The 72,089-nt window shown below is 45.1% G+C and overlaps 2 protein-coding genes and 2 pseudogenes across 3 annotated transcripts; 2 read left to right on the top strand and 2 right to left on the bottom strand.

The window, feature by feature from the left end:
- The first annotated feature begins 13,279 nt into the window (after positions 1–13,279).
- LOC123161971 (uncharacterized) lies at positions 13,280–14,238 on the top strand (annotated as a pseudogene).
- A 2,758-nt stretch (positions 14,239–16,996) lies between these two features.
- Positions 16,997–21,962, top strand: LOC123161970 (putative disease resistance protein RGA3; annotated as a pseudogene).
- A 2,878-nt stretch (positions 21,963–24,840) lies between these two features.
- Positions 24,841–28,262, bottom strand: LOC123158536 (uncharacterized). Its single transcript, XM_044576481.1, has 2 exons — positions 27,941–28,262; positions 24,841–26,258 (listed from the first exon to the last, which is right to left on the bottom strand). Exons 1-2 carry the CDS (start codon positions 28,260–28,262, stop codon positions 24,841–24,843), a joined length of 1,740 nt encoding a protein of 579 aa, XP_044432416.1.
- Positions 28,263–29,881: 1,619 nt separating this feature from the next.
- LOC123161276 (uncharacterized) lies at positions 29,882–39,105 on the bottom strand. Of its 2 annotated transcripts, XR_006480635.1 has the most exons (3): positions 38,527–39,105; positions 30,319–30,421; positions 29,882–30,082 (listed from the first exon to the last, which is right to left on the bottom strand). XR_006480635.1 is itself a non-coding variant. In XM_044579126.1 (2 exons), the coding sequence occupies exons 1-2, from the start codon at positions 38,929–38,931 to the stop codon at positions 30,416–30,418; spliced, it is 411 nt and encodes a 136-aa protein (XP_044435061.1). In that variant the 5' UTR covers positions 38,932–39,105; the 3' UTR covers positions 29,882–30,415. The 2 variants fall into 2 exon arrangements, 1 of the variants encoding a protein (XP_044435061.1); XM_044579126.1 differs by having other exon boundaries at positions 29,882–30,421.
- Positions 39,106–72,089: the final 32,984 nt, after the last annotated feature.

Genomic DNA, 72,089 nt, shown 5'->3' with positions numbered 1-72,089 from the left:
ACGGGGGACGGCGGCTGGCCCTGGCCCGGCATTGTGCTGGGTGCGGGGGATATCGGTGCCGACAGCGAGGCTGTGGCACTCGGTGATGAGGCGGCGGCGGTGGAGGAGTTGGTTGTGGCAGCGGTGGGGGAGTTGGCAGGCAGTGGCGATGGTGGTGGTGGTGGAAACGGGTTTGGTGGCGGCGAGGACATGGTCAAAACCCGGGTACCTGATATCAAATTGGTAGGAACTTGTACCCTACCAGGCCTGGGACGTAAGAAGTAAGGGAAGGAGGGGGCTGGGCGAGGCGATGAGCGGCCGCGCCGGCGGTTGGGCGCCGGCGTGGGAGAGGAAGGTGGTGTTGGGGAACGTAGTAATTTCAAAAAAATTCCTACGCACATGCAAGATCATGGTGATGCACAGCAACGAGAAGGGAGAGTGTTGTCCACCTACCCTCGTAGACCGAAAGCGAAAGCGTTAGAACAACGTGGTTGATGTAGTCGTACGTATTCACGATCTGACCGATCCAAGTACCGAACGTACGACACCTCCGAGTTCAGCACACGTTCAGCTCGATGACGTTCCCCGGACTCCGATCCAGCAGGGTATCGGGGAAGAGTTCCGTCAGCATGACGGCGTGGTGATGGTGATGATGTTCTACCGACGCAGGGCTTCGCCTAAGCACCGCTACGATATGACCGAGGTGGAATATGGTGGAGGGGGGCACCGCACACGGCTAAGGAACGATCACGAAGATCAACTTGTGTGTCATGGGGTGCCCCCTGCCCCCATATATAAAGGAGGGAGGGGAGGTGCGGCCGGACCCTAGGGGTGCGCCTGGAGGAGTCCTACTCCCACTGGGAGTAGGACTCCCCCTCTTGCCTTGTTGGAGACGGAAGGGGGGAGGGGGAAAGAGGAAAGGGGGGTGCCGCCCCCCCTTCCTTGTCCTATTCGGACTAGGGGGGAGGGGGCGTGCGGCCTGCCATGGCCGGCCCTCCTCTTCTCCCTTAGGGCCCATGTAGGCCCATTAACCCTCGGGGGGGTTCCGGTAACCTCCCGATACTCTGGTAAAATCCCGATTTCACCCGGAACGATTCCGATATTCAAATATAGGCTTCCGATGTATCAATCTTTATGTCTCGACCATTTCGAGACTCCTCGTCATGTCCGTGATCACATCCGGGACTCCGAACAACCTTTGGTACATCAAAAACTATAAACTCATAATATAACTTTCATCATAACGTTAAGCGTGCGGACCCTACGGGTTCGAGAACTATGTAGACATGACCTAGAACAGTTTCCGCTCAATAACCAATAGCGGAACCTGGATGCTCATATTGGCTCCTGCATATTCTACGAAGATCTTTATCGGTCAAACCGCATAACAATATACGTTGTTCCCTTTTTCATCGGTATGTTACTTGCTCGAGATTCGATCGTCGGTATCCAATACCTAGTTCAATCTCGTTACCGGCAAGTCTCTTTACTCGTTACGTAATGCATCATTCCGTAACTAACTCATTAGCTACATTGCTCGCAAGGCTTATAGTGATGTGCATTACCGAGAGGGCCCAGAGATACCTCTCCGACAACCGGAGTGACAAAACCTAATCTCGAAATACGCCAACTCAACATGTACCTTTGGAGACACCTGTAGAGCTCCTTTATAATCACCCAGTTACGTTGTGACGTTTGGTAGCACACAAAGTGTTCCTCCGGTAAACGGGAGTTGCATAATCTCATAGTTATAGGAACTTTGTATAAGTCATGAAGAAAGCAATAGCAACATACTAAACGATCAAGTGCTAAGCTAACGGAATGGGTCAAGTCAATCACATCATTCTCCTAATGATGTGATCCCATTAATCAAATGACAACACATGTCTATGGTTAGGAAACATAGCCATCTTTGATTAATGAGCTATTCAAGTAGAGGCATACTAGTGACTTTAAGTTTGTCTATGTATTCACGCATGTATCATGTTTCCGGTTAATACAATTATAGCATGAATAATAAACATTTATCATGATATGAGGAAATAAATAATAACTTTATTACTGCCTCTAGGGCATATTTCCTTCAGTCTCCCACTTGCACTAGAGTAAATAATCTAGATTACACAGTAATGATTCTAACACCCACGGAGTCTTGGTGCTGATCATGTTTTGCTCATGGAAGAGGCTTAGTCAACGGGTCTGCAACATTCAGATCCGAATGTATCTTGCAAATCTCTATGTCTCCCACCTGGACTTGGTCCCGAATGGAATTGAAGCGTCTTGTGATATGCTTGGTCCTCTTGTGAAATCTGGGTTCCTTTGCCAAGGCAATTGCACCAGTATTGTCACAGAAGATCTTCATTGGTCCCGATGCACTAGGTATGACACCTAGATCGGAAATGAACTCCTTCATCCAGACTCCTTCATTTGCTACTTCCGAAGCAGCTATGTACTCCGCTTCGCATGTAGATCCCGCCACGACGCTTTGTTTAGAACTGCACCAACGGACAGCTCCACCGTTCAATATAAACATGTATATGGTTTGCGTTTTAGAATTGTCCGGATCACTGTCAAAGCTTGCATCGACGTAACCATTTACGACTAGCTCTTTGTCACCTCCATAAACGAGAAACATATCCTTAGTCCTTTTTAGATATTTCAGGATATTCTTGACCGCTGTCTAGTGATCCACACCTGGATTACTTTGGTACCTCCCTGCTAAACTTATTGCTAAGCATACATCAGGTCTGATACACAGCATTGCATACATGATAGAGCCTATGGCTGAAGCATAGGGAACATCTTTCATTTTCTCTCTATCTTCTGCTGTGGTCGGGCATTGAGTCTGACTCAACTTCACACCTTGTAATACAGGCAAGAACCCTTTCTTTGCCTGATCCATTTTGAACTTTTTCAAAACTTTATCAAGGTATGTGCTTTGTGAAAGTCCAATTAAGCGTCTTGATCTATCTCTATAGATCTTGATGCCCAATATGTAAGCAGCTTCACCGAGGTCTTTCATTGAAAAACTTTTATTCAAGTATCCCTTTATGCTATCCAGAAATTCTATATCATTTCCAATTAACAATATGTCATCGACATATAATATCAGAAATGCTACAGAGCTCCCACTCACTTTCTTGTAAATACAGGCTTCTCCAAAAGTCTGTATAAAACCATATGCTTTGATCACACTACCAAAGTGTTTATTCCAACTCCGAGATGCTTGCACCAGTCCATAATTGGATCGTTGGAGCTTGCACACTTTGTTAGCACCTTTTGGATCGACAAAACCTTCTGGTTGCATCATATACAACTCTTCTTCCAGAAATCCAATCAAGAATGCAGTTTTCACATCAATTCGCCAAATTTCATAATCATAAAATGCGGCAATGGCTAACATGATTCGGACAGACTTAAGCATCGCTACGGGTGAGAAAGTCTCATCATAGTCAACTCCTTGAACTTGTAGAAAACCTTTCACAACAAGTCGAGCTTTGTAGACAGTTACATTACCATCAGCGTCAGTCTTCTTCTTGAAGATCCATTTATTTTCGATGGCTTGCCGATCATCGGGCAAGTGAACCAAAGTCCATACTTTGTTTTCATACATGGATCCCATCTCAGATTTCATGGCCTCAAGCCATTTTGCAGAATCTAGGATCATCATCGCTTCCTCATAGTTCGTAGGTTCGCCATGGTCAAGTAACATGACTTCCAGAATAGGATTGTCGTACCACTCTGGTGCGGATCTTACTCTAGTAGACCTACGACGTTCAGTAGTAACTTGATCTGAAGTTTCATGATCAATATCATTAGCTTCCTCACTGATTGGTGTAGTTGTCACAGGAATCGGTTCTTGTGATGAACTACTTTCCAATAAGGGAGCAGCTACAGTTACCTCATCAAGTTCTAGTTTCCTCCCACTCACTTCTTTCGAGAGAAAATCTTTCTCTACAAAGGATCCGAATTTAGCAATGAATATCTTGCCTTCAGATCTGTGATAGAAGGTGTACCCAATAGTCTCTTTTGGGTATCCTATGAAGACACATTTCTCCGATTTGGGTTCGAGCTTATCTGGTTGAAGTTTTTTCACATAAGCATCGCAGCCCCAAACTTTGAGAAACGACAACTTTGGTTTCCTGCGAAACCATAGTTCATAAGGCGTCGTCTCAACGGATTTTGATGGTGCCCTATTTAATGTGAATGCGGCCGTCTCTAAAGCATAACCCCAAAACGATAGCGGTAAATCAGTAAGAGACATCATAGATCGCACCATATTGAGTAAAGTACGATTACGATGTTCGGACACACCATTTCGTTGTGGTGTTCCGGGTGCCGTGAGTTGCGAAACTATTCCGCATTGTTTCAAATGTAAACCAAACTCGTAACTCAAATATTCTCCTCCACAATCAGATCGTAGAAATTTTATTTTCTTGTTACGATGATTTTCCACTTCACTTTGAAATCTTTGAACTTTTCAAATGTTTCAGACTTGTGTTTCATCAAGTAGATATACCCATATCTGCTCAAATCATCTGTGAAGGTGAGAAAATAACGATACCTGCCGCGAGCTTCAATATTCATTGGACCACATACATCAGTATGTATGATTTCCAATAAATCAGTTGCTCACTCCATAATTCCGGAGAACATCGTTTTAGTCATCTTGCCCTTGAGGCACGGTTCGCAAGTACCAAGTGATTCATAATCAAGTGATTCCATAAGTCCATCTGTATGGAGTTTCTTCATGCGCTTTACACCAATATGACCTAAACAGCAGTGCCACAAATAAGTTGCACTATCATTATCAACACTGCATCTTTTGGCTTCAACATTATGAATATGTGTATCACTACTATCGAGATTCAATAAAAATAGACCACTCTTCAAGGGTGCATGACCATAAAAGATATTACTCATATAAATAGAACAACCATTATTCTCTTATTTAAATGAATAACCGTCTCGCATCAAACAAGATCCAGATATAATGTTCATGCTTAACGCTGGCACCAAATAACAATTATTTAGGTCTAAAACTAATCCCGATGGTAGATGTAGAGGTAGCGTGCCGACCGCGATCACATCGACTTTGGAACCATTTCCCACGCGCATCGTCACCTCGTCCTTAGCCTATCTTCCCTTAGTCCGTAGTCCCTGTTTCGAGTTGCAAATATTAGCAACAAAACCAGTATCAAATACCCAGGTGCTACTGCGAGCATTAGTAAGGTACACATCAATAACATGTATATCACACATACCTTTGTTCACTTTGCCATCCTTCTTATCCGCCAAATACTTGGGGCAGTTCCGCTTCCAGTGTCCAGTCTGCTTGCAGTAGAAGCACTCTGTATCAGGCTTAGGTCCAGACTTGGGTTTCTTCTCTTAAGCAGCAACTTGTTTGCTGTTCTTGTTGAAGTCCCCCTTCTTCTTCCCTTTGCCCTTTTTCTTGAAACTGGTGGTCTTATTGACCATCAACACTTGATGCTCCTTCTTGATTTCTACCTCCGCAGCCTTTAGCATTGCGAAGAGCTCGGGAATAGTCTTGTCCATCCCTTGCATATTATAGTTCATCACGAAGCTCTTGTAGCTTGGTGGCAGTGATTGGAGAATTCTGTCAATGACGCTATCATCAGGAAGATTAACTCCTAGTTGAATCAAGTGATTATTATACCTAGACATTTTGAGTATATGTTCACTGACAGAACTATTCTCCTCCATCTTATAGCTATAGAACTTATTGGAGACTTCATTTCTCTCAGTCCGGGCATTTGCTTGAAATATTATCTTCAACTCCTGGAACATCTCATATGCTCCATGACATTCAAAACATCGTTGAAGACCTGGTTCCAAGTGGTAAAGCATGGCACGCTGAACTATCGAGTAGTCATCAGCTTTGCTCTGCCAGATGTTCTTAACATCGTCAGTTGCATCTGCAGCAGGCCTGGCACCCAGCGGTGCTTCTAGGATGTAATTCTTCTGTGCAGCAATGAGGATAATCCTCAGGTTACGGACCCAGTCCGTGTAATTGCTACCATCATCTTTCAACTTAGCTTTCTCAAGGAACGCATTAAAGTTCAACGGAACAATAGCACGAGCCATCTATCTACAATAAACATAGACAAGCAAAATACTACCAGGTACTAAGTTCATGATAAATTTAAGTTCAATTATTCATATTACTTAAGAACTCCCACTTAGACAGACATCTCTCTAGTCATCTAAGTGATCACGTGATCCAAATCAACTAAACCATGTCCGTTCATCACGTGAGATGGAGTAGTTTTAATGGTGAAATCACTATGTTGATCATATCTACTATATGATTCACGTTCGACCTTTCGGTCTCTGTATATGCTAGGCTCGTCAAGTGTAACCTGAGTATTCCGCGTGTGCAACTATTTTGCACCCGTTGTATTTGACTGTAGAGCCTATCACACCCGATCATCACGTGGTGTCTTAGCACGAAGAACTTTCGCAACGGTGCATACTCAGGGAGAACACTTCTTGATAATTTAGTGAGTGATCATCTTAAAATGCTACTGTCAATCAAAGCAAGATAAGATGCATAAAGGATAAACATCACATGCAATCAATATAACTGATATGATATGGCCATCATCATCTTGTGCTTGTGATCTCCATCTCCGAAGCACCGTCGTGATCACCATCGTCATCAGCACGACACCTTGATCTCCATCGTAGCATCATTGTCGTTTACGCCAGCTATTGCTTCTACGACTATCGCTACCGCTTAGTGATAAAGTAATGCAATTACAGGGTGTTTGCATTTCATACAATAAAGCAACAACCATATGGCTCCTGCCAGTTGCCGATAACTCGGTTACAAAACATGATCATCTCATACAATAAAATATAGCATCACGTCTTGACCATATCACATTACAACATGCCCTGCAAAAACAAGTTAGACGTCCTCTACTTTGTTGTTGCAAATTTTACGTGGCTGCTACGGGCTGAGCAAGAACCGTTCTTACCTACGCATCAAAACCACAGTGATAGTTCGTCAAGTTATTGCTATTTTAACCTTCGCATGGACCGGGCGTAGCCACACTCGGTTCAACTAAAGTTGGAGAAACAGACACCCGCCAACCACCTGTGTGCAAAGCACGTCGGTAGAACCAGTCTCGCGTAAGCGTATGCGTAATGTCGGTCCGGGCCGCTTCATCCAACAATACCGCCGAACCAAAGTATGACATGCTGGTAAGCAGTATGACTTGTATCGCCCACAACTCACTTGTGTTCTACTCATGCATATAACATCTACGCATAAAACCAGGCTCGGATGCCACTGTTGGGGAACGTAGTAATTTCAAACAAATTCCTACGCACACGCAAGATCATGGTGATGCATAGCAACGAGAAGGGAGAGTGTTGTCCACGTACCCTCGTAGACAGAAAGCGGAAGCTTTAGAACAACGCGGTTGATGTAGTCGTACGTCTTCACGATCCGACCGATGCAAGTACCGAACGTACGGCACCTCCGAGTTCAGCACACATTCAGCTCGATGACGATCCCCGGACTCCGATCCTGCAGGGTGTCGGGGAAGAGTTCCGTCAGCACGACGGCGTGGTGACGGTGATGATGTTCTACCGATGCAGGGCTTCGCCTAAGCACCGCTACGATATGACCGAGGTCGAATATGGTGGAGGGGGCACCGCACACGGCTAAGGAACGATCACGAAGATCAACTTGTGTGTCATGGGGTGCCCCCTGCCCTGGTATATAAAGGAGGGAGGGGAGGTGCGGCCGGCCCCTAGGGGTGTGCCTCGAGGAGTCCTACTCCCACCGGGAGTAGGACTCCCCCCTCTTGCCTTGTGGGAGAAGGAAGGGGGAAGGGGGAAAGAGGAAAGGGGGGCGCCCCCCTTTCCTTGTCCTATTCGGACTAGGGGGGAGGGGGCGCGTGGCCTGCCTTGGCCGGCCCTCCTCTTCTCCCTTAGGGCACATGTAGGCCCATTAACCCCGAGGGGGGGGGGGTTCCGGTATCCTTCCGGTACTCCGGTAAAATCCCGATTTCACCTGGAACGATTCCGATATCCAAATATAGGCTTCCAATATATCAATCTTTATGTCTCGACCATTTCGAGACTCCTCGTCATGTCCGTGATCATATCCGGGACTCCGAACAACCTTTGGTACATCAAAAACTATAAACACACAATATAACTGTCATCGTAACGTTAAGCGTGCGGACCCTACGGGTTCAAGAACTATGTAGACATGACCTAGAACAGTTTCCGGTCAATAACCAATAGTGGAACCTGGATGCTCATATTGGCTCCTACATATTCTACGAAGATCTTTATCGGTCAAACCGCATAACAACATACGTTGTTCCCTTTGCCATCGGTATGTTACTTGCTCGAGATTCGATCGTCGGTATCCAATACCTAGTTCAATCTCGTTACCGGCAAGTCTCTTTACTCGTTACGTAATGCATCATTCCGTAACTAACTCATTAGCTACATTGCTTGCAAGGCTTATAGTGATGTGCATTACCGAGAGGGCCCAGAGATACCTCTCCGACAATCGGAGTGGCAAAACTTAATCTCGAAATACGCCAACTCAACATGTACCTTTGGAGACACCTGTAGAGCTCCTTCATAATCACCCAGTTATGTTGTGACGTTTGGTAGCACACAAAGTGTTCCTCCTGTAAATGGGAGTTGCATAATCTCATAGTTATAGGAACTTTGTATAAGTCATGAAGAAAGCAATAGCAACATACTAAACGATCAACTGTTAAGCTAACGGAATGGGTCAATTTAATCACATCATTCTCCTGATGATGTGATCCCATTAATCAAATGACAACACATGTCTATGGTTAGGAAACATAACCATCTTTGATTAATGAGCTATTCAAGTAGAGGCATACTAGTGACTTTAAGTTTGTCTATGTATTCACACATGTATCATGTTTCCGGTTAATACAATTATAGCATGAATAATAAACATTTATCATGATATGAGGAAATAAATAACAACTTTATTACTGCCTTTAGGACATATTTCCGCCAGTCTCCCACTTGCACTAGAGTAAATAATGTAGATTACACAGTAATGATTCTAACACCCACAGAGTCTTGGTGTTGATCATGTTTTGCTCGTGGAAGAGGCTTAGTCAACGGGTCTGCAACATTCAGATCCGTATGTATCTTGCAAATCTCTATGTCTCCCACCTGGACTTGGTCTTGGATGGAATTGAAGCGTCTTTTGATATGCTTGGTCCTCTTGTGAAATCTGGATTCCTTTGCCAAGGCAATTGCACCAGTATTGTCACAGAAGATCTTCATTGGTCCCAGTGCACTAGGTATGACACCTAGATCGGAAATGAACTCCTTCATCCATACTCCTTCATTTGTTGCTTCTGAAGCAGCTATGTACTCCGCTTCGCATGTAGATCCCGCCACGGCGCTTTGTTTAGAACTGCACCAACTGACAGCTCCATCGTTCAATATAAACACGTATCCGGTTTGCGATTTAGAATCGTCCGGATCAGTGTCAAAGCTTGCATCGACGTAACCATTTACGACAAGCTCTTTGTCACCTCCATAAACGAGAAACATATCCTTAGTCCTTTTCAGGTATTTCAAGATATTCTTGACCGCTGTCCAGTGATCCACTCCTGGATTACTTTTGTACCTCGCTGCTAAACTTATTGCTAAGCATACATCAGGTCTGATACACAGCATTGCATACATGATAGAGCCTATGGCTGAAGCATAGGGAACATCTTTCATTTTCTCTCTATCTTCTGCTGTGGTCGGGCATTGAGTCTGGCTCAACTTCACACCTTGTAATACAGGCAAGAACCCTTTCTTTGCCTGGTCCATTTTGAACTTTTTCAAAACTTTATCAAGGTATGTGCTTTGTGAAAGTCCAATTAAGCGTCTTGATCTATCTCTATAGATCTTGATGCCTAATATGTAAGCAGCTTCACCGAGGTCTTTCATTGAAAAACTTTTATTCAAGTATCCCTTTATGCTATCCAGAAATTGTATATCATTTTCAATTAACAATATGTCATCGACATATAATATCAGAAATGCTACAGAGCTCCCACTCACTTTCTTGTAAATACAAGCTTGTCCAAAAGTCTGTATAAAACCATATGCTTTGATCACACTACCAAAGCGTTTATTCCAACTCCGAGATGCTTGCACCAGTCCATAATTGGATCGCTGGAGCTTGCACACTTTGTTAGCACCTTTTGGATCGACAAAACCTTCTGGTTGCATCATATACAACGCTTCTTCCAGAAATCCATTCAAGAATGCAGTTTTGACATCCATTGTGATAGAAGGTGTACCCAATAGTCTCTTTTGGGTATCCTATGAAGACACATTTCTCCGATTTGGGTTCGAGCTTATCTGGTTGAAGTTTTTTCACATAAGCATCGCAGCCCCAAACTTTGAGAAACGACAACTTTGGTTTCCTGCGAAACCATAGTTCATAAGGCGTCATCTCAACGGATTTTGATGGTGCCCTATTTAATGTGAATGCGTCCGTCTCTAAAGCATAACCCGAAAATGTGTCTCCTATGAAGACACCTCTGAGTTCAGCACACGTTCAACTCGATGACAATCCCCAGACTCCAATCCAGCAGGGTGTCGGGGAAGAGTTCCGTCAGCACGATGGCGTGGTGACGGTGATGATGTTCTACTGACGCAGGGCTTCTCCTAAGCACCGCTACGATATGACCGAGGTCGAATATGGTGGAGGGGGGCACCGCACACGGCTAAGGAACGATCAGAAGATCAACTTGTGTGTCATGGGGTGCCCCCGTATATAAAGGAGGGAGGGGAGGTGCGGCCGGCCCCTAGGGGTGCGCCTCGAGGAGTCCTACTCCCACCGGGAGTAGGACTCCCCCCTCTTGCCTTGTGGGAGAAGGGGGAAGGGGGAAAGAGGAAAGGGGGGCGCCGCCCCCCCCCCTTCCTTGTCTTATTTGGACTAGGGGGGAGGGGGCGCGCGGCCTGCCTTGTCCGGCCCTCCTCTTCTCCCTTAGGGCCCATGTAGTCCCATTAACCCCCCCCCCCGGGGGGGGGGGGGGGGTTCCGGTAACCTCCCGGTACTCCGGTAAAATCCCAATTTCACCCGGAACGATTCCGATATCCAAATATAGGCTTCCAATATATCAGTCTTTATGTCTCGACCATTTCGAGACTCCTCGTCATGTCCGTGATCATATCCGGGACTCCGAACAACCTTTGGTACATCAAAAACTATAAACTCATAATATAATTGTCATCGTAACGTTAAGCGTGTGGACTGTACGGGTTCAAGAACTATGTAGACATGACCTAGAATAGTTTCCGGTCAATAACCAATAGTGGAACCTGGATGCTCATATTGGCTCCTACATATTCTACGAAGATCTTTATCGGTCAAACCGCACAACAACATACATTGTTCCCTTTGTCATCGGTATGTTACTTGCTCGAGATTCGATCGTCGGTATCCAATACCTAGTTCAATCTCGTTACCGGCAAGTCTCTTTACTCGTTACGTAACGCATCATTCCGTAACTAACTCATTAGCTACATTGCTTGCAAGGCTTATAGTGATGTGCATTACCGAGAGGGCCCAGAGATACCTCTCCGACAATCAGAGTGACAAAACTAATCTCGAAATACGCCAACTCAACATGTACCTTTGGAGACACCTATAGAGCTCCTTTATAATCACCCAGTTACGTTGTGACGTTTGGTAGCACACAAAGTGTTCCTCCGGTAAACGGGAGTTGCATAATCTCATAGTTATAGGAACTTTGTATAAGTCATGAAGAAAGCAATAGCAACATACTAAACGATCAAGTGCTAAGCTAACGGAATGGGTCAAGTCAATCACATCATTCTCCTAATGATGTGATCCCATTAATCAAATGACAATACATGTCTATGGTTAGGAAACATAACCATCTTTGATTAATGAGATAGTCAAGTAGAGGCATACTAGTGACTTTAAGTTTGTCTATGTATTCACACATGTATCATGTTTCCGGTTAATACAACTATAGCATGAATAAATAATAACTTTATTATTGCCTCTAGGGCATATTTCCTTCAGGTGGCGGCAGCGGCGCAAGGGCAAAGGACGGCTAGGGTTCCGGCTCCTCTGGGAGCCGGGCAATTGAGATAATATTCTTATTGCTTAATTCCAAAAAGAGTCTTACATCCTATATTTATAACCTAGATAACTTGCATAAGAATTAACCTAAGGTAACTTGCATAAGAATTAACCTAAGATAACTTATGGGCTAAGATGCCCGGTGGGCCTAGCTAAACCGGCCATAACAAGTAATGTAAGGCATCCAGACTGCATCCGCGGAACTTAAGTTCTTGCTGGTTCTTTGGGCTGTCGTTATCTCTCTCTTTCTCTCTCTCTCAAAAAAAAAAGAAAAATCTAGGGGAAAGAAAGAAGTGATGGGGGCCAGCCTAGCCCAGCGAACGCGTATGATGGAAGAGGCCGGTCAGGAGATGAGGCCTGACTGCGAGCTGAGGGTTCGCCTGGAAATATGTACGCCAGGCGCCACCGCCTTGTCCCATTTCCATTCAGATCAAGCGAGAGAGATAGGGAAATCCCCACTTCACCAAACCCTTTATGTTTGGTGTTTTCTTGTAAATAGATGAAAATCATTTTAATAATTAGTTTAAAAAATGTTTGCATTTTTCTGAAAAAAAGTCTTATTTTTTCTAAATTTTTCACATTTTCACAATATGGCCGCGGAACTTTCTAAAAAACATTCCCAAATTTTAAAAAATATCCACTCTTAAAACATATTCTAAATATGTTCCTGAAAATTTAGAAGTTGTTCGTGTTTCCAATATTTTTACTAAATTTAAAGAATGACTGCACTTAAAAATATTTAAAATTTTAGAAAGGAACTTGTTTTCAAAGAATTGAGTTTTCAATAAATGTTCCTAAACTTTTATTCAGAAAATTACGTTTAAAAATATTCACAATTTCAAAAAGTGTTCATGTTTTGAAAAAATGCGAATGACGCTGGAATTGGGAGAAAATCCCAACCAAATGTGATTTTTCTTTCCGAGAAAGATGACTGTCTCAACAAAGCTAGTGTGAAATATCTCTCTGTCTCTCAAAACAAAAGAAAAAAAACAAGCTAGTGGAAAAGAAAGAAGTGATGGGGGCCCAGCCCAGCCCAATGAACGAATAAGATGGAAGAGGGCGGTCCGGAGACGAGGCCCGACTCCGACCGGAGGTTCGCCTGGAAATATATACGCTTCCGCCGCAGCCTTGTGCCCTTGTCCCGTTTTCGTTCAGAAGAAGATCGAGCGAGAGAGAGAGAGAGAAATCCACAACAACCAGGAGAGGAGAGAGGCGGAGCGGATCCGGCGATGGCCGCCGACAAGATGCCGTTCTCCATGCCGATGGCCAGACCGGAGCAGGAGGCGCCGGTCCTCAATGCCAAGGCGAAGAAGGCCAAGCCGGAGGAGGCGACGATCAAGGCCAACGTGGAGGTGGAGACCATCACGACGGAGGAGGGGCTCATCAAGTTCATGGAGCTGCTGGAGAAGGAGGCGGCGTTCCTCAAGGCCAAGGCGGAGGCGGAGAAGGAGGCGGCGGGGTGTGGCTCCAAGAGAAAGCCGGTGTTGGAGCGGGACGAGGAGTTGGCGGCGTTCGTCGCGAGGATGGAATCCTTGAGGCCGTTGTACGGGGAAGAGAACGTTTCTGACGGCTACAACTCGCAGGACGACGACCCCAACACCACCTTCGGCGACGTCATGGCGCAGTTGGAGCAGCAAATCCAGGCCAACAACGCTCGCTGGCCTTTCTTAATTGGTGGGGGCCAAATCAAATCCCCTGAAGATGCTGATGGTGTGAGAAGCTGATGAGAAGGAGCTTCACCAATGCTATGCCATCTACCAACCGTGTATATCTAAAAATATGTGGAGTATATACAAATAGATAATTTTCACACCAATGACAGGATGATGAAACTGATATGTGCTCTAATTAAGAACCTGACTGGAAATTTCCTACTGCCTTCCAAGGTGTACTGTGCCGCGTTATATGTGTAATACAGCGCAAGTAGATCCTAACATTAGAAGCCTCAAAATCAGATAAATAAGATGTCTCGGACGTGGTCACTCGATTTTCAAAGGGTCAGGACGGACAATAAAGACATGCTGTTTTCTGTCAGTCCCAAGCGGATATACTTCTAGCTTCCACACTAGTATTATCCAAGTTGGTTATAAGATAACCTTACTGCAAAGCAAGCCAGTGGATACAGAAGAGGCATTCTGATTTATAGCTTTTTTTCAGACATTTATAGTTATTTTTTATTATTACAAAGTCTTAAGAAGACTGAGGTGTGTAGACCAACTATTAGCTGACATAATTATATTATAGCGGTCCGTAAGTGTTTACAGTGACAAAAGTTGCTCTTTTACGCTGTGTTGTAGCATTTTGTGCTATTAAAGGAAGAGGATTGAAGTTTCACTTGCCATCGCTACCCCCTTATGGCCTAGGTGAGATGGATGTTTACCGAAAAAGGCTTTCGCCCCGCTTTATAAATAAAGTACCGATCAACAAGCACCCAGTATAAACACACGCCACCACTACACACGCACACACCCAAGGCAGGATACAAAGGCGCTGTGCGCAGCAACACCATCCCTAGCACTAGCACCACGAAGAGATGAAGCTACATATGACGATCCATGGGCTCCAAGGCGGCGCCTTCAGGAAGGGTACGACACCGGCGTGCCGCCACCGCCTGATCCAAGGATCAGAGTTTCCCCTGGGGCTGCATGATGGGTAATGAAAGCCGCGACGATGCCTTCAAGAAGGGAACGATCTTCGCCACCGCCGGTCCGTCCGAAGATAGAACAGGTTTTCACCTCGGCCAACACTCACCGTCACCGAACGCCACACCCCGGCTACCACGCCGCCCACACGGCCATGGCGAGCGGGCAGCACTAAGCAACGGGCTCTGCCCAAGAGCACCGCACTACCACCACCAGGGCCGCCGCCCCGGCATCCAAGACCTTGACACCACCTCACCCGAGACCCGCCGCTACCCCAACCAAAGAGACGAGCGGAAAGGTCCCACCTTTCGCACCCCTGGGCGACCCCCATCGTCGAGACTCGATAGGCCGGCCAGAACTGGCATCCATCAGCCCGTCCTGCAGCCCCGAGCGCGAAATGAACTCGATCCTGTAGCACCGTGAGGGGGACGAGGTCAGTCCTGCTGCACCGTGCGCGAGACGAGCTCGGTCCGGCTGCATCGTGCGCGAGACAAGCTCGGTCCTGCCGCACCGGACGCGAGACGAGCGATGGACCGCGGCTGGGAGAGGGCCAGCCCTTCGATGGAAGTAGGCCCAAACGACGACGAGATGGGGCGAAGGTCAAGAAGATCCGAACGCGGACGAGCCGATGCCGGAGAAGTCGGCCGTCGCCGCAGTCAGAGCCGTCGAGCCACCATGAAGCCGCCACGGCACGGAGAGGTCACCACCAACGCCGGACCTCCCCGCGCTGCCGCCCATGGCCAGAGCAACGGCCACGCCCGACCAGTGCCCACCCGCGTCGTCCGGCAAGCTCCAAGCGTCGGAGCAGCCGGGCACGCACCACCGAAGCCACACGCCGGAGCGCCAGCCACCACCAACACAAGCTCACTGGACTTAGTGCTATCGTGTTTGCTATTCTTCAGGTGCCTGAATTTTTTTTGGTCTATTCCGTGTTTGCTATTCTTCGGGCGCCTGAATTTTTTTTGGGGTCTATTTCGTGCACGCGCAGAGCACCGAGCCTGAGATGGGGACACCATGACAAGTTTCACTTGCCATCAATAGAACGAGATGGATGGTTTTTTCCTGTTGCCTGACCATTCTAAATAGTACATGTAGATTTTTAGTTTCTTCTGTTGTACATGAACCTTGCTTCTCTGTTTGCTGTCTGTTCATTGTTACAGAAACAGTGAGCCGGAGATGATGGCGCGCGGTCGACTGAAACTGTTTTCTTTTCAATCGCCTGACAGATAGTCACCCCCTATAGCATTATATATGCATGCTCGGGCATCTCTCTCAACTGGTACTTGTTTATGTATCTTAGCTGTCTGTGTACATATTGATCCTGCAGCCTAGCTAGCCTTCTCTTAGTTGATTCCCTTTCATGGTTAACGACTGCCAAAGTTGTTCCTTTTATGTTGTGTTGCAGTGATGTGCTGTTAAAGCAAGAGGATTTGAGTTGCACTTGCAATCAATACCAGCCCCCCAAGGCCTAGGTGAGATGGATGGTTGATTTCCTTACCACTATATATGACCATTCTACAGAGTACATGATGATTTTTCGCTTTGAGTTCTGTTGTACATGAACCTTGTTTCTCTGTTTGCTGTTTGTTCATTGTTCGCCAGAAACAGTGAGCTTGTGTTCAGCTCATTAATTACTTCAGCATGACTCCACTAATACTGATATCTTAGCTATAACTCCCTAGTTGCCCAGTGTCGCTATAACTTAATCAATGGATATGTAGGCCAGATCCCTGTTTTGAATAGAGACATTCAGCACTACACATGACACTTTCAGTGGATGCTGTTACTGTCCAGGCGTAAGTTATGGACATGTAAAGTTAGCTGTTACAGGCCATGTCAATCTAACTTCAAACAACATGTACACATTTTTTTTGCAAGGAACAACATGTACACTTCATTGAAGGTCGTTACTGTCAGGCGTAAACTAAGTGCCATGCTTAACGGCTAATTATTTTTGACAGGATGTTTACACGGCTAGTTTATTATTGGGCACTTTCTGCAGAGCAGGATGGTGCATTAATCAAATCATAGTGTCGGCACTAATTAAGGAGAAAAGTAGGAACCGTGGCCGACCTGATCTTGTCTTCACGTGACGGCGACCCAACCACCCTGTTTCTCCGGCGAGTCGTCGGCCGCCGAATAGAAAATGGCATTCATCCTGCGTCCTCTGTGTTTCCCCACGCTACTTTAGCCTGCCTCACACCAGATCTGGAGCGTAGATCAGAGAGCTCCAAGCCGCCGCTCACCTCCCCCCTCGCACTCACTTCGCCGGCGGGGTGCTCACCCCTGCAGCTGCAGGGTCTATGTGCCTAGAGACCCTGCAGCCTGAGCCTAGCCAGCCTTCTCTCCCCAACGCTTGCAATGGCGGATCCTGTTAGCATTAGTGCTGCTGTAGGATGGGGCGTAACCGCAGTAGGTTGGCTCGCCTCACCCATCATTCCTAGGCTCCTCAACAAAGCTTTTCACCGTCCTGGATTTCAACGCGACGGAGAAGCTGAAGATAATTGATATGCAAGTTTTACAACTGCAGCGGGTGATGGAAGTAGTCGACGAGAGCACCTACAGGGCTCGCTTGGAGCCACTGTTAGACAAGCTTAGGTCTGCTCTCTACGAGGCCGAAGACATCTTGGATGATGTTGAGTATCAGCGCCTCAAGAAGCAGACCCGAGATGCCAAGTCATCCGGCAGTAAGATGGATTCACTGAAGAAGACTCTTTGGTCTGCCATGCCAAGATCCCTCCTAAAAGATAAGGTATTTCCCTGCCTTCATGCTTGGATGTGTTCATCTTCTTGTGCCACATAGATATGTATGACTTGAATGTTGAAATGCATTCTCACTTGTTTGCCACAATTATGTAAACTAGTAGATGTTAAGATCTTGAAATGCAGTAAGAGGTACGACACAGGTTGTTAGGAAAAAATAGGATTAGTTTCTTTGGAGCCAAATGAATCAAGAGTTTATATAGTATTTTCTTAAAAGTAATTAGCCCAATTACCAGGAATAACCAAAGTTTGTCCCAGTCTTCCACTAGCTAGCACCGTCTTCCACAAGTTCCTTCTTTTACTAAAGGATTTCTAAAAAGTAAAAAAATTCTCCTTCATACTGTAGTGTAGAGTAGCACCGCCATCATCTACATGACCATTTGTTCCTTCTTTTACTAAATCTTTCTTTCCTCTCCCCAAACCCAATCTAGAGGAGCATGAGAAGCAGCAGCGGTATGAAGGAATCGGTTTATTACTTTATTTGTAAAAATCAGTTAGATATGTCCAGTCCGAGTAGTACTTGTTTGTCCATGTACGTGTGTGGGCTTGTGCTACTCCTGTTAGAAATGCTTTGCCTGTATGGTATTACGAGTTGGTGTTAAGTAGAATTTGAGTGATACATGCCTCTAATTTCAAGTTGCTGCGTTCGTGTGCTAACAAATGCTATTTGGTTTTTGCAGGAGAGTGGTATGTCAAAAGTGGAACTGAAGAAGAGCCTAGAGAAGATAGAAAGTGCTATAAATGATGCGTGTGAAGTTTTGAAACAACTGAACTTGCCAGGTGGACGTGACGATGATGGGAGGCGAGCTGTTGCTACCAATTCACGCCGTGCAGTCACTACTGCAGCCCCTCCGATAGGAGTAATTGGTCGGGATAAGGATCGTGACAAGATAATCGCAATGCTTCATGAGAAGGAAGACCTTTGTCAAGCAAATACTGCCAGTGATACATGTTATTCTGTAATTGGCATTCATGGCATGGCTGGGGCAGGGAAATCAACACTTGCACAGTGTGTTTATGATCATGAGAAGAAGTGTAAGCAAGAAAAATTGGAAGGCCATTTCGATATTGTCATGTGGATCCATGTTTCTCAGCAATTTGGTTTGGATTCCAGTTTTAGGGAGATGTTTGAGGGGGCTACAGGGAAAGCATGCGATAACTTCAATAGTCGTAATGTCCTGAAGGAAAAACTGGAGGATGAACTGCGTGGGAAACAGATTTTGCTGGTACTGGATGATGTCTGGTACAACAGTAGGAATTCAGGAGACCGTGAAGAACTACAAATGTTAATTTCTCCGCTGAATGTTGGAAAGGCAGGAAGTAGAATCTTGGTGACCAGTCGAACTGAAGCTGGATTAGTAGCTCTGGGTGCTGTAAAAGAGAGATGTATTCCAATATCTGACCTAGATGATAAAGTGTTCCTTGAAATGTTCATGCGTTATGCACTTCGAGATGCAAGGGTAAGTGACCACGATCGGTTAATACTTGAAATGATTGGAGCGGACATTGCGAGAAAGCTGAAGAGATCACCACTAGCAGCCAGAACAGTGGGTTCACGTCTCCGTGAGATACAAACTGTCCAGTTTTGGAGGAGTCAGAAAGATAGGGATCTTATGAACGACACAATGGGAGCTCTGTGGTGGAGCTACCAGTATCTTGATGAGCAGGTCAGGCGATGCTTCGCTTACTGCAGTATTTTTCCCAGGGGATATCGTTTGAACCGTGATGAGTTAGTTAAGTTGTGGGTGGCTGAAGGGTTTATAAAGACTAGTAAGGCTGAAGAGGAAATGGAAGATGTTGCTCAGTATTACTTTGATGTATTGTTGTCATCCTCATTTCTGCAATTCGGAGGGAAAGAAAAGCAATATGCAACTAGACGTGAGGTTGATTACTTTACAATTCATGACCTGCTGTGTGATTTAGCAGAGGAGGTTGCTTCAGTATCGAAAACGGCTTCACAGGAGAAGTTCCTGAAGATGTCCGCTATCTTTTTGTTCGGACTTATAATAGAGAGATGCTTACTGAGAAGATATCTAAATTGCAAAATTTACGCACCCTCATCATTGATGAAATGATAAGGGTTCCATCAAACGAGTGCAAAGTCTTTGAGAGTATTTTCACTATGTTTACGGGGCTGCGGAAATTGCGGGTACTGAATTTACAACCTGGTCTTGATATGTTCTCATTCCCAGATTCAATTGGTCAGCTGAAGCATCTGCGTTATTTTGCTTTTCGGGTGTCTCCACTTACGAAGCTAACTTTACCGACAGTTTTTACCAAGCTTTACCACATTCGGGTGGTAGATTTTGGTTTGTGTGGCAGTTTGACGCCTTCTAGTGGTGAAGATATGATGAACCTAGTCAACTTGCGCCATGTAATAAGCATTGCAGATATGGAATTTCCAAACGTTGGCAGATTGATATCGCTCCACACGCTACCATTCTTCACAATAAGGAGGGAACGGGGGTATGAGCCACATCAGCTGAAACACCTAAACAAGCTTGAAGGCAAATTATTGATCAATGGTCTTGAGAATGTTGAGAGCAAGGAGGAGGCTCTTGAAGTCAATCTTGCTGGCAAGGAAAAACTCAGAAAACTGGTACTCGAATGGGATGATGATAGCTGCAGTCCAGAAGTTCAAGCAGAGGTTCTTGAGGGTCTTTGCCCATCAAAGTATCTTGAAAGATTAGATATTAGCAAGTACCAGGGTACGAGGTTACCGAAATGGATGATGGGTAAGCATAACGGCGGGCCAAAGAATTTGCAAGAACTTACATTCAGAAGATGGATCCAACTAGGACCTGCTCCTGACCTTGGGGCTTTCATTCATCTTCAGTCGCTAATTCTTTCTAACTGCAACTGGAATGCCTTGTCAGGCAACATGGAGCACCTCACATCGTTCAAGACACTGGAGATCGAGTCATGCAAGAATATAGGGTCGCTTCCAACACTGCCCAAGTCTCTTGAGCGGTTTAAAGTCATGGGCTGCAACTGGGATGCCTTACCAGGCAATATGGAGCACCTCACAGCGCTCAAGCAACTGGATATAAATTCATGCAAGAATATACTGTCGCTTCCAACACTGCCCAAGTCTCTTGAGGAGTTTAACGTCAGCAACTGCAGCAGGGATGCCTTACGAGGAAATATGGAGCACCTCACATCGCTCAAGAAATTTGAGATCAGGTTATGCAAGAATATGCGGTCGCTCCCAACACTGCCCAAGTCTCTTGACGAGTTTAGAGTCATGTACTGCAGCTTCAATGCCTTGCCAGGCAATATTGAGCACATCACATCACTCAGGAGACTGGATATACAGTCATGCGAGAATATGCGGTTGCTTCCAACACTTCCAAAGTCTCTTGAGGAATTTATCATCTTTAACTGCAGCTTGGATACCTTACCAGGCAATATGGAACACCTCACAGCACTCAAGAAATTGAGTATCAGTATCTTCAAGAATATACTGTTGCTTCCAACACTGCCCAAGTCTCTTGAGGAGTTTGTCGTTACAGACTGCAGCTGTAATTCCTTACCAGGCAATATGGAACACCTCACATCACTCAAGAAGCTGTATATACACTCATTCAAGTATATGCAGCCGCTTCCAACACTGCCCAAGTCTCTTGAGGAGTTCAGCATTGTACACTGCAGCTTGAATGCCTTACCAGGCAATATTGAGCACCTCACATCACTCAAGAAGCTGTATATACAGTCATGCAAGAATATGCGGTCGCTTCCAAAACTTCCCGAGTCTCTTAAGGAGATTACAGTCAATTACTGCAGTGACGAGTTCACACAATCTTGTGTAACGACTGATGATCCAAACTGGCAGAAGATTGAGCATATTCCCAAGAAAACAATTACATTCGATAGTTAAAAAGGTCCATTCAGAAGGTATGTAATTAGATTCTTTTGATGTCTTCGTTTTCTATTTTTTGTGTCAATAAATGTTACTGCAACTATTAGCAGTTAAGGTTGATGGTATTTCTGATGGTTGCTTGTATTTTTCTGATTCAATTGGTAACTGTCAGCTGCGTGCCCTTTGGCTGAGGACAGGAGATGGAGCTGCCAGACTCTTGCTAAATCTACATGCTCTCTAAATGCGTAGCCCCTCTTCGTTGGATTTTATCTACTTTGGTTTGTTGAATCTTGCATGTTTATGCGTGAAGTGGTGCTGCCCTCATACTCTCATAAACTACGGGCACTGCAAAAATGCCATGTCTCCATGCAGTCACGAACAGTGGATTTTTGAGTTGTTACGATATATGGATTTATGAGTTGTTTACTGTCTATTATGGATGTAATAACGTGGAACGATGGAACACCAGATATGATTTGCTTCATATGTATGATTTGTAACATTGGCGTGTCCATGATGAACCCCAAACTGTTTGATTTGGTGATCACTGAATTTGCTCCTTTCCTGTCGTTTGTAACATCGCTCACCAAATTATCCGATTTGATTGGTAGGAATCAGGGGCCACATAGCATGGTTGCCAGATTGTGGGAAGCTAACCGGGGGACCTGCTCCTGACATTGAGGCTTCCATTCATTTTCAGTAGTAGAATGCTAAAAGGCTTTAGTGGTTGCAATCAACGTGCATTGTAATTAGTGATTGCATATATTGTTTTTTCTACTTGTTGGGCATTCAGGGGAAAGTGCTCTCACACGGCGGCCTGTTCTCTGTTCTGCACACGCTGTGGTTTGGGCAGACACAAGTTTTGATGTGTCCGCTTAGGCCTGCAAACACGATTGGTATAAATCCTTTGGTCTTGGAGGAATGATGCAACACTGCCTTGCCGGAGTCCAAGGCTTCAAGTGGACAGTGCCAGAGTATTTGCTTTTCTAACTTTGGTTTACCTTCATCAATTTTGTTTAAAAAATGTTTAAAAGAAGGATGTGACCTGTAGCATGAAAACAAGAACACCATAGACTTCTCATCGCTGCCAAGTGAAATTCTGTAGATCATCACGCCACACGCTACCTTGTCAGAAAGTTGATCCCATCTGTGACAACTCCACGCACTCGAAACAGCGACCACTTTGTACTCTGAAAGCTGATCTCATGGCGACTCCACTGAATCTGGACAAACAAAAAGACACAAGTTTAGACACCAGAGAAGAAACTTGGGTACAACTTGTACACATATTTGAGATCTCGCAAGCCATAAGACGAACAGATTATAGGCGCTCGTGGTATCTCATTGGTAATACTGCCACACAGGTTGGAATACATATCCAGGCAGAGACAGAGGCACGTAAACAATAGGAAACAGACTCATGAAAAACTTAGTCACCGAAAATTGGTACGTTCATGTTCCAGGAGTCCATATACTACCTAGGCACCTGGCAGTATAACAAACAAACTTGAACTGAAAAAAAAAACAGAGAAAGAAACTAGGTGTATTGGTAGCGACAACCAACACACTCATGACTCATAATTGGGTGCCGTCTACCATCCTAGTACAAAACTGAGTCACAAAGAAGAAATAACTAGAAAGCAGGGTGTACACATAATAATTGCTAATACACGATCCTCGTACTTTTTTTCTCTTACTTTTGTTTCATGGCTACTGTTCGCTTGCAAAATGGAAGACGTTGCGTTCATCTACATCAAGTCTATCTACTGTGTGCTTGAGGCATTCACCAGTAATAAGAAAAGAAACTGCATCAATCGGAGGATCTGTAGGTCAGTCCAGTTCAGATCCCCTGTTGATGGATGGATGGACCTCCTAGCTTAGTGCAGCCCTCATCCCAGTGGAGAAGAGCAATAACAAACTACCGAGTCCAACTACATGCTACACTAGTGTTTTTCTCTTTGTCTGACGTCACTTACCAGGGTCCATTGCCATGTCTAGCACAGTTAAGAAAACTAAATATGAATTGCAGACATAGATCAGTTAGCTCTACCCCAAGCTGTCTGTTGATGGAAACTGGTCATTTCGCTGTCACAATCTTAGGCCAGGAACAGCCATATAAAATGTCACAGTAACTGAAGCAAGAAGTAACATGAAAACAAGATCAACATTTACATGACTATTGCCAGGTGAAATTCATTGTTATGCGCCATCTTGTCTGAAAGGTAGGTGTTCACGTATGTCACAACCCCACACTCTCGCTTTGAACTCAGAAAGCTGATCTACGACGACTCCACCAAATCTGGACAAACAAGACAAAAACCTCAGACAACACACATGATTTTCCACCCAATTTGTTCATACTAATTCAAGAGTTTTACAAGCTTAAAAGGATAAAAGTTTTAAGGTACTTAGGTAAGTAGTATCACAGGAAGGTGCAGAATAGCACAATATTGATCTCAACTAAATTTGAAATATGTGAATTCAGGCAGACACTCACTTCAGTGTACTTAGCATCATTACAAGTTGGGATACACAGCCGGACAGAGGCACATGAACATAAAGGACTTCAGTCCAGAAAAACTCATAAGGAATTGGTATTGCAGGAGTTCATTTACTGCCTAGGCACACTCTATCAGTATAAGAACCTACTAAGGAAAAGAAAGAAACTGGCGGTGTTGGTAGCAAGGAGAAACAATACAATCACCTGAAACTCAAAGTTTCAGTCAGTCATCTCAACCAATATGATTTGCCTTGAGATTCACAGCACAACCATGATACTGAGGATCTAAGAGTGGTGGAGACATTGACTGCAATAAAGAACAATTTCAGTTGCCCGTGCTGATAAGCACTCACTTCGATCTCATAAGGTTGGTTCAGATAAAACAACATTGTGGGATGACATTTCAGTTGCCTGTGAGCACAAGTTATGCAGGTTTATCTCGAAATAGCATCACATGCTAAAACTATACATCTGAAGATGACTAAAAGAGAACTTTTCTGCCTCCTTACATCGATCAAAATAAAAAGTGTACAAAATGAACTGTCTTTAACTTGAATGAATTTTCTCGAGGTGAAACAATTCAAGGTAAATATAAAGTTGTGTTCCTTCTATGTTTATCTTGACCATCAAAACTACTTCTCGCAAATAATTATCATGATATAATGTTTTTTGTGATTCCATGAGGACTCATGCATAAGCTACCCATCGTGCACAAGATTATTTCTCTTACTAACTCCATTTCTTAAAATGGCAATCAAAACAAACAAGAAAAGAAACACAGTAATGTTCCCGAGCACTCTTAGTTTTCTCATGAGCATAAGAAATTCACTACTAAATCAAACAAGAAATACCAATTGCCATAATGAACATGAAGCAATAGACCAGTCATGTGATAATTTTAAAGGGAAGGAGATAAGTTGGAAGCAATAGAAACCTTACAAGTTCATAGTCTCCTTGAAGATAGCAATGATGGTGGAAAGTTGATATATGGGTATGTCTCATGCAAACGATAATTCTGTTTCTCATAAACCATCTGAATCTGCAACGTCTTGACATCCATTGAGAAATATCCAGTAAGTCGATCCTTTAGAGACGATGAGGCGTCTATCCTTGTGAAGAGCAAGTAACTCTGGGTTGCATCTCTGATAAAATATCTGTACCCAGTCCCAGAATCTAGTGGGATTGTCTTCTCTACCTCCCACTGGCTGGGACTCTCACCTTTGTTCCGTGCAATGGTATAGCTGAGATTGAATGAAGTTTTACCATGGAAACCAAAGATCCCAAGCCTGCCTTCCCCTGCCTCCACAACGGCTATTCCTCCTTCCTTGTTCCATTCCCCGGGCGGGAGGTCAGCAATGGAGAACTCCATCTTCCTGGTGTCAAGCAAGAGCAACTTCTGGACCCCGAATTCCACCCAGTCCCAGTAGAAGCAGCCGTAAGCATAATGGCGCCTGAGAATAAAAGGGTGGACCCATGACATCTCGGCCATGTCGCCCTCGGTAAGGGCCAAATCACTCCAACCCTTGGACGCAGCGGCTTCCCATTGCCCAGTGCTTGAGGAGAAGACGAAGGCAGCCAGACTAGTTTTGCAATTTGCCATCAAGATCACTCTGAATGTTGTCACTCCCGCCACCACCTCCTCCTCGCCGAGGGGAACGAGGAAAGCCTTGCACCGGGCCTCGCTTCCCATGGGGAACGGGTGCTCAAGCGAAGCGGCTAGGTCGTGAGGTGGCGGAGGGAGCAGGACGTACCGACGGTGCAAGGGGTCGCACACCGCGAGATCTTTGAAAACAGGGGGCCGCTCATCTTTTTCGATGTCGCCTTCAAGGAGGACGCGGCCGTCGCGGATGTCCTGCACGGTCCAGCGGTAGTGGGAGGGGATGAAGGAGAAGTAGAAGTCGGCCGCGAGGTTGAGCGCGTGGGCGGCGGGCGCGGAGGGGTGAGGCGGCAGAGTGGGATAGAACATGCCGCCGGCCCAGAGGAATCCGAGGATTGGTGGTGCATGGAGGCGGCGGAATCTTCGGAGGAAGGAGCCGTCGGTGGCGAGTCGGTGGAAGGAGACGCAGGCGGCGGAGGTGCGGACGAGGTCTTCCGAGTCAGGTAGCCGGAGAAAGATCTCGGCCAAGAGGTGGTCCGGGATGTCCGACAGAGGCGACGCCATCTCCTGACCGGCCGGCAGAAGAGGTGGCCGCCGGGAACCCTCGACGGGATGGGAAGAGGAGGTGCGGGTGCCGGCGGCGGCGGCTTGTATGCGGCGATGCGGGATTGGGATTGGGATTTCGGGAGTGTTTTCTTTCCTTTGTGCTGCCGAAATGGGCTTGGTCAGCAAGACTGTGTAGGTATAACGGGCCGTTCTTCTGCCTAAAAAAGTTCAAAACGCTACAGCAAAAAAAAAATGCTACACTGTTTATCTCTACTCTCTATCTCTACCTAATATTAAAGGGAGGATTGTTTTTCTACCTTTTTTCGTCTTTGGTTGCGGACTAGCAGCCCGACCACATGAACCAGCTGATCTAGCTATACGTTGTTGGTAGAAAAAGTAAAGTTTCCTTTTACATTAGCTATACGTAAAAATTTTGTCCGGTGCTTTATCCTAGGCCGGCTGTTCGTCCATCCGTCGCATGTCCGTGTGTCTACTCATATCAGAGAAGAAAAGTTATTATAATGTAAAAGTAGACTAATGACATTGATTTCATCGACAACCCAATCAACTGAGGTGGCAGCGGGCAACATTGCACACGCCATGCAGCTGCGTGAGGAAGAAGATATATACAGCCGGTTCAGGGATGAGCTCTGCTGGGCTAGCTGCTGCGTAAGGCTAGGCTAAAGCCGAATAACATATATAAGACCAGGTTTCTTTCCTTTTCCTTTATATCCTTTTCCGTTTTCTTTTTAAATCAGACAAGTTTTGGATTGTTTGAAGATTCAGTTATTACAGAAGAATTGTAAATTTGTATGAGGCTTACAAGGATTATTAAAGATCTAAATAAAATATTGACATAATATACTTAGTTTATATCTTCCTGTTGAAGGTTTAAACTATAAAATATTTACATAATATACATATATTTATATTATTTGATTTTAGAAAATTTACTGAAATTTTACAGTACCGCATGTTACCATTTTATAAGTGTATTCTAAAATATAAGATATTTCATAAAGTGAAAGCGTCTCATATTAGTAGATCTTTGGTCTGCAATTTAATTGCATTTATTGTTAAATAAAACATATTTAAATGATAGTGCATCCAAAATTATTCGAAATTACATTTGACGTTTTAGAAGCTTTGAAGGGCATTTACTTCCGAAGTCTTCTTTAAACACGTTTTCTGAGGTTTTAAATTCTCCTCATTTTACTTGTGCCCACGTTTGATTTGAATTGCCATGTCGTTTTGTTTTGGGGTAAATAACTATGTCCATGGATTGCAAAATTCTGGAGCAAACCGAAACATGTGGATTTTGGGGATAGAGGCGAATGCCATCGATTTATCCATAAAGTGGGAGTTACTAGAAGGAAGGAAGAAAAGACGGACGTGGCTTCTACTATCGAAACGAGGAGGCATCGGTGGCAGCGCCAAGGCCACACGGAGGCGAGCGCGGAGGAGTCATGCGGGAAGCCAACAGAAGAGGTAGAAGAGCTAGCTATCAAGGGGAATACATCAGTTCGATCGACTGGCACACCTAGAGGTTGCTCCTGGGAGGTTCAGCCGACAGCTTGGGCTATGTATGGCCTCCACATTATTTTCCACGCACAACCACACTCCTCTTTCATGGCACCTTGCCAAGCGGCGGTCCTCACATCCACGACCCTCACCAACGTGTAGGGGTTTTGAGCAATGTTAATTATGCTAGGGACGTATTAATTTTTTCTTCAGTTGCAACGCACGGACATATTTACTAGTAAATTGAAAACGATCCAAACTAGAGTAGAATTTAGGATTTCTACTTACTGGCCTCTAATCTTCAACGTGTCTGCACTTGTTATCTCTTTCTTCACATTACCATGCATCTATTAAACACAAGACGTCGTGCAACACGTACACGCAGAAACCATGAGAAACATCGAGGAGAGGACACATATATAGAAAGATTTATAGAAAAACCTAAGCTTCTCCTCGCGCGCGGCAAGGTCCTCTTCCTGGGTCTTCAGTGCGGCCTTGTGCTGGGTCCGGGCGGCTTCGGCCTCGTCGGCCAACTTCTTCGCCGTCTTCTGGGCCTTCTCGACATCGGCCAGCTTCAGGATGAGCTCCACCTCACGGTTGGCCAGCTCGCCCTGGGCGGCCTTCAGCTCGTCCTCGGCTTGGCGGAACCAGTCTTGCATCTCGGCGACGCGCCTTCCAAAGTCCGCCTCCGCCTTCTCCATGAACACAAGTTGTTTTTATTTAGAGCGGTTACCCATGATCTTATTTGTGACCGCAATAGTTATTTTTTTAGAGGAGGATTACCCCCGGCCTCTGTATGTGATCGATGCATGCAGTCATTTTATTAATTATTCACAAAAGACCTTATAAAGAAATACATCAGTAAGTCTTAAGCCATCGTCTAGGCGATAACTGTCGCTACTCCTATCCAGCTGATGAAGGGCTGCTATTAGTCTGCGCCTAATACCACAGACCTCGCAGCCAAGCCTAACATCTAAGACCTGAGGCCCCAACCGAGCCACTTGCCAGGTATGGGGCACACACCGTTCCGACGCGCTCTCAGAGGCCGCCGCCGCCAACTGCCATCACTCAATCTTCAGAGTTGTACGGACGCATCATCCTTGCCCGGTCTAGCTGCCATCGACGCCACCATGGCGCCCAACGGCACCACCTCCCTGAGCGAACTGATGTCTACTACGCAATCTTTTTCTTGTAGACTCGTGTTGGGCCTCCAAGCGCAGAGTTTTCTAGGACAATAACAAATTTCCTTTAAGTGGATGACCTAAGGTTTATCAATCCGTGGAGGTGTAGGATGAAGATGGTCTCTCTCAAACAACCCTGCAACCACATAACAAAGAGTCTCTTGTGTCCCCAACACACACAATACAATGGTAAATTGTATAGGTGTACTAGTTCGGCGAAGACATGGTGATACAAGTATAATATGGATAGTAGATATAGATTTTTGTAATCCGAAAATATCAAAACAGCAAGGTAACTAGTAACAAAAGTGAGCAAAAACAGTATTGCAAAGATTGAAAACAAGGCCTAGGGTTCATACTTTCACAAGTGCAAGTTCTCTCAACAATGATAACATAATTAAATCATGTGACAATCCTCAGCGTGCGACAAAGAGTCACTTCAAAGTTCCTATCACGGAGAACATAAGATGAAATTGAATATAGGGTACGAAACCACCTCAAAGTTATTCTTTCCAATCAATCATTTGAGTTATTCCTATAAGTGTCGCAAACAACCCTAAAGTTCGTAGTAAAATAACACCATATGATACACATCAATCAATCCTAATGTCAGCTAACACTACAAGAAATCTGTTAATACATGACGGTCCTCGTCCGTCATGCATCAGTCAAAAACTGTCATGGGTGCCCATCGATGACGGATTTGAAATCAGTCATGTATATTGCGTCATAATTTGACATCAGGCCTTCCATGACACTCCTTGGCCATCATGGATCTGCCCAAGGCCCGCCCAGCCCAAACTAGGCCCAACCATTCATGAAGAAACAAACTGTCACAGGACCAACGCCATGTATGATTTTTGATCGACCAACTGGATTGACGTGGCTGCCTAGGTGGACATTACTTTTCGTCACAAAAATTGTCATGGATTTAGGCACAATTTAATTTAGTCCAGCACATATCTACCACACCAATTTTGAATCGGTACATTTCTTTTTGCATAATGCATTACACAAATCATAATACCAACTCTGGCCAGGACAAAGTATTTCCGAAGTGTGATCATATATTACACGGATATTCAATATGCAGCCACCCATTGGTATCTACACCATAGCAGTTTATAAAATCCTCCATGAAATCCAAATTTACTGAATATATTGACAAAATATATCACACAACAAGGTTAGGAACCAGTGCAATCCAATTTACAACAACAGACCATATAATACTATTGAGGTTGTTATTCAAGTTCTTGTCGGCGGCCCTCCTGATGGTAAGTATCATCTCATGGCGGATTGTGATGGCCAGCACAAAGGAGTCCACTGCCCAATAATACCTAGCATATTTACAACAGCATTAGACATTAGATAGTAGAAATAAGAGAATTATAACAAACTTCAAAAATAAATTACTTGGTGCCTACAAATGAGAATAACGAGGCATCTACTTTAAAACAAAAATAAACATGAGGTTGCTTAAAACTAGATCAACTAAATAGGTGCAGTTCAATAGCAGTTGAGCTGGGGAATGGAAATACTGGAGAAATCATAGGAGTGGCAGTAGAGAACCAACCCCTGGTTGATCACCGAGCAGCTCCTCCGCAGTTACCGCGGTCGCCCCCTCGAGCTCTATTGTGCGCCATGCAGCAGCACGGCTGCTACGGCACCACCTAGACCTGCATCCCAAAAACGGATATCATAATCAGGGAGATTAGAGTGTTTAAGTGATCGAATAAAAGATGGAAAAAACATCAGGGAAAAGATTTAGGATTAGCCAGTAGACATCAATCCTCATTTGTCGGCAGAACTATTGCGGAGGGCGACCTAGCATGGAGCAGAGGAGTTGAAGAAGAATGTGTGTCAATGTTGGCAAGTGCTAGCTCGGTGTGTGCCTCTAGGTTGAGAGAGAGTGAACTAACGTGGAATTGGTTCTAGTACTAGTAAGCACACAACTAATAGTAGGAGTACAACTCCAAACTGACTCGCTAATACATGTGCTCAGTAAACAGATGAACACGTTTAAACCTCTGTATTATTACTGTAGGACTGCCACACTGTGCCGATGTAATTTTCCTCTTAGATTCAGATTAAACTTAATTGTGGTTGTATATATTCACCAAGCTGCAGTTGACAACAAGGACAGAAGTGTATGGACAAAACTCTAAACAGAACACGTCGCCATAACCGAAGGAAATATGCCCTAGAGGCAATAATAAAGTTGTTATTTATATTACCTTATATCATTATAAATGTTTATTATTCATGCTAGAATTGTATTAACCAGAAACTTAGTACATTTCTGAATACATAGACAAAATAGAGTGTCCCTAGTATGCCTCTACTTGACTAGCTCGTTAATCAAAGATAGTTAAGTTTCCTGACCATAGACATGTGTTGTCATTTGATGAACATGATCATATCATTAGAGAATGATGTGATGGACAAGACCCATCTATTAGCTTAGCATAATGATCGTTAAGTTTTATTGTTATTGCTTTCCTCATGACTTATACATATTCCCCCGACTATGAGATTATGCAACTCCCGAATACCGGAGGAACACCTTGTGTGCTATCAAACGTCACAACATAACTGGGTGATTATAAAAATGCTCTACAGGTGTCTCCAAAGGTGTTTGTTGGGTTGGCATAGATCGAGATTACGATTTGTCACTCCGAGTATGGGAGAGGTATCTCTGGGCCCTCTCGGTAATGCACATCACTATAAGCCTTGCAAGCAATGTGACTAATGAGTTAGTTGCGGGATGATGCATTACGAAACAAGTAAAGAGACTTACCAGTAACGAGATTGAACTAGGTATGATGATACCGGCGATCAAATCTCGGGCAAGTAACATACCGATGACAAAGGGAATAACGTATGTTGTTATTGCGGTTTGACCGATAAAAGATCTTCGTAGAATATGTAGGAACCAATATGAGCATCCACGTTCCGTTGTTGGTTATTGACCAGAGATATGTCTCGGTCATGTCTACATAGTTCTCGAACCCGCAGGGTCCGCACGCTTAACGTTCGATGACGATTTATATTATGAGTTATGTATTTTGGTGACCGAAGTTTGTTTGGAGTCCCGGATGAGATCACAGACATGACGAGGAGTCTCGAAATGGTCGAGAGGTAAAGATTCGTATATTGAAAGGTAGTATTCGGACATTGGAATGGTTTCGAGTGGTTCAGGTATTTTACCGGAGTACCGAGCGGTTACCGGAACCCCGGGGAAAGTATTGGGCCTACATGGGCCTTAGTGGAGAGAGAGGAGGGCCGCAAGGGGTGGCCGCGCACCGCCCATGGCAGTTCGAATTGGACTAGGGGAGGGGCCGGCACCCCCCTTTCCCTCTTCCTAGTGAGGTTCTTAGAGCACAGATGAGTGTCATCATCTTATCATTCGTCTGAAAATTATTGTTGGCTACGCAACACTCTGTATATATATATATACTCCATGTATATAGATATACACGGTCATTAGATGGCATAGCATGGAAAAATACTTGCGGGATGTGGGATTCGAACCAACGCGCCTAGGTAGACAGGCGAAAGAAACAGTGCAGTGCAGTAACCACTGCACCAGGACCGCTTACACGTCCATGATCCAAAAACAAACCTATTTAATACTTCTTCTAGTACAACATTAACATAAATTCTATATCATAAAAATCATGTCGGAAAAGGAAAACGTAAAAAAGAAAAAGGAAATAATAGATTTGTAATAAAATTTCAATTTTAAAAAACGTTCATCAAATTCAAAAAAGTTCATCAAATTTTTAAAAAACACGAATTAGAAGAAAAAGTTAATCAATTCTGAAAAAAGTTCATCGAATTTGAAAAAATACTTCATCAATTCTGAATATAGTTCACAAATTTCAAAAAAGTTCATAGAATGTGAAAAAAGTTCATCAAATTTTAGAAATAGTTCATTGAATTTGAGAAAAGTTCATAGAATCTGAAAAAAGTTCATCGAATTTGGAGAACGTTCATCGAAATGGAAAAAAGTTCATCATATTCAAAAAAAAGTTCATCGAATTGAAAAAGAGAATAATTTCATATGTTTGAAGGAAATGTTCGCGAATTACAAAAAGAAAAAAGGGGCAGAGAAAAAAGAAAAAAAAAGAAATGAAAGGAAAAAATATGTAAAAGAAGAAAAGAGAAGAAACATTTATGTAAACACAACAAGGTGTGGTGGCCCTGTAGTTAGTGCCCCTCAGAGGAAACTTGACGTTGTAGGATTGAATCCCAGCGCATACACTTTTTTGCACAGTAGGCGTCGGTTTGCATAAACAGCTGTAACCGGCGTCTGCAGCGCAAAATAGGGAATACCCACCACGACAGCCCCGTCAGCATCTTCAGAGGATTTTGGGCCCACCAATTAAGAAAGGCTAGCGAGCGTTTTTGGCCCGAACGTTTTTGGATCCTCGTCGAGTGGCGGCGGCAAAGGCAAATCACCGGTCAAGCCCAAACAGCAAGGTGGAGGCGAACCTGCTGCAGGGCGCGGCAAGGGTGGTTCAGGCGGAAATAAGAAGGGCAAATGCCACTATTGTAACATGCCGGGCCACTGGAAGAATGATAGTCGCACTAGAATCAAGGATGAAGGAGAGCAGGCTAAACAGGGAAAGCACATCTTTTCCAAGACGGTGATGAGCACCAGGAGGGCCTCATGATGCCCATGGCCACCACGTTTGTCATCGCCAGCATCGTGGTGCCCCAGCAAGTTCATCTGAACAAGGAGAAGCATCCAGAGATCTCACTGCCGGGGCTGTGGTACTTTGATACGGGAGCTACAAGCCACATGACGGGCGAGAGGGGCATGTTCAGTACTCTTGGTGAATCGGTGCAAGGGACTGTAAAGTTCGGAGATGGATCACACGTTGCAATCCGTGGAAGAGGTTCACTGATCTTTAGAGGACAGATCGGGAACCACCGCACACTGTTAGAGGTTTACTTTATCCCAAGTCCTCACAGCAATATAATTTCAGTTGGCCAGCTAGATGAAGGGGGGTGCAGAGTTGAGATTCATGAGGGACTGATGATAATTCATGACACCGGTGGGCACATGATGGCTCATGCCCGGCATTCGATCTGCCGATTGTACACATCTGTGCTCACCATTGACACACCGACGTACTTCCCGATGAAGAACGACGATGAAACCTGGTGTTGGCACGCTAGGATGGGTCATCTACACTTCAGGGCACTGCATGCCATGTCCTCAAAAAGCATGGTACGCGAGATGCCGCTAATCGATCACGTTGACGAGCACTGCAACGGATGCGCCCTCGGCAAGCAGCACCGTGCTCCATTCCCACAGGCAGCAGCGTACTGAGCTGAGCAAGGCTTGGAGCTGCTTCACACGGATTTGTGTGGCCTGATCAGTCCACCCACTCTTGGAGGTAACAAGTATTTTTGCACTCTCACTGGGAGGTTCATCACATGAACGTGAAATCGACATTCTTAAATGGCAAGCTCAGTGAGGAGGTTTATGTGGATCAGCCAGCTGGTCATTTGGTCACCGGAGAAGATGGTCGCGTGTTGAAGTTGAAAAAGGCATTGTACATACGGTCTACGGCAGGCTCCTAAGGCGTGGTATGGGAAGCTCGATGAGTCACTGACTACCCTTGGTTTTGTGCGCAGCCCCTTGGAGCACGTGGTGTACAGGCGGGGTGATGCTAGATCTTACCTCCTGGTTGGTGTCTACGTGGATGACCTCATAATCACTAGGACAGATGTCTCTGCCATCAAAGACTTCAAGCAGCAGATGTAGCAGATGTTCACAATGAGCAACCTCAGACTCCTAAGTTACTACTTAGGGGTCGAGGTATGCCAGTCTGATGGTCAGATCACACTACACCAGTGGAGCTATGCATCGAAGGTCCTAGAAGCGGCGGGAATGAGCGACTGCAACAGCTGTGCGACGCCCATGGAGTGTCGTCTGAAGCTGAAGAAGGAGGACGGTGGCGAACCCGTCGATGCCACCATGTACCGCAGTGTGATAGGCAGCTTGCGGTATCTTGTGAATACCCGCCCCGACATTGCTCACACTGTCGACATTGCAAGTGATTCATGGAGAAGCCTAGCTCGCACCATTGGACGATAGTAAAGCAAATTCTAAGATACATCAGAGGAACTTTGGATTATGGGTGTTGTTACAAATATGGTCATAAGGAAGGAGTTTTTCTTGGGTATAGCGACAGTGATTACGCAGGCGACACCGGAGATCGCAAGAGCACTTCCGAGCAAGTTTTCTTCATCGGTGAAAATCATAGTTTTAAATAGCGCGCTAATCCTCTTAGCGGCGGACCTCTTCTAAACGCTATAGCGTGCTATAGCGGAGCTATAGCGTGCTATTCAAAACGTTTGTTCATTTGTTTGGACCAATGTCTCTTAGCGTAAGACCTTTTGTAAATGCTATAGCATGCTATAGCGGAGCTATAGCGGGCTATTTAAAACAATGGTGAAAATCCAGTCAATTGGTGCTTGCAGAAACAAAAGATCATGGCAGTGTCCTCTTGCGAAGCCGGGTATGTTGCAGCAGCAGCATCGACATGCCAAGGGTTGTGGTTGTCACGGCTGGTCGGCGATATGTTCGGCAAGCCAGTAGAGAAATTCAGACTCTTGTTGGATAACCAGGACGCCATTGCTCTCAGCAAGAACCCTGTTCATCATCATCGGAGCAAGCACATTTACATCAAGTTTCACTTCATCCGTGATTGGGTGGACACTAGACAGGTGGAAATCAGTCACGTCCGCACACAAGAGCAGCTAGCTGACACGGTGAATAAGCCGCTGGGCAGGGTGAGCTTCGTTGAGATGAGACAGAAGCTTCGGATTATCAAAATTGGTGCTAGGTGCTGAGCTTAAGTGGGTGAAGTGCAGGACCTGGCTAAGCTCAGCACTAGGTTTCAGACCTTGGTTTTTTTCTGTTGAATAATGCATGCATAGTGATGTGACTTTGCCATGCACGTACTCCCCCGTCCCATAATGTAGGACGTTTTTTAACACTATAATAATGTTAAGAAACGTCTTACATTATGGGACGGAGGGAGTAGCTAGGATCAGGAAGTGCACGCCACACGTTTCTAGTTTTTTTCTTCTGCTTTGATTTGTTCTCCCGGTGGTTTTGCGCATGACTCGTGGCTGTAGAATGGCGCGGCATTGTGCGGATCGTGATCCAGCCAACCGGGAGTTAGTTAGTAGGTTGTTAGCCCTTTGTAATGATGGATATATAAAGGAGGAAATAACAGAAAAGTCGCAGAGTCCGGCGACACAAAAACTCTCGAGAGATAGTTCTGTGTTCTTTGCTCACAAGGTATCACGGATAGTGGGGACGAGTATTTTTTTCACAACTTCATTTGTTCATCGGAGGAGTCGTCCTCAGAGGACGAAGAGCTTGTGGTTGTTGCATTGGTCGTCAGTGACCACATCTAGGTACACTAGTAGAAAAACCCCTATTAGTCCCGGTTGGTGAGGGCCTTTAGTCCCGGTTCTTGAACCGGGACTAAAGGCCGTCCACGTGGCCGCTGCCTGAAGGTCCACCTTTAGTCCCGGTTGGTAACACCAACCGATACTAAAAGAAATTTTATGATTTTTTTTGAAAATTTTATTTTTTTTATTTTTTTTATTTTCAAATTTCTGAATTATTTTAACCTCTAATCTCTAATCACCCACATCACTACTCAATTTAACCTCTAATCTCTAATCACCCCTCATCATTCTAAATCATCTAACTTCCCGGACGATCACCCATCTCACTACTCCAGCCTGAGCACGCTTAACTTTCGGGTTCTATTCTCCCTCATTTCCAGGTCAGCACTTGTTGTTTTCCTGACAATAGTAAGATGTCAATCCTATTAACCCTCAGGAATTTAGCTTGAGCATGAAGTCACACATTTCACTGTTTGAGTTTGAAATTATTATTCTAAAAAACAATAATTATTTAGTAACACTAATATTTCTTGAATAAGTAGTTTGACCACAGTTTGACCATAGTTTGACCAGATTTGACCAAAATTCAAAAACACTAAAATAATTATTTAGTAACACTAATATTTCTTGAATAAGTAGTTTGACCACAATTTGACCACAGTTTGACCAGATTTGACCAAAAGTCAAAAACACTGAAATAATTATTTAGTAACACTAATAGTTCTTGAATAAGTAGTTTGACCACAATTTGACCACAGTTTGACCATTGTTTGACCATAGTTTGACCAGATTTGACCAAAATTCAAAAGAACTGAAATGATTATTTAGTAACACTAATATTCTTGAATAATTATTTAGTAACACTAATACTTCTTGAATAAGTAGTTTGACCATAGTTTGACCAGATTTAAAAAAAATTTAAAAAAATAAAAAAAAAACTGAAATTTGAGCATAATTTTTTTTCCTTTTAGAATTTGAGGATTCTAAAAATTTGCAAACAGCCCATAGGCTGTCAAAATCGGATGCGGATTTTCGTGCTGAACATTTTGATATATTATACGTTTTTTTTACATAATATGCAAAAGTTATAGCCGTTTTACATTTTCCCTACACTTTTTGCAAAACATGTCCATATTTAAGTTTTTAAATTTTCCTAACTAGTAGATGTAGTAACATAACTACATCTCGAAGGATTTTAATTTTTGAAGTTTTTATCATTTTCTTTTGCTTTTTACAAAACTGAAAAGGCGATCCATGTGTGTGTGGGGGGGGGGGTATAGTTTGAAAATGGGACCTTTAGTACCGGTTCGTGCCACAAACCGGTACTAATGCCTCAAACCCCATTAGTACCGGTTCGTGGCACGAACCAGTACTAAAGGTCTAACCTTTAGTACCGGTTCGTGGCACCAACCGGGACTAAAGGTCCCATTTGAACCGGGACTAATGCCTTTGCCGCATGAACCAGGACCAATGCGCACATTAGTCCCGGTTCATGACTGAACCGGGACTAATGGGCTAACCCGGCCTGGACCAAAGCCCTGTTTTCTACTAGTGGTAGTGGCCTCGGTTCAAGGGATCAATCCCGGGCCATACCCTAGCCTTGAACCGCAATAGGAAGAGCGGCCATGCCGTACTCTATGCCAATTACTTTTTGAATTCCCTGCTCTGCCGCCGCTTCTGGAAGGCGAGACTTGTGTTCAATCGTATTCGGGAGGGAATGGTAAGATATAACCCATACTTTGAGTGCAAAGAGGATGCCCTTGGCAAGTTTGGCTTCTCCTCTTACCAGAAATGCACTGTGGCTATTTGCATGTTTGCATATGAAATTCCGGGCGATTTTGTGGATGAGTACGTACGTATGAGTGAATCCACATATCTCAAATCAATGTACAATTTCTGCAAGGCCGTGGTGACAGTTTTTGACCCTAAGTATCTAAGAGAGCCAACTGTCGCTGCTACAACCCGGTTGTTGGCGATCAATGCTGTCAAAAACGAATTTGCCACGAGTTTTATGTTTCCTTGAAGAATTACCATAATTTTAGAAGGATGCGGGCAATAATTTTTAGAGATAATACTAAAAGATAGTCTATGGTAATAACATATTTTTTATCTTCTCTAAATGATGTGGAATGACAAGAAAAAACTGTTACCAACCACTGTACATGCTTGTATTTCGAGATCTTATCTTCTTCTTTAGATAACTATGGCAAATAAGTGAGAATGTATTATGATTGGGAGCTTTAGCTCCCTAAATTTTCTCATCAACATATATCGATGTGGCACTGAAGGATGTGAGGGCCTTCGAATAAATCAGAACAACATCAAGTATGAGATGAGGAAATACCTTGTCTTTGAATGGGGAGCTCGGCATGGCACACGGAAGAATCTTCTTCTTCAGCCAATCCCTCTTACGTGGAGGCGTACTTCCTTCCGACTTGGCATCTTGGATCTGCTTCTTGAGACGCTGATACTCGACACTGTCCAAGATGTCTTCGGCTTCGTAGACAGCGGATCGAAGGTCGTTTAGGAGTGGCTCCAAGCGAAGCCTGTAAGTGCTCTCGTCCACCACTTCCATCACCCGCTGCAGTTGTACAACTTGTGTGTCGATTATCTTGAGCTTCTCCGCCGCGTTTAAGCCGAGGAAGGAGAAACCTTTGTTGAGGATTCTGGGAACGATGGGCGAGGCGAGCCAACCTAGTGCGGTTACGCCCCATCCCACAGCAGCAGTAATGCTAACCGGATCCGGCATTGCAGGCTTCCTGAGAGGGGAGAGATGGGTAGCTACTAGCTAGCTAGGCTGCAGGATCTTTGTATGTACACATAGTCTCTGCAATGGTGTTCACCCGGTGACCAGCTGGGCTATAAACAAGCACCGGCTGGAGTAAGGTAGGTGGAGGGCGGAATGTAGCGGCGCGATGGCTGGGGTGAGCGCGAGTGTCGGAGTGTGGGTAGGTGCCTCTCCGGATATGGTGTGAGGCAAGGGTGGTGTGGGGGAAACAACGGGGACGCGGGATGAGACTCATTTTCTATTCGGCGGTGGACGACTCGCCGGAGAAACAGAGTTGTTGGGTCGTCATGTGAAGACCGGATTCATGTCGGCCACGCTTCCTACTTTGTTACGTACTTAATTATTGCTGACAACACGAGTTGATTAATGTAATGTCGTACTCTCCAGAATGTGCCCAATAAAGTATCCTTGTAAAGCATGCTGTCAAAAACGAATTAGCCATTAAGCTTGGCATGGTACTTTACTCTGTTTATTACATAGACTTTTAAGTTCTTGTGTTTACCTGTCCATAGCTTACGACGCCTCCACTGAAAGTGTCAAGTGCATGTTGTGCTCAATGTCAAGAGAAATCTGCATTCAAAATGGAGATCTGGTTTACATACCGTTGCCTGGACTTGATAATGTACGGGATGCACCAGGATGTCAAACCGCTAGTTGGTGGTTTTCTTGAGGCCCGGTTTGCCCTTTGATGTCCATGATGTCATCTTGGGTGTACATGTCTGCTGCTAGCTCCCACATTCCTAGCCTTGTTTTTCACTTCTCGGATTATGCATTGCCGCTGCTCAGACAAACTACTCTCTGCAAGAGTTTTTTGACAGTAATTGGTGAAGATGCAATGGGACAAATTTTTGCACATAATGAAGGTGGAATATGTGTAAAAGTTTTAACTAGTTTTAACAACACCACCAACCCTTCTCTTCGGTGAAAGCAACATGTCAGTACATCAGCGTTGACAAACAGAAATGGGATGTATGCAAGTGAAGAAACTTAACTCGCCGAGAAGAAAACCATTTCAGACACTAACTAGAACAGAGCAAAAACTTAACACCCCGTGGCTCCAAAAAACGATAATGTTAGGATCTACTAGTACTACTAGGGTATGGTTACACATATACGCGGCACAGTAGACCTTGAAGGTAGTAGGAAATTTCAGTCAGGTTCTTAGAGTACGGATCAGTTTCATCATCTTGTCATTGTTTGCAAATTACTGCCGGCTGCGCAACACGGTCCAGTCTCACTGTACATACTCCACGAACGCTGCCCCCTCCTCATCCCGCTCCAACTCCACCTTCCTCTTGGAGCCACACTTCTCCGCCTCCGCCTTGCCGTCGAGGAAGTCCTCCTCCTTCTCCAGCAGCGCCACAAACTTGATGAGCACCTCCTCCTCCTCGGTTTCTTCGGTTAACCGTAGTAAAAACTGTAACCAACCGAATTTACTTTGGTTAGCAGATGTAGAAACCGAAAATTTCTTTGGTAGCACTAAAAACCAAAAATTCGGTTTATACGGTTTCGGCTTCGGTTCGGTCTTCAGTTCGTCGGTTTTTATGCCCAGGCCATCATACTTGTTCATTGGAACCCCTTAAAAAAACTCGTTCTTTTGGTTGGGCTGAGCTGGGCTGGGCCCCCATCACTAGGACTGGACGTACGAGCGAGCTTTTCGGCTCGGCCCGAAGCTCGCTCCAGCTCGGCCCGTTACAGCTCGGCTCGATAGGATTATCGAGCGGGCCGAGGTCTGAAAACAGGCCCGTTTCGCGACCGAGCCGAGCCGAGTTTCGGCCGGTCCAGCTCGGTGGCTCGCTTGCGGCCCAACCCAATTCTACCATCGATCGCATTAGGGCACAACCGCACGAGCAACCACAGCCAGAGTCTCTCGTCTCTCCCTTTCTCTGCTCTGCGCCGCCTCAACTCTCTCTCTGCTCCTCGCCAACTCGGCACCGACGGCGACGGGCGGCGTGACTGTTCCTCACCACACCGGACATAGACGGACGCGCCTCCCCTGGTTTTTCGCGGAACGTGACGAGCCGGAGCAGGTACACTAGTAGAAAAAGAGGCTTCCGTCCAGCCTCATTAGTCGCGAAACTGTAGGAACCGCGACTAATGAAGTCTTCAGTCGCGGTTCGGCAGATGAACCGCGACCAAATGCCTGGGCCCAGGGCGCTCGCGGGCTTTAGTCGCGGTTGGCCAGGCCAACCGCGACTAAAGGTGCCCAAAGGCCTTTAGTCGCGGTTGGCCTGGCCAACCGCGACTAAAGCTCGCGGGCTTTAGTCGCGGTTTGCCAGGCCAACCGCGACTAAAGGTGCCCAAAGGCCTTTAGTCGCGGTTGGCCAGGCCAACCGCGACTAAAGCTCCTCCCCTATATATACCAGTTCAGCACGCTCACTTAGCCATTTGGTGCCACTTCTCTTCACAAGCTTCACAAGGGGGTGTAGGTTTGCTTTTGGTTCCTCTTATGCACACAAGGTGTTTGATGAAATGCCCTAAGAGGGTGAAACAAACATGATATGAAGTGTTGGAGCCACACTTGAGGTTCCTCATTTATTTTTTCCTCCTCGATCGCGGTTAGCAACTTGAACCTTTCATGCATGTGTGTCATTGATAAAATATGCATGTGTGCAGTTCATTGTTTAATTTATATTATTTGTAGCTAGTTAGTTTAACAAATGCATGATGGTTAATTATATATTTTATATTATAATAATGCAGATGAATCGGCAATGGATGTACGGTAACCGACTCTCCGGCGAGTTCACTACGGGTTTGAAAGATTTCCTCGTAGTGGCTAATGCGAACAAGCAGGGGGGTTTTGTTATCTGTCCATGTGTTATCTGTAAGAATCAGAAGGGTTACTCTTCCTCAAGAGATGTTCACATGCATCTGCTTCGGCACGGTTTCATGCCAAGCTATAATTGTTGGACCAAGCATGGAGAAAGAGGGGTTATAATGGAAGAAGATGAAGAAGGGGATGATTTCATCGATGAAAGCTATCTTGCTCATTTCGGTGATACTTTCATGGAGGATGCTGAAGGTGAAGGGGAAGGTGAAGAAGAGGCACGTGATGATCCCGTTGATGATCTTGGTCGGACCATTGCTGATGCACGGAGACGCTGCGAAACTGAAAAGGAGAGGGAGAATTTGGATCGCATGTTAGAGGATCACAGAAAGGCGCTGTACCCCGGATGCGATGATGGTCTGAAAAAGCTGGGCTGCACACTGGATTTGCTGAAATGGAAGGCAGAGGCAGGTGTAGCTGACTCGGCATTTGAAAACTTGCTGAAAATGTTGAAGAATATGTTTCCAAAGGATAACGAGTTGCCCGCCAGTACGTACGAAGCAAAGAAGGTTGTCTGCCCTCTAGGTTTAGAGGTTCTGAAGATACATGCATGCATCAACGACTGCATCCTCTACCGCGGTGAATACGAGAATTTGAATGAATGCCCGGTATGCACTGCATTGCGTTATAAGATCAGAGGCGATGACCCTGGTGACGATGTTGAGGGCCAGAAACCCAGGAAGAGGGTTCCCGCCAAGGTGATGTGGTATGCTCCTATAATACCACGGTTGAAACGTCTGTTCAGGAACAAAGAGCATGCCAAGTTGTTGCGATGGCACAAAGAGGACCGTAAGTCGGACGGGGAGTTGAGACACACCGCAGATGGAACGCAATGGAGAAAGATCGACAGATGGTTCAAAGATTTTGCAGCTGACGCAAGGAACATAAGATTTGCTCTAAGTACGGATGGCATGAATCCTTTTGGCGAGCAGAGCTCTAGCCATAGCACCTGGCCCGTGACTCTATGCATCTACAACCTTCCTCCTTGGTTGTGCATGAAGCGGAAGTTCATTATGATGCCAGTGCTCATCGAAGGTCCGAAGCAACCCGGCAACGACATCGATGTGTACCTAAGGCCATTAGTTGATGAACTTTTACAGCTGTGGGGTGGTGTCCGTGTGTGGGATGAGCACAAACAAGAGGAATTTGACCTACGAGCGTTGCTTTTCGTAACCATCAACGATTGGCCTGCTCTTAGTAACCTTTCGGGACTGTCAAATAAGGGATACAATGCATGCACGCACTGCTTACATGAGACTGAAAGTGTACATTTGCCAAATTGTAAGAAGAACGTGTACCTTGGGCATCGTCGATTTCTTCCGAAAATTCATCCAGTAAGAAAGAAAGGCAAGCATTACAACGGCAAGGCAGATCACCGGCCGAAGCCTGCGGAACGCACTGGTGCTGAGGTATTTGATATGGTCAAGGATTTGAAAGTCATCTTTGGAAAGGGTCCTGGCGGACAATCAGTTCCGAAGGGAGCTGACGGGCACGCAGCCATGTGGAAGAAGAAATCTATATTCTGGGAGCTAGAATATTGGAAAGTCCTAGATGTCCGCTCTGCAATCGACGTGATGCACGTTACGAAGAATATTTGCGTGAACCTCCTAAGCTTCTTGGGCGTGTATGGGAAGACAAATGATACAAAGGAAGCACGGCAGGACCAGCAACGTTTGAAAGACCCTGATGACCGGCATCCGGAATGGTTTCAAGGTCGTGCCAGCTACGCTCTGACCAAAGAAGAGAAGGTCATCTTTTTTGAATGCCTGAGCAGTATGAAGGTCCCGTCTGGATTCTCGTCCAATATAAAGGGAATAATAAACATGGCGGAGAAAAAGTTCCAAAACCTGAAGTCTCACGACTGCCACGTGATTATGACGCAATTGCTTCCGATTGCTTTGAGGGGGCTCCTGCCGGAAAATGTTCGAGTAGCCATTGTGAAGCTATGTGCATTCCTCAATGCAATCTCTCAGAAGGTAATCAATCCAGAAGTTCTACCACGGTTACAGAACGATGTGATCCAATGTCTTGTCAGTTTCGAGTTGGTGTTCCCGCCATCCTTCTTCAATATTATGACGCACCTCCTGGTTCACCTAGTCGAAGAGATTTTCGTTCTCGGTCCTGTATTTCTACACAATATGTTCCCCTTCGAGAGGTTCATGGGAGTATTAAAGAAATATGTTCGTAACCGTGCTAGGCCAGAAGGAAGCATCGCCAAGGGCTATGGAAATGAGGAGGTAATTGCGTTTTGTGTTGACTTTGTTCCTGACCTTAAGCCGATTGGTCTTCCTCGATCGCGGCACGAGGGGAGACTAAGTGGAAAAGGCACGATCGGAAGGAAATCAACGATATGTATGGACGGCCATTCTCTGACTGAAGCACACCACACTGTACTGACCAATTCCAGCTTGGTGGCTCCGTACTTTGAGAAACACAAGAATATTTTACGCTCGGACAACCCGGGGAAGCCTGAATCCTGGATTAGGAAGGCCCACATGGAGACTTTCGGCAGTTGGTTGAGAAAACATTTAATGAATAACAATGATGTTGTAGATCAGCTGTACATGTTGGCCAAGACACCATCTTCGACTATAACGACTTTCCAATGGTACGAGATAAATGGGAATACATTTTACACGATCGCCCAAGATAAAAAGAGCACCAACCAAAACAGTGGTGTCCGCTTTGATGCAACAACCGAGAATGGGCAAAAGGTCACATATTATGGTTACATAGAGGAGATATGGGAACTTGACTATGGACCCTCCTTTAAGGTCCCTTTGTTCCGGTGCAAATGGTTCAAGCTAACAGGAGGTGGGGTAAAGGTGGACCAGCAATACGGAATGACAATGGTGGATTTCAACAATCTTGGTTACCTTGACGAACCATTCGTCCTAGCGAAAGATGTCGCTCAGGTTTTCTATGTGAAGGACATGAGTAGCAAACCGAGGAAACGGAAAGATAAGAAAACGATCAGTGCATCATGCGATGATCCAAAGCGCCACATTGTTCTTTCAGGGAAAAGAAACATCGTGGGAGTGGAGGACAAGACAGACATGTCAGAAGATTATAATATGTTTGCTGAAATTCCGCCCTTCAAAGTGAACACCGACCCAAGCATTAAGTTAAATGATGAGGATGCTCCATGGATACGGCACAATCGTAAGCAAGCAGGGACACAAGGGAAGAAATGATGTGTAATAATTTATTGTATCAAACCTTTTGTCAAACCTTCAAGGGGTTTTAAAATGAATTAGTTTTATTTTTCTGATTTTTTTGATATATAATTGTATTTTTAAGATTTGAAAATGAAGAAAAAAACGGAAGAAAAAAACAGAAGAAAAAAACAGAAGAAAAAAGCAAACAGAAGAAAAACATAAGAAAAAGGAAAAACAGAAGAAAAAAACGGAAGAAAAAAACAGAAGAAAAAAGGAAAAAGGAAAAAGGAAGAAAAAACAGAAGAAAAAAACAGAAGAAAAAGGAAGAAAAAACAGAAGAAAAAAACAGAAGAAAAAAGCAAACAGAAGAAAAACATAAGAAAAAAGGAAAAATAGAAGAAAAAACGGAAGAAAAAACAGAAGAAAAAAGGAAAAAGGAAAAAGGAAGAAAAAAACAGAAGAAAAAAACAGAAGAAAAAGGAAGAAAAAAACAGAAGAAAAAAACAGAAGAAAAAACAGAAGAAAAAAGCAAACAGAAGAAAAACATAAGAAAAAGGAAAACAGAAGAAAAAACAGAAGAAAAAACAGAAGAAAAAAGGAAAAAGAAAAAGGAAGAAAAAACAGAAGAAAAAACAGAAGAAAAGGAAGAAAAAACAGAAGAAAAAACAGAAGAAAAAGGAAAAACAGAAGAAAAAACAAACAGAAGAAAAACATAAGAAAAAAACAGAAGAAAAAGGAAAAAGGAAAAAGGAAGAAAAAACAGAAGAAAAAAACAGAAGAAAAAGGAAGAAAAAACAGAAGAAAAAACAGAAGAAAAAAGGAAAAACAGAAGAAAAAAACAGAAGAAAAAAGGAAAAAGGAAAAAAGGAAGAAAAAAATAAAATATGCCACCTACTGGGCCACCACGGCCTGAATACGACTAGAAACCCATTAAAGGGCCGGATGTTTCCCCCTTTCGCCGGTACGACCTACTGCCGCGTTAGGGCAGACCTAGCACCGCGTATTGCCAGGTTACGCTTTGTGATGCTTTGATTGCTCTGTTATTTATTGTGTTCCCCCTCCGTTACTTCTTTCCGGTAGACCCCGAGACTGCCGGCGACCCCAAGTTCGACTACGGAGCACCCGTCTCGCGCTCTACCGCGACACCCTCTCCCACCCCTTCCTCGCCCCCTCCTTTTGCCACCGCCCTTTCGCCACCGCCACCGCCACCGCCCCCCTTCTTCACTTAATTAATTTGTTTTTACTACATGTTTTCAGGACTGACATAATGGCGGACGATAGAGCTGACCCGATTATGGACAACTATGATCCGGACGGTGAAGCACATATGTTCGGCATCATAAACGGCGATATTCAATATGTGCCGACCGGAGAAGAAGAAGATGATATCTCTTCTTATCTGAACCTTGACGGTGAAGATGAAGGGCGCCGTCAGCAAGATGATGCCGAACAAACGTCGATAAACGACGATCTTCAAATGGAAGTAGCAACCACCTCCGGCGCCGAGGTATATATATACATTGAGCCTCTGGTGATACAAACTAACTGATTTGAATAAATATGTGTGTACTAACGCGCGCGACTCTTTCTTATTTTAGCCCTCGGCCGGATCGTCGAAACAATCGAGTACGTCGTCAAAGCGTGGCGCAACCAAGACGATGAAACAAGGAGAAACATGCACCATCGAGGTTGTCGACAGTGCAACCGGCAGGCCGCTGGAGCCCCGCAAGAACGCCACCAAGTTTGTCAGCCAATGCGGAGCCATTGTTAGAGACAACGTCTCGATCACCGTCCAGGAGTGGAATGAGCCAAAGAAGGCACGAATTGATGGTTTCACTTTTGTCGATAAGAGAACAAAAAAAGATTGCTTCAAGAAGCTTATGGAACATTTCGTTCTACCTCCGGAATACAACAAATTCGATGAGGAGGGTAACAAGATTGAGGAAAACAAGGAGAGGAGGAGGCTAGTCAAACAGTTCGCTCTTCATAAGATGGCCGACGCATTCCGGAAATTCAAGCAAAATCTAGCCCATGACTTTGTCAAGCAGAACAAGACTCCGGATTTCAAAGGACAATATGAGAAACTGAAAGATGATTGGCCAGAATTTGTGAAGCAAAAGAAATCGGAGCAGTTCATTCAAATATCGAAAAAAAATAAGGAAAATGCGGCTAAGAAGGAGTACAATCATGTTATGGGGCCAGGAGGGTATCGCCTTTGGGAGCCTAGGTGGGAGAAGATGGAGAACGAGCTGAGGGCGCGAGGAATCCGTCCAGGTACGGAGGGATGGGACCCAAGGGCCAAAAGCTGGTGGTACGGGCATGGGGGAACGCTGAACCCGGAGACAGGGGAGTGTGTTTACCGGGGCAAATTAATTAAACCCACCCAAGCCCTTATTAACGCAATGAGGGATGCTCAACAGGGGAAGATCAAGTTCAACAGAGAGAACGACGCGCTGACAAAAGCCCTCGGGAATCCTGAACACGGAGGACGTGTACGAGGCATGGGGCACATTCCGTGGAAAATAGGGTTCCCCCAGAACGATGACCCGTACGGTTACAGAAGCCGTAAGAGAAAGATGGATCAGGAAGCAGATGTTGTGGCGCGGTTGGCATCGGAAATGGAGGTGATGAAGAAAACCATGAGTGTACTAGTAGCCGAAAGAGATGCAGCTCGGGTGCAGCATGAAGATCATCCAGCGGATCTCGGAAGCCAGGCAGCGAAGAAGCAGCGTGGCTTCCACGGAGGCCCCACCGGAGCCTCTGGTGGTCCAAATTACTGCACCGGAGCCTCTGGTGGTCGAAATTACTTCATCGGAGCCTCCTCGCTACCCCGTGGACGATATAAAGGAGATGAAAGAATGTCATCTGTATTATCCTATCGGGAACATGTCCATGAAGGTAGCCATCGGCAGTGCTTTACCATGTTTACCTGGAGCACTCCACCACAACAACCCCATTCAAGATGGCTATGCTCGTGTCACGGTGGAGGACATAGTCCAAGGGTTTGAGGACCTGGAGATTGACATTGCTACACCTGAAGGGGAGAAAAGACTTGGAGATGTCAAGCGCCATTTCATTCTATGGCAAAAGAAGTTTATCAAGTTTCCAGGCGAGGCGCCAAGGACAACAAGTCCACCCCCCTACGGTGGTGGTGGTGGCGGTGGCGGTGGTGGTGGTGGTGGTGGTGGTGGCGGTTCACCTACACCTCCGTCACGTCAGCCGACGCCGCCCCCCAGTCCACAACGTCCGGCGGGTGATCAGCCGCCGCCCCCCAGTCCTCGTCCGGCGGGTGATCAGACGCCGCCCCCCAATCCACCTCCGGCAAAGAAGCAGAAGCAGTCCTGGATTATTAACCCGGACCCTTATGTACCTAAGACCACAAAGGTACCGGAGCCATCACTGAAGCCTCTCCCCACAAGGCCTTGGGAACGTAGTGCCGAGGAAGTCGACGCGGCCGCGGCTGCTGATTTGGAGAAATGGAAGGCGGACTGCAAGAAGAAAACAGAGCCCGAGCCCAAGCCAGTATTTTCTGATGAGCAAAAGAAGTGGGCTAAGTCATTTTTGAGCACACCGTCCCAAGCCGCGAAGAATCTGCCTAACGACTATGCACGTGAACTTCGCAGGCAGGCACTCATGTTCAAGGAGAACAAAGAGCGGGAGAAGGCCGAAAGTAAAAAAAGCGGGAAACAAGTTGCCCAGCTCGGGGAACAAAGTAAACAATCGATTGCCCCGCTTATAGTGGAAGCCTTCTGTCCGGATGACCCCGAGATCATACAAGCTGCGGCAGCACAGGGATTGACTGTAACGAGTGCCAGAGAACAAGCGGCCAACTTAGGTATTACTCTTCGTGAACTGTTAGGCCTTGATGAGGCGCCAGTGAAGGAGGTAGTAATTACATATGTCAAGAATGGGCCTCTCGTCGAGCCTGCGGAGGAAAAGGATCTACCTCCACAAATGAAAGGTCTGCTGAAATGGTACAAGGGTTACATAAAAAATAAAAACGCCAAAGAATATATTTATGCGGAAGTTAGACATGAGCATCACTTCAAACATTACTATGTACAAATTGAACTGAGTGAATTGTTCCAGCTTTTCAATCTGCGCGAGCTCGATAAATCTATCATCAGTTGCTACGTTCTGTAAGTGATTTATTAATTTCTACCCCATCTCGTTCATATTGCCTGCACTATATATATGTCCTAACTATATTGTTGTGTCCGCTATTATACATGCAGAATGAAGATTAAGGAATGCAGAGTAAGGAACATCCATGATGTTGGGTTCATTGACCCACACATCGTTAATGGACATGTGTTGGAGCGTTACCCCGCCGACGTGGAGGCAGACCTGTGGCAGTTTCTTACAAAGCAGGAACTCAAAAGTGATATTCTATTTCCTTACCATTTTGAGTGAGTGTTTCTGTCTTGAGCACATTCTCTTTTGTTTACTCCATGCATGGTATGTGGCCGGCTAATCGATGAGTTATGCATGACGTACTGTGCATGTATCGTGTCCGCAGGTTCCACTGGATTCTGCTAGTAATTAAAGTTAACACCTCAGAATGTCTCGTCCACGACTCTGTGAATATGGATCCAAAGCTTTGGGGCGGCATGAGAAGAATGCTGCAGAAGTAATTATTTTCATTCATTTGCGCTCTATATCGATCGGCCTATTTCGTTCATTTCCTAATATCAAGTAACTAATTAATAACTCTCTTGTTCATTTAATTTTCTTTGCCTCGTAGGGTTTGGAGACGGTTCGTAGATACAAAGGTCGGTGAATTCAAAAAAGAGCTAGAATTCAAAATGTTAAAGGCTAAGAATGCTGGGGATATTCAGCCACCGGAGACCAATCTATGTGGATACTATGTCTGTGAGATGATCCGGAGATACACCTCTGAGCGGGTTCCGAGTGATACCAATGCTAAGAGGAATAACCTCCGGTGGATGCTTAGTCCAGAAGCTCGCTTCCGACCACTTCAAGAGGAACTAGCTGGATGGTTCAGCAGGGAAGTCCTCCATCCTAAAGGAGAACACTATTACGAGGACGTAGAACTTTATATGCATTAAATCATGTATGGAAACTTGTTCAAAATTGTATATGGTCATCCGATGATATTGAATATATATTGTATATTCCTCTTGAATTCTTTTTGGTTCTAATTTCAAATTTATTTGAAATTGTACATTCATATGCATGTATGTAGTACCGTAGAATATATGAAACTCCTTCAAAATTAAAATAAAGCACAAAAGAAATAAAACAATACAAATTAAACAGAAAACAGGTTTAAGGGGGGAGGTTTAGGGGGGGGGCTAAAACCCTAAACCTGCGGCGGCCTTTAGTCGCGGTTGGCCAGAAGAACCGCGACTAAAGGTCCTCCGCCCCGACGGCCACCTGGCGCCCACGTGGACGGGCCTTTAGTCGCGGTTCTTAAGCAACCGCGACTAAAGGGGGGGGGGCCTTTAGTCGCGCCCGGTCGGTCGCGGTTGCGCAACCGCGACTAATGGCAGTTGCGAACCGCGACCAAAGGCCTTTTTTCCACCAGTGGTACTTTCTTCCTTCCCAAATCCCAATCCCTAGCAGCAGCTCTCTGAACTTAGTACGCATGTGATGGATCAATGGATGGATGGATCGATGGATGTAGTCATGTAGTTCGAACTTCCCAAACCTTAGCCGTAGGTGTCTGCACTCACTGCACTAGTACACATCTGGTGGATGGATGGATGGATGGATCGATGTACGTGGTCTGGTAGACGTAGGGCTAGATGGGTGGATCATGGATGGATGTATTGTAGTCTGTACGGCTAGATGTAGCAGCAACGGATGGATGGATCATGTATGGATGGACTTGTAGGGCAGAATGGATGGATAGATCAAAATTTTCATTGATTCCATGTGTAATTAGTTTTCTGTTGTTGATGAACTAGTTGATGATCTACTTGCCGTAGGATAGCAGCTTGAAAAAAAATCTAGTTTCTGGAAAATTACATAGACTCCATGTCTAATTAGTTTACTGTTGTTGATGACTGACCGTTTGTTGTTTGCTGTGTGTGCAGACGCCTATCGTCGCAACAATAGACAAGCAAAAGGGGAAGGCGAGTGGGAAGGAGAAGGAGAAAGAGAGGACGTTGGACTCCATTATGAAGAGAAAGTTGCCGGTCTCGGGGATGCAGAAGGGCAATGGGAAGGGCAATGCAGCAGCTACTACACGGCTGCTGAGGAAGCTGACAAATGATTCCAGCAATGTCCCAATCGCTGAGTTGTTGTATAGGGTAAAAGGAAACCTCCGCCTCGACGTCTCCCTGACCCCACCGGCGCTGGCGTGCATGCCGGAATCGCCGTTGCCTCCGGCTCCACAAACTACTATGAGAGGGAGGCTACATCTTCGCAGGTATGTACGTGCAAAATATATATTTGTGCAAGCTTGTGTATGTGCTGTTTTTGCTTTTTGAAAGTCAAATTTATGTGTGCCCAAGCTCATATGTGCTTTTTTTGGTATCCAAATGTCAAATATATGTTTGTCCAAGCTCATGTGTGTGCTCTTTTTGGTATCCAAATGTCAAATACTCCCTCCGTTCCTAAATATAAGTCTTTGTAGATATTCCACTATGAACTAGATACGGATGTAAATAGATATATTTTAAGTGTGGATTCATTCATTTTACTCCGTATGTAGTCCACCTAGTGGAATCTCTACAAAGACATACATTTAGGAACGGAGGGAGTATATTTTTGTGCAAGCTCATGTGTGTTGCTATTTTTGCTATCCAAAAGTCAAATATATGTGTGTCCAAGCTCATGTGTGTGCTGTTTTTGCTATCCATAAGTCAAATATATGTGTGTCCAAGCTCATGTGTGTGCTGTTTTTGCTATCCATAAGTCAAATATATGTGTGTTCAAGCTCATGTGTGTTGTTTTTGTGTGCTAGGCAATGGAGCATGATAAGCAAGCGGAGGAGGATCATGAAGAGGTGGAAGAGGATGAGGAGGAGGACGAGGAAGAGCAAGATACTTTGTTTGAGGTGCCGCCTGGGGTTGGTGACAAATCAGATTCAGATGGGTTTGTGGATAGTGAAGAAAAAGCCTTCGAAGGTGATGACATGTCCGAGGATGGTCTAGGCCTTGGTCCTACGCCTCAAGAGCAAGAAACCAGAAATGGTGGAAGCCTTGGTGTGCGGTGCTAGTTATATCAAAGGTTCTCACAAGGACTTCAATGTGGTGGTATGATTCCTATCTTTTTCTTCTATGATTCTTGTCTATTTCTTGTATGTGGCTAACTTACAAATAATTAGGAGAGGGATGAAGATGAGGAGAACGCTGTTGAGAATATCAAGTTGCCCAAGATTGTTGATGTGGGGGGTGACAACAATTGGTAACTAATGTTTTTACATGTCTCAGTTTTCCTATCTTGACATATTGAGAATATCAAGTTTACAAATCTGTGTTACATGTAGATATTCGCCATGTGGGTGTTGCTCTTGCTATTTTGAAGATGGATGTCTACATGATCTTCTCATGTGGATTGTTGAGGTCAACGTGATCATCTCGTGCCATTTCTTTTGTTGTGATGAACTTCGAATTATGTGTGCTGTTGTGATGAACTATGAACCTTGAATGATGTTGTGATGAACCATGCACTTTCAACAATGTTGTTGTGAACTTGTGATGAACTATGAACTTTGTATTATGTGGTTTTCACTAGTCATTGTTTGGCTGTCAACATTTTCTCAGTTTTATGTCAAAGTGGTAAGTGTTATGCTATGCAAAATTTCCTTGTTTGGCTGTCAATATTTGATGTTTTCCTGTGTAAAGTTCAATTGAAGTGCTGTCCAAAATTCAATAGAAATGCTGCCCAATTCTTTCTCTCATATGTGTTCCATTGTTACAATTTTGTAGAAGAATTCATATAAGAACATTATTTTTCATTACTATGACCATTTCTTAAAACAATAGACTGTTGGATTGTTCATTTTTAGTAGTATAAACTGTTTGTTTTCCAAAATATAGGTTTAATTGCCGCAAAAAATCAAGTATATGCACTATATATAGAGGTATGTACTATTAAATGGTTCTGGGAGAAACTGAATTACGAGCCGGCTCGGTCTGAGCCGAGCCATAGCCAAAGCGAGCCGAGCCGGTTGAAGTAGGCTCGTTGGCTGAGCGAGCCGAGCCGAGTCGAGCCGCTCCAGAGCGAGCCAAAGCCAGGCTCGGATCAAGCTCGGCTCGGCTCGGCTCGTGTCCAGCCCTACCCATCACTTCTTTCTTTCTACAGGCTTGTTTTCTTTTCTTTTTTGAGACAAAGAAAGAGAGATAATTCAGACTAGCTTTGTTGGACTAGTAATATCCCGAAAAAGGCTTTCGCCCCGCTTTATATTATAAAGCAAACTGCCCAAGCCAACATCCAACAAGGTTCACACACACACACGCACACACACAAGTCTCAGACAAACATAAGTACACAAAGGGGGTACTGCTGAGGGCACAACTCAACAAGCCCTGGAAACAGAAAACACAACACGCTCACGCCCAGCCGCCCGAACTCTAATCGGGCTCCGGAGGAGGGGGCGGCAGCGGGGGCGCCATGCGGACTGTCATCGAGCAAAGGTCAGCGAGGAGGGTGTTCATGACGTCCCGGTCCTGGGGGCGGCTAAGCGGCCGCCAGAGCTGCAAGAAACCACACATTTTGAAGACAACATCAGTCGCACGTCGAAGAGGCACTTTCTGAATGACAAGCTTGGTGCGGATGGTCCAAAGCATCCAGGCGAGAACCCCAACGAACAACCAACGAATGTGGCGGTAGCGAGGGTGGGAGGCGTGAATCTCAGCAAGTAAGTCGGGGAAGTTGGTATTACACCACTGTCCACCAATCATCTCGCGAAAACAGGACCACAGGAATTGGGTTGTGGAGGAAGAGAAGAAGATGTGATTAGCATCCTCGACCGTGCCACACATGGGACATATCCCATCTCCTGGTCCACTACATTTGAGGACCTCGACCTCAGAGGGAAGGCGTCCCCGAATCCACTGCCACAGGAAGATCCGGATCTTCAAAGGAAGGCGAATGTCCCAGATTAGACTAAAGGGCTCAGGAGCCGTCGAGGGAGCGATGGCCGCGTATAAGGATTTAGTGGAGAAGTGTCCAGAGGACTCTAGACGCCAAGAGATGGAGTCCAGGGCGTCCTCGGCGTCCATCGGAAGAAGCGCGATGTCCTGGAGGAGGGAGTCCCAGGCGGCCACCTCTTGGGGACCGAAGGATCGCCGAAAGGCGAGACGCCCTAAGTCAATAAGGGCCATCTCCACAGAGACCCGAGGGTCAACCGTTATGGCGAATAGTTCCGGGAAGCGAGCGGCCAGGGGGGAGTCCCCTAGCCAACGATCGAACCAGAACAGGGTCGACGCCCCGGAGCCAACCGAGATGGATGTGTCAATGCGGAGAACGGGAAGAAGCTGGATCACAGCCTGCCAGAACTGGGAGCCGCCAAAACGCTAGCAGAAAGCAAGGGGTTGGCCCCGGAGGTACTTATTCCTGATGATGGTGAGCCAGAGGCCTCCTTCCCCATTGGCGATACGCCAGAGCCATCGGGTTAGGAGAGCAATGTTCATGCACCGAGAGGACAAGATCCCCAGACCCCCCTGGTCCTTGGGTTTGCAAATGTCGGGCCAGCTCACCATATGGTACTTCTGCTTGTCTCCCTCGCCTGCCCAAAAAAACCTGTACTGGTACTTGGCGATCTCCTGATGGAGCGTCTCATGGAGGCTGTAGAAGCTCACGAGAAACCATAGGAGACTGGCAAGCGAGGAGTTGATGAGGATCACCCTGGCGGCCTTCGAAAGCCACCGCCCCTTCCATGGCTCCACCCGGCGCTGCATCCTGGTCACAGTCGGGTGTAGGTCAGCCACGATGAGTCGCGAGTCACTAATGGGGATCCCCAAATAGGTCATGGGGAAAGTACCCAGCGATAGTTTAGCCGATCGGCAATGGCCTGGGCCTCCTCAGGAGGGTAGCCAAGAACCATCACTTCGCTCTTATCGAAGTTGATTGTGAGTCCAGACATCTGCTGGAAGCATAGTAGGAGGAACTTCAGGTTGGCAATGTCGGAGGCGGAGCCCTCCACCATTATTATGGTGTCGTCAGCATATTGTAGGAGAGAGACCCCTCCCCCTCCTACCAGGTGGGGGACTAAGTCGTGGATATGGCCAGCAGATTTGTCCTTATCCAGGATAACAGCAAGGGCATCGACCACCATGTTAAACAGAAACGGGGAGAACAGGTCGCCCTGGCAAACCCCACAAAGCGTGGGGAAGTAGGACCCGATCTCGTCGTTAATGTTAACCATGGTCCGACTGTTGGGGAACGCAGTAATTTCAAAAAAATTCCTACCCACACGCAAGATCATGGTGATGATATAGCAACGAGAGGGGAGAGTGTTCGTCCACGTACCCTCGTAGACCGTAAGCGGAAGCGTTATGACAACGCGGTTGATGTAGTCGTACGTCTTCACGATCCGACCGATCCAAGCACCGGACGTACGGCACCTCCGAGTTCAGCACACGTTCAGCTCGATGACGATCCCCGGGCTCCGATCCAGCAAAGCTTCGGGGATGAGTTCCATCAGCACGACGGTGTGGTGACGATGATGATGCTCTACCGGCGCAGGGCTTCGCCTAAACTCCGCGACGATATGACCGAGGTGGAATATGGTGGAGAGGGGCACCGCACACGGCTAAGGAACGATCCGTAGATCAACTTGTGTGTCTAGGGTGCCCCCCCGCCCCCGTATATAAAGGAGCCAAGGGGGAGGAGGCGGCCGGCCAAGGAGGGCGCGCCAAGGGGGGAGTCCTACTCCCACCGGGAGTAGGACTCCCTTCTTTCCTAGTTGGAATAGGAGAAGGGGGGAAGAGGAGGAAGAGGGGAAGGAAAAGGGGGGGCGCCGCCCCCCTTCCCTTGTCCTATTCGGACTAGGAGGGGGAGGGGCGCGCGGCCCCCTCCTGGCTCCTTCTCTCTTCTCCCTCGTGGCCCATGTAGGCCCATTAACCCCCCGGGGGTTCCGGTAACCTCCCGGTACTCCGGTAAAATGTTGATTTCACCCGGAACCATTCCGATGTCCAAACATAGGCTTCCAATATATCAATATTTATGTCTCGACCATTCTGAGACTCCTCGTCATTTCCATGATCACATCCGGGACTCCGAACAAACTTCTGTACATCAAAACTTGTAAACTCATAATATAACTGTCATCGAAATGTTAAGCGTGCGGACCCTACGGGTTCGAGAACTATGTAGACATGACCTAAAACCATTCTCGGTCAATAACCAATAGCGGGACCTGGATGCCCATATTGGTTCCTACATATTCTACGAAGATCTTTATCGGTCAAACCGCATAACAACATACGTTGTTCCCTTTGTCATCGGTATGTTACTTGCCCGAGATTTGATCATCGGTATCCAATACCTAGTTCAATCTCGTTACCGGCAAGTCTCTTTACTCGTTCTGTAATACGTCATCTCATAACTAACTTATTAGTTATAATTCTTGCAAGGCTTAAGTGATGAGTATTACCGAGAGAGCCCAGAGATACCTCTCCGACAATCGGAGTGACAAAACCTAATCTCGAAATACGCCAACTCAACATGTACCTTCGGAGACACCTGTAGTACTCCTTTATAATCACCCAGTTACGTTGTGACGTTTGGTAGTACCCAAAGTGTTCTTCCGGTAAACGGGAGTTGCATATTTCTCATAGTTGCAGGAACATGTATAAGTCATGAAGAAAGCAATAGCAGAATACTAAACGATCAAGTGCTAAGCTAACGGGATGGGTCATGTCAATCACATCATTCTCCTAATGATGTGATCCCATTAATCAAATGACAACACATGTCTATGGTTAGGAAACATAACCATCTTTGATTAATGAGCTAGTCAAGTAGAGGCATACTAGTGACTATATGTTTGTCTATGTATTCACACATGTATCATGTTTCCGGTTAATACAATTCTAGCATGAATAATAAACATTTATCATGATATGAGGAAATAAATAATAACTTTATTATTGCCTCTAGGGCATATTTCCTTCAGTCTCCCACTTGCACTAGAGTCAATAATCTAGATTACACAGTAATGATTCTAACACCCATGGAGTTTTGGTGTTGATCATGTTTTGCTCGTGAGAGAGGCTTAGTCAACGGGTCTGCAACATTCAGATCCGTATGTATTTTGCAAATCTCTATGTCTCTCACTTGGGCTTGGTCCCGAATGGAATTGAAGCGTCTCTTGATGTGCTTGGTCCTCTTGTGAAATCTGGATTCCTTTGCCAAAGCAATTGCACCAGTATTGTCACAAAAGATCTTCATTGGTCCCGATGCACTAGGTATGACACCTAGATCGGTAATGAACTCCTTCATCCAGACTCCTTCATTTGCTGCTTCAGAAGCAGCTATGTACTCCGCTTCACATGTAGATCCAGTCACGACGCTTTGTTTAGAACTGCACCAACTTACAGCTCCACCGTTTAATATAAACACGTATCCGGTTTGCGATTTAGAATCGTCCGGATCAGTGTCAAAGCTTGCATCGACGTAACCTTTTACGACTAGCTCTTTGTCACCTCCATATACGAGAAACATATCCTTAGTCCTTTTCAGGTATTTCAGAATGTTCTTGACCGCTGTCCAGTGATCCACTCCTGGATTACTTTGGTACCTTCCTGCCAAGCTTATTGCTAAGCATACGTCAGGTCTGGTACACAGCATTGCATACATGATATAGCCTATGGCTGAAGCATAAGGAACATCTTTCATTTTCTCTCTATCTTCTGCTGTGGTCGGGCATTGAGTTTGACTCAACTTCACACCTTGTAGCACAGGCAAGAAACCTTTCTTTGCCTGATCCATTTTGAACCTTTTCAAAATTTTGTCAAGGTATGTGCTTTGTGAAAGTCCTATTAAGCATCTTGATCTATCTCTATAGATCTTGATGCCTAATATGTAAGCAGCTTCACCGAGGTCTTTCATTGAAAAACTTTTATTCAAGTATCCCTTTATGCTATCCAGAAACTCTATATCATTTCCAATTAATAATATGTGATCTACATATAAAATCAGAAATGCTACAGAGCTCCCACTCACTTTCTTGTAAATACAGGCTTCTCCAAAAGTCTGTATAAAACCATATGCTTTGATCACACTATCAAAACGTTTATTCCAACTCCGAGATGCTTGCACCAGCCCATAAATAGATCGCTGGAGTTTGCACACTTTGTTAGCGCCTTTTGGATCAACAAAACCTTCTGGTTGCATCATATACAACTCTTCTTCCAGAAATCCATTCAAGAATGCAGTTTTGACATCCATTTGCCAAATTTCATAATCGTGAAATGCAGCAATAGCTAACATGATTCGGACAGACTTAAGCATCGCTACGGGTGAGAAAGTCTCATCGTAGTCAACCCCTTGAACTTGTCGAAAACCTTTCGCAACAAGTCGAGCTTTATAGACAGTTATATTACCATCAGCGTCAGTCTTCTTCTTAAAAATCCATTTATTCTCAATGGCTTGCCGATCATCGGGCAAGTCAACCAAAGTCCATACTTTGTTTTCGTACATGGATCCCATCTCAGATTTCATGGCCTCTAGCCATTTTGCGGAATCTGGGCTCATCATCGCTTCCTCATAGTTCGTAGGTTCATCATGGTCAAGTAACATGACTTCCAGAATAGGATTACCGTACCACTCTGGTGTGGATCTTATTCTGGTAGACCTGCGAGGTTCAGTAGAAACTTGATCTGAAGTTTCATGATCAATATCATTAGCTTCCTCACTAGTTGGTGTAGTTGTCACAGGAACTGGTTCTTGTGACGAACTACTTTCCAACAAGGGAGTAGATACAGTTATCTCATCAAGTTTTACTTTCCTCCCACTCACTTCTTTCGAGAGAAACTCCTTCTCTAGAAAGGATCCGAATTTAGCAACGAAAATCTTGCCCTCAGATCTGTGATAGAAGGTGTACCCAATAGTCTCCTTTGGGTATCCTATGAAGACACATTTCTCCGATTTGGGTTCGAGCTTATCTGGTTGAAGTTTCTTTACATAAGCATCGCAGCCCCAAACTTTAAGAAACGACAACTTTGGTTTCTTGCCAAACCACAGTTCATAAGGTGTTGTCTCAACGGATTTTGATGGTGCCCTATTTAACGTGAATGCGGCCGTCTCTAAAGCATAACCCCAAAACGATAGCGGTAAATCTGTAAGAGACATCATAGATTGCACCATATCTAGTAAAGTACGATTACGACGTTTAGACACACCATTTCATTGTGGTGTTCCGGGTGGCGTGAGTTGCGAAACTATTCCGTATTGCTTAAAGTGTAGACCAAACTCGTAACTCAAATATTCTCCTCCACGATCAGATCGTAGAAACTTTATTTTCTTGTTACGATGATTTTCCACTTCACTCTGAAATTCTTTGAACTTTTCAAATGTTTCAGACTTGTGTTTCATTAAGTAGATATACCCATATCTGCTCAAATCATCCGTGAAGGTGAGAAAATAACGATACCCGCCGCGAGCCTCAACATTCATTGGACCACAAACATCAGTATGTATGATCTCCAACAAATCAATTGCTCGCTCCATAGTTCCGAAGAATGGCGTTTTAGTCATCTTGCCCATGAGGCACGGTTCGCAAGTACCAAGTGATTCATAATCAAGTGATTCCAAAAGCCCATCAGTATGGAGTTTCTTCATGCGCTTTACACCGATATGACCTAAACGGCAGTGCCACAAATAAGTTGCACTATCGTTATCAACTCTGCATCTTTTGGTTTCAACACTATGAATATGTGTATCACTACTATCGAGATTTAATAAAAATAGACCACTCTTCAAGGGTGCATGACCATAAAAGATATTACTCATATAAATAGAACAACCATTATTCTCTGATTTAAATGAATAACCGTCTCGCATCAAACAAGATCCAGATATAATGTTCATGCTCAACGCTGGCACCAAATAACAATTATTTAGGTCTAAAACTAATCCCGATGGTAGATGTAGAGGTAGCGTGCCGACCGCGATCACATCGACTTTGGAACCATTTCCCACGCGCATCGTCACCTCGTCCTTAGCTAATCTTCGCTTAATTCGTAGTCCCTGTTTCGAGTTGCAAATATTAGCAACAGAACCAGTATCAAATACCCAGGTGCTACTGCGAGCATTAGTAAGGTACACATCAATAACATGTATATCACATATACCTTTGTTCACTTTTCCATCCTTCTTATCCGCCAAATACTTGGGGCAATTCCGCTTCTAGTGTCCAGTCTGCTTGCAGTAGAAGCACTCAGTTTCAGGCTTAGGTCCAGACTTGGGTTTCTTCTCTTGAGCAGCAACTTGCTTGCCGTTCTTTTTGAAGTTCCCCTTCTTCTTCCCTTTGCCCTTTTTCTTGAAACTGGTGGTCTTGTTAACCATCAACACTTGATGCTCCTTTTTGATTTCTACCTCCGCAGCTTTTAGCATTGCGGAGAGCTCCGGAATAGTTTTGTTCATCCCTTGCATATTATAGTTCATCACGAAGCTCTTGTAGCTTGGTGGTAGTGATTGGAGAATTCTGTCAATGACACTATCATCAGGAAGATTAACTCCCAGTTGAATCAAGTGATTATTATACCCAGACATTTTGAGTATGTGTTCACTGACAGAACTATTCTCCTCCATCTTGCAGCTGTAGAACTTATTGGAGACTTCATATCTCTCAATCCGGGCATTTGCTTGAAATATTAACTTCAACTCCTGGAACATCTCATATGCTCCATGACGTTCAAAACGTCGTTGAAGACCCGGTTCTAAGCCGTAAAGCATGGCACACTAAACTATAGAGTAGTCATCAGCTTTGCTCTGCCAAACGTTCTTAACGTCGTCAGTTGCATCAGCAGCAGGCCTGGCACCCAGTGGTGCTTCCAGGACGTAACTTTTCTGTGCAGCAATGAGGATAATCCTCAGGTTACGGACCCAGTCCGTGTAATTGCTACCATCATCTTTCAACTTTGCTTTCTCAAGGAACGCATTAAAATTCAACGGAACAACAGCACGAGCCATCTATCTACAAACAAACATAGACAAGCAAAATACTATCAGGTACTAAGTTCATGATAAATTTAAGTTCAATTAATCATATTTACTTAAGAACTCCCACTTAGACAGACATCTCTCTAGTCATCTAAGTGATCACGTGATCCAAATCAACTAAACCATGTCCAATCATCACGTGAGATGGAGTAGTTTCAATGGTGAACATCACTATGTTGATCATATCTACTATATGATTCACGTTCGACCGTTTGGTCTCCGTGTTTCGAGGCCATATCTGTATATGCTAGGCTCGTCAAGTATGACCTGAGTATTCTGCGTGTGCAACTGTTTTGCACCCGTTGTATTTGAACGTAGAGCCTATCACACCCGATCATCACGTGGTGTCTCAGCACGAAGAACTTTCGCAATGGTGCATACTCAGGGAGAACACTTCTTGATTATTAAGTGAGAGATCATCTTAAAATGCTACCGTCAATCAAAGCAAGATAAGATGCATAAAGGATAAACATCACATGCAATCAATATAAGTGATATGATATGGCCATCATCATCTTGTGCTTGTGATCTCCATCTTCGAAGCACCGTCATGATCACCATCGTCACCGGCGCGACACCTTGATCTCCATCATAGCATCGTTGTCGTTATGCCATCTATTGCTTCTACGACTATCGTACCGCTTAGTGATAAAGTAAAGCAATTACAGGGCGTTTGCATTTCATACAATAAAGCGACAACCATATGGCTCCTGTCAGTTGCCGATAACTTCGGTTACAAAACATGATCATCTCATACAATAAAATATAGCATCACGTCTTGACCATATCACATCACAACATGCCCTGCAAAAACAAGTTAGACGTCCTCTACTTTGTTGTTGCAAATTTTACGTGGCTGCTACGGGCTTAGCAAGAATCGTTCTTACCTACGCATCAAAACCACAACGATAGTTTGTCAAGTTGGTGCTGTTTTAACCTTCGCAAGGACCGGGCGTAGCCACACTCGGTTCAACTAAAGTGAGAGAGACAGACACCCGTCGGTCACCTTTAAGCAACGAGTGCTCGTAGCGGTGAAACCAGTCTCGCGTAAGCGTACGCGTAATGTCGGTCCGGGCCGCTTCATCTCACAATGCCGCTGAACCAAAGTATGACATGCTGGTAAGCAGTATGACTTATATCGCCCACAACTCACTTGTGTTCTACTCGTGCATATAACATCAACGTATAAAACCAGGCTCTGATACCACTATTGGGGAACGCAGTAATTTCAAAAAAATTCCTACACACACGCAAGATCATGGTGATGATATAGCAACGAGAGGGGAGAGTGTTCGTCCATGTACCCTCGTAGACCGTAAGCGGAAGCGTTATGACAACGCGGTTGATGTAGTCGTACGTCTTCACGATCCGACCGATCCAAGCACCGAACGTACGACACCTCCGAGTTCAGCACACGTTCAGCTCGATGACGATCCCCGGGCTCCGATCCAGCAAAGCTTCGGGGATGAGTTCCGTCAGCACGACGACGGCGTGGTGACGATGATGATGCTCTACCGGCGCAGGTCTTCGCCTAAACTCCGCGACGATATGACCGAGGTGGAATATGGTGGAGAGGGGCACCGCACACGGCTAAGGAACGATCCGTAGATCAACTTGTGTGTCTAGGGTGCCCCCCCGCCCCCGTATATAAAGGAGCCAAGGGGGAGGAGGCGGCCGGCCAAGGAGGGCGCGCCAAGGGGGGAGTCCTACTCCCATCGGGAGTAGGACTCCCTTCTTTCCTAGTTGGAATAGGAGAAGGGGGGAAGAGGAGGAAGAGGGGAAGGAAAAGGGGGGGCGCCGCCCCCCTTCCCTTGTCCTATTCGGACTAGGAGGGGGAGGGGCGCGTGGCCCCCTCCTGGCTCCTTCTCTCTTCTCCCTCGTGGCCCATGTAGGCCCATTAACCCCCCGGGGGGTTCCGGTAACCTCCCGGTACTCCGGTAAAATGCCGATTTCACCCGGAACCATTCCGATGTCCAAACATAGGCTCCCAATATATCAATCTTTATGTCTCGACCATTCCGAGACTCCTTGTCATGTCCGTGATCACATCCGGGACTACGAACAAACTTCGGTACATCAAAACTTGTAAACTCATAATAAAACTGTCATCGAAACGTTAAACGTGCGGACCCTACGGGTTCGAGAACTATGTAGACATGACCTAAAACCATTCTCGGTCAATAACCAATAGCGGGACCTGGATGCCCATATTGGTTCCTACATATTCTACAAATATCTTTATCGGTCAAACCGCATAACAACATATGTTGTTCCCTTTGTCATCGGTATGTTACTTGCCCGAGATTTGATCGTCGGTATCCAATACCTAGTTCAATCTCGTTACCGGCAAGTCTCTTTACTCGTTCTGTAATACGCCATCTCATAACTAACTTATTAGTTATAATGCTTGCAAGGCTTAAGTGATGAGTATTACCGAGAGGGCCCAGAGATACCTCTCCGGCAATCAGAGTGACAAAACCTAATCTCGAAATACGCCAAATCAACATGTACCTTCGAAGACACCTGTAGTACTCCTTTATAATCACCCAGTTACGTTGTGACGTTTGGTAGTACCCAAAGTGTTCTTCCGGTAAACGGGAGTTGCATATTTCTCATAGTTGCAGGAACATGTATAAGTCATGAAGAAAGCAATAGCAGAATACTAAACGATCAAGTGCTAAGCTAACGGGATGGGTCATGTCAATCACATCATTCTCCTAATGATGTGATCCCATTAATCAAATGACAACACATGTCTATGGTTAGGAAACATAACCATCTTTGATTAATGAGCTAGTCAAGTAGAGGCATACTAGTGACTATATGTTTGTCTATGTATTCACACATGTATCATGTTTCCGGTTAATACAATTCTAGCATGAATAATAAACACTTATCATGATATGAGGAAATAAATAATAACTTTATTATTGCCTCTAGGGCATATTTCCTTCACCGACCGCAGCAAACGAGTTGGATCACTCTGGTCACCGACCGATCATCGAAACCCTTGCGGAGCAGGACTTCCCGAAGGAAGGGCGAGTGGACCGTATCATATGCCTTGTGGAAGTCAAGCTTCAAGACGACCGCCCGATGGTGTTTGGCTCGGAATTCGTGAAGGACTTCGTGGAAGACTAAGACCCCATCGAAAATAAACCGCCCTTGAATGAAGGTGGATTGGTTGGGGTGAGTAACATCATCAGCCAAAAGGGTCACCCTAATGGCGCACCCTTTGGCCAGGATCTGGAATATCACATTGATCATAGTGATAGGCCGGAATTGGCAAATATCCGAAGCATCCGAAACTTTGGGGATGAGGGTGATGACCCGATAGTTCAGGCGCCCAAGGTCCATGGTCCCCAAGAAGAATTCGTCGAAGAGGGCCATGACCTCCGGCTTGATGGTTTGCCAGAATGTTTTGAAAAACATCACTGGCAGTCCATCCGTCCCTGGAGCCGAGGAGGGGTTCATACCCTTTATGGCCGCGAGGACCTCGTCCTCCGAGAACGGCGCCACCAAAGCAGCATTAGCCTCGGCCGTCACTAGCTGGCGACCCGACCAAGTGTCGAGGGCCAGTGCAACCCCACCCCAAGGGGTGGGGGAAAATAGGGCTTTATAAAAGCTGTCTACATGGACACGAATATCCGAGGGGCGGACAAGTTGGGAATCTCCATCCCACAAGCAATGAATGGAGTGTTGGGGAACGTAGTAATTTCAAAAAAATTCCTACGCACACGCAAGATCATGGTGATGCATAACAACTAGAGGGGAGAGTGTTGTCTACATACCCTCGTAGACTGAAAGCGGAAGCGTTAGCACAACGCGGTTGATGTAGTCGTACGTCTTCACAACCCGACCGATCAAGTACCGAACGCACGCAACCTCCGAGTTCAGCACACGTTCAGCCCGATGACGTCCCTCGAACTCCGATCCAGCCGAGTGTTGAGGGAGAGTTTCGTCAGCACGACGGCGTGGTGACGATGTTGATGTTCTATCGACGCAGGGTTTCGCCTTAGCACTGCTACAGTATTATCGAGGTGGACTATGGTGGAGGGGGGCACCGCACACGGCTAAGAGATCAAACAGATCAATTGTTGTCTCTATGGGCTGCCCCCTGCCCCCGTATATAAAGGAGCAAGGGGGGTGCGGCCGTCCAAAGGGAGAGGCGCGCCGGAGGAGTCCCCTACTCCCACCGGGAGTAGGATTCCCCCCCCCCCTTTTCCTAGTTGGAATAGGATTCGGGAGGGGGAAAGAGGAGAGAGAGAAGGAAGGGGGGGGTGCCGTCCCCCTCTCCTTGTCCTATTTGGACTAGGGGGAGGGGCGCGCGGCCCAGCCCTGGCCTCCTCTCCTCTCTTCCACTAAGGCCCACTTACCTCCCGGGGGGTTCCGGTAACCTCCCGGTACTTCGGTAAAATCCCGATTTCATCCGGAACACTTCCCATGTCCAAACATAGGCTTCCGATATATCAATCTTCATGTATCGACCATTTCGAGACTCCTCGTCATGTCCGTGATCACATCCGTGACTCCGAACAACCTTTGGTACATCATAACATATAAACTCATAATAAAAATGTCATCGTAACGTTAAGCGTGCGGACCCTACGGGTTCGAGAATTATGTAGACATGACCGAGACATGTCTCCGGTCAATAACCAATAGCGGAACCTGGATGCTCATATTGGCTCCCACATATTCTACGAAGATCTTTATTGGTCAGACCGCATAACAACATACATTTGTTCCCTTTGTCATCGGTATGTTACTTGACCGAGATTCGATCGTCGGTATCTCAATACCTAGTTCAATCTTGTTACCGGCAAGTCTCTTTACTCGTTCCGTAATACATCATCCCACAACTAACTCATTAGTTGAAATGCTTGCAAGGCTTAAGTGATGTGCATTACCGAGAGGGCCCAGAGATACCTGTCCGACAATCGGAGTGACAAATCCTAATCTCGAAATACGCCAACCCAACATGTACCTTCGGAGACACCTGTAGAGCACCTTTATAATCACCTAGTTACGTTGTGACGTTTGGTTGCACACAAAGTGTTCCTCCGGTAAACGGGAGTTGCATAATCTCATAGTCATAGGAACATGTATAAGTCATGAAGAAAGCAATAGCAACATACTAAACGATCGTGTGCTAAGCTAACGGAATGGGTCATGTCAATCACATTATTCTCCTAATGATGTGATCCCATTAATCAAATGACAACTCATGTCTATGGCTAGGAAACATAACCATCTTTGATCAATGAGCTAGTCAAGTAGAGGCATACTAGTGACACTCTGTTTGTCTATGTATTCACACATGTATTATGTTTCCGGTTAATACAATTCTAGCATGAATAATAAACATTTATCATGATATAAGGAAATAAATAATAACTTTATTATTGCCTCTAGGGCATATTTCCTTCAGTCTCCCACTTGCACTAGAGTCAATAATCTAGATTACACAGTAATGATTCTAACACCCATGGAGCCTTGGTGCTGATCATGTTTTGCTCGTGGAAGAGGCTTAGTCAACGGGTCTACAACATTCAGATCCGTATGTATCTTGCAAATTTCTATGTCTCCCACCTGGACTAGATCCCGGATGGAATTGAAGCGTCTCTTGATGTGCTTGGTTCTCTTGTGAAATCTGGATTCCTTTGCCAAGGCAATTGCACTAATATTATCACAAAAGATTTGCATTGGATCCGATGCACTAGGTATGACACCTAGATCGGATATGAACTCCTTCATCCAGACTCCTTCGTTTGATGCTTCTGAAGCAGCTATGTACTCCGCTTCACATGTAGATCCTGCCACAACACTTTGTTTAGAACTGCACCAACTAACAGCTCCACCGTTCAATGTAAACACGTATCCGGTTTGCGATTTAGAATCGTCTGGATCAGTGTCAAAGCTTGCATCAACGTAACCATTTACGGTGAGCTCTTTGTCACCTCCATAAACGAGAAACATATCCTTAGTCCTTTTCAGGTATTTCAGGATGTTCTTGACCGTTGTCCAGTGATCCACTCCTGGATTACTTTGGTACCTCCCTGCTAGACTTATAGCAAGGCACACATCAGGTTTGGTACACAGCATTGCATACATGATAGAGCCTATGGATGAAGCATAGGGAACATCTTTCATCTTCTCTCTATCTTCTGCAGTGGTCGGGCATTGAGTCTTACTCAATTTCACACCTTGCAACACAGGCAAGAACCCTTTCTTTGCTTGATCCATTTTGAACTTCTTTAAAACTTTGTCAAGGTATGTGCTTTGTGAAAGTCCAATTAAGCGTCTTGATCTATCTCTATAGATCTTAATGCCCAATATGTAAGCAGCTTCACCGAGGTCTTTCATTGAAAAACTCTTATTCAAGTATCCCTTTATGTTTTCCATTTCTTGTAAATACAGACTTCTCCAAAAGTCTGTATAAAACCAAATGCTTTGATCACACTATCAAAGCGTTTATTCCAACTCTGAGAGGCTTGCACCGGTCCATAAATGGATCGCTGGAGCTTGCACACTTTGTTAGCTCCCTTTGGATCGACAAAACTTTCTGGTTGCATCATATACAACTCTTCTTCCAGAAATCCATTCAGGCATGCAGTTTTGACATCCATCTACCATATTTCATAATCATAAAATGCGGCAATTGCTAACATGATTCGGATAGACTTAAGCATCGCTACGGGTGAGAAAGTCTCATCGTAGTCAATCCCTTGAACTTGTCGAAAACCTTTTGCAACAAGTCGAGCTTTATAGACAGTAACATTACCGTCAGCCTCAGTCTTCTTCTTGAAGATCCATTTATTCTCAATTGCTTGCCGATCATCGGGCAAGTCAACCAAAGTCCACACTTTGTTCTGATACATGGATCCCATCTCAGATTTCATGGCCTCAAGCCATTTTGCGAAATCTGGGCTCACCATCGCTTCTTCATAGTTCGTAGGTTCATCATGGTCTAGTAACATGACTTCCAGAACAGGATTACCGTACCACTCTAGTGCGGATCTTACCCTGGTTGATCTACGAGGTTCAGTAACAACTTGATCTGAAGTTTCATGATCATCATCATTAACTTCCTCACTAATTGGTGTAGGTGTCACAGGAACAGATTTCTGTGAAGAGCTACTTTCCAATTAGGGAGCAGGTACAGTTACCTCATCAAGTTCTACTTTCCTCCCACTCACTTCTTTCGAGAGAAACTCCTTCTCTAGAAAGTTTCCGAACTTTGCAACAAAAGTCTTGCCTTCAGATTTGTCATAGAAGGTGTATCCAATAGTTTCTTTTGGGTATCCTATGAAGACACATTTTCCGATTTGGGTTCTGATGTCTACTACACAACCTTCTTCTTGTAGACGTTGTTGGGCCTGCAAGTGCACATGTTTGTAGGACAGTAGCAAATTTCCCTCAAGTGGATGACCTAAGGTTTATCAATCCGTAGGAGGCGTAAGGTGAAGATGGTCTCTCTCAAACAACCCTGCAACCAAATAACAAAGAGTCTCTTGTGTCCCCAACACACCCAATACAATGGTAAATTGTATAGGTGCACTAGTTCGGCGAAGAGATGAAGATACAAGTGCAAAATAGATAGTAGATATAGGTTTTTGTAATCTGAAATAATGAAAACAGCAAGGTAACTAATGATAAAAGTGAGCGTAAATGGTATTGCAATGATAGGAAACAAGGCCTAGGGTTCATACTTTCACTAGTGCAAGTTCTCTCAACAATAATAACATAGATAGATCATATAACAAGCCCTCAACATGCAACAAAGAGTCACTCCAAAGCCGCTAATAGCGGAGAACAAACATAGAGATTATGGTAGGGTACGAAACCACCTCAAAGTTATCCTTTCTGTTCTATCTATTCAAGAGTTCGTAGTAAAATAACATAAAGCTATTCTTTTCGCTCAATCCATCATAGAGTTCATACTAGAATAACACCTTAAGACACAAATCAACCAAAACCCTAATGTCACCTAGATACTCCATTGTCACCTCAAGTATCTGTGGGCATGATTATACGATATGCATCACACAATCTCAGATTCATCCAACCAACATAAAAGTACTTCAAAGAGTGCCCCAAAGCTACTACCGGAGAGTCAAGAACGTGTGACAACCCCTATGCATAGGTTCATGGGTGGAACCCGCAAGTTGGTCACCAAAACATACATCAAGTGGATCAATAGAATAACCCATTGTCACCACGGTTATCCCACGCAAGACATACATCAAGTGTTCATAAAAGACTCAATCCGATAAGATAACTTCAAAGGGGAAACTCAATTCATCACAAGAGAGTAGAGGGGGAGAAACATCATAAGATCCAACTACAATAGCAAAGCTCGGGATACATCAAGATCGTGCCATAGAGGGAACACGAGAGAGAACACGAGAGAGAGAGAGAGAGATCAAACACATAGCTACTGGTACATACCCTCAGCCTCGAGGGTGAACTACTCCCTCCTCGTCATGGATAGCACCGGGATGATGAAAATGGCCTCCGGTGATGGGATCCCCCTCCGGCAGGGAGCCAGAACAGGGTCCCGATTGGTTTTTTGGTGGCTACAGAGGCTTGCGGCGGCGGAACTCCCGATCTAAGTTCTGTTCTGGAAGTTTTACGATATGTAGGTGTTGGGGAACGTAGTAATTTCAAAAAAAATTCCTACGCACACGCAAGATCATGGTGATGGCATAACAACAAGAGGGGAGAGTGTTGTCCACGTACCCTCATAGACCGTAAGCGGAAGCGTTATGACAACGCGGTTGATGTAGTCATACGTCTTCACGATCCGACCGATCCAAGTACCGAACGTACGGCACCTCCGAGTTCAGCACACGTTCAGCTCGATGACGATCCCCGGGCTCCGATCCAGCAAAGCTTCGGGGATGAGTTCCGTCAGCACGACGGCGTAGTGACGATGATGATGCTCTACCGGCGCAGGGCTTCGCCTAAACTCCGCAACGATATGACCGAGGTGGAATATGGTGGAGGGGGGCACCGCACACGTCTAAGGAACGATCCGTAGATCAACTTGTGTCTCTTGGGGTGCCCCCCTGCCCCCGTATATAAAGGAGCAAGGGAGGAGGGGGCGGCCGGCCTAGGAGGGGCGCGCCAAGGGGAGTCCTACTCCCACCGGGAGTAGGACTCCCTCCTTCCTTGTTGGAGTAGGAGAAGGGGGAAAGAGGGGGAGAGGAGGAAGGAAAAGGGGGCCGCACCCCTTGTCCAATTCGGACCAGAGGGGGGCTGCGCGCCTCCTTCCTTTCGGCCTCTTTCCTCTATTCCCGTATGGCCCAATAAGGCCCATATACTCTCCGGTGAATTCCCGTAACTCTCCGGTACTCTGAAAAATACCCGAATCACTCGGAACCTTTCCGAACTCCGAATATAGTCGTCCAATATATCGATCTTTACGTCTCGACCATTTTGAGACTCCTCGTCATGTCCCCGATCTCATCCAAGACTCCGAACTCCTTCAGTACATCAAAACTCATAAACTCATAATATAACTGTCATCAAAACCTTAAGCGTGCGGACCCTACGGGTTCGAGAACAATGTAGACATGACCTAGAACTATTCTCGGTCAATAACCAATAGCGGAACCTGGATGCCCATATTGGTTCCTACATATTCTACGAAGATCTTTATCGGTCAAACCGCATAACAACATACGTTGTTCCCTTTGTCATCGGTATGTTACTTGCCCGAGATTTGATCGTCGGTATCCAATACCTAGTTCAATCTCGTTACCGGCAAGTCGCTTTACTCGTTACGTAATGCATCATCCCGTAACCAACTCATTGGTCACATTGCTTGCAAGGCTTGTAGTGATGTGCATTACCGAGAGGGCCCAGAGATACCTCTCCGACAATCGGAGTGACAAAACCTAATCTCGAAATATGCCAACTCAACATGTACCTTCGGAGACACCTGTAGTACTCCTTTATAATCACCCAGTTACGTTGTGACGTTTGGTAGCACCCAAAGTGTTCCTCTGGTAAACGGGAGTTGCATAATCTCATAGTTACAGGAACATGTATAAGTCATGAAGAAAGCAATAGCAACATACTAAACGATCAAGTGCTAGGCTAACGGAATGGGTCATGTCAATCACATCATTCTCCTAATGATGTGATCCCGTTAATCAAATGACAACTCTTTTGTCCATGGCTAGGAAACTTAACCATCTTTGATTCACGAGCTAGTCAAGTAGAGGCATACTAGTGACACTATGTTTGTCTATGTATTCACACATGTATTATGTTTCCGGTTAATACAATTCTAGCATGAATAATAAACATTTATCATGAAATAAGGAAATAAATAATAACTTTAGTATTGCCTCTAGGGCATATTTCCTTCAGTCTCCCACTTGCACTAGAGTCAATAATCTAGTTCACATCGCCATGTGATTTAACACCAATATTCATATTTGTATATGATTAACACCCATTGTTCACATCGTCATGTGACCAACACCCAAAGGGTTTACTAGAGTCAATAATCTAGTTCACATCGTTATGTGATTAACACCCAAAGAGTACTAAGGTGTGGTCATGTTTTGCTCGTGAGAGAAGCTTAGTCAACGGGTCTGTCACATTCAGAGCAGTATGTATTTTGCAAATATTCTATGTTTACAAAGTTCTGCACGGAGCTACTCTAGCTAATTGCTCCCACTTTCAATATGTATCCAGATTGAGACTTAGAGTCATCTGGATCGGTGTAAAAGATTGCACCAATGTAACTCTTTATGATGGGCTCTTTTATCACCTTCATAATCGAGAAATATTTCCTTAGTCCTTACTAAGGATATTCTTGACCAATGTCCAGTGATCTACTCCTAGATCACTATTGTATTCCCTTACCAAATACAGAACAAGGTATACAATAGGTCTGGTACATAGCATAGCATACTTTATAGAACCTATGACTGAGGCATAGGGAATGACTTTCATTCTCTTTTCTATTTTCTGCCATG

Source organism: Triticum aestivum, chromosome 7B (genome assembly GCF_018294505.1).
Source record: "Triticum aestivum cultivar Chinese Spring chromosome 7B, IWGSC CS RefSeq v2.1, whole genome shotgun sequence".
Classification (NCBI taxonomy): domain Eukaryota; kingdom Viridiplantae; phylum Streptophyta; class Magnoliopsida; order Poales; family Poaceae; genus Triticum; species Triticum aestivum.
This window is presented reverse-complemented; position numbering and strand designations above follow the sequence as displayed.

Excerpts from the sequence above, each read along its gene's own strand:
- LOC123158536 (XM_044576481.1), bottom strand. The coding sequence starts at position 28,262 with ATGGAGAAGGCGGAGGCGGACTTTGGAAGGCGCGTCGCCGAGATGCAA. Across the intron at positions 26,259-27,940 it reads GTTTCTCATGGTTTCTGCGT|GCAGAAGAACGGCCCGTTAT; the intron begins GTACGTGTTGCA and ends GAACTTTTTTAG.
- LOC123161276 (XM_044579126.1), bottom strand. The coding sequence starts at position 38,931 with ATGCCGGATCCGGTTAGCATTACTGCTGCTGTGGGATGGGGCGTAACC.